The sequence below is a fragment of the Glycine max genome, chromosome 17, assembly GCF_000004515.6.
Source record: "Glycine max cultivar Williams 82 chromosome 17, Glycine_max_v4.0, whole genome shotgun sequence".
Taxonomy (NCBI): Eukaryota; Viridiplantae; Streptophyta; class Magnoliopsida; order Fabales; family Fabaceae; genus Glycine; species Glycine max.
This window is the reverse complement of record NC_038253.2, coordinates 34449952-34522040: the sequence shown is the minus strand read 5'-3', so window position 1 is coordinate 34522040 and position 72089 is coordinate 34449952. Positions and strand designations below refer to the sequence as shown.

General features: G+C 32.0%; 4 protein-coding genes across 4 annotated transcripts; 2 read left to right on the top strand and 2 right to left on the bottom strand.

Annotated features, from left to right (window-relative positions):
* The first annotated feature begins 23056 nt into the window (after window positions 1-23056).
* On the top strand, window positions 23057-24100 carry LOC106796748 (probable carboxylesterase 17). The gene has a single exon (XM_014769701.3). It carries the CDS (start codon window positions 23057-23059, stop codon window positions 23984-23986), a length of 930 nt encoding a protein of 309 aa, XP_014625187.1. The 3' UTR covers window positions 23987-24100.
* An 8709-nt stretch (window positions 24101-32809) lies between these two features.
* LOC100817099 (TIM_phosphate_binding superfamily protein) lies at window positions 32810-36166 on the bottom strand. The gene is given in 6 exon segments (NM_001255777.2): window positions 32810-33500; window positions 33648-33761; window positions 35190-35323; window positions 35481-35624; window positions 36037-36103; window positions 36106-36166. Coding segments are annotated over 6 exon segments (1101 nt in total). The 5' UTR covers window positions 36146-36166; the 3' UTR covers window positions 32810-32898.
* Window positions 36167-41022: 4856 nt separating this feature from the next.
* On the top strand, window positions 41023-64994 carry LOC100778954 (probable polygalacturonase At3g15720). Its single transcript, XM_003549224.2, has 10 exons — window positions 41023-41319; window positions 54624-54749; window positions 55943-56080; window positions 56344-56484; window positions 56989-57024; window positions 57257-57464; window positions 57601-57682; window positions 63865-63973; window positions 64276-64380; window positions 64470-64994. Exons 1-10 carry the CDS (start codon window positions 41023-41025, stop codon window positions 64698-64700), a joined length of 1473 nt encoding a protein of 490 aa, XP_003549272.1. The 3' UTR covers window positions 64701-64994.
* On the bottom strand, window positions 63085-68580 carry LOC100778415 (pentatricopeptide repeat-containing protein At4g21065). Its single transcript, XM_006601081.4, has 3 exons — window positions 67593-68580; window positions 65578-66727; window positions 63085-64696 (listed from the first exon to the last, which is right to left on the bottom strand). The coding sequence occupies exons 1-2, from the start codon at window positions 68295-68297 to the stop codon at window positions 65585-65587; spliced, it is 1848 nt and encodes a 615-aa protein (XP_006601144.1). The 5' UTR covers window positions 68298-68580; the 3' UTR covers window positions 63085-64696; window positions 65578-65584.
* Between the last annotated feature and the right edge of the window lie 3509 nt (window positions 68581-72089).

The following is a 72089-nucleotide window of genomic DNA, read 5'->3' as shown; positions in this document are numbered from 1 at the left end:
CTTTCGATTTTAGGGAGAGTTGTCTTAATACTATCTGCAACAGTCATTCTCATCAACATTAGGCTGAGTCTGTTAGATCTTTCCCAAGTTTTATAATGAACTTTATCTTCACTGCTACTAGCATCAATAATAGTAACAAACTTCTCTTCCAACATAGCAAGATCATGATCCAAAACACTGAGGTAAAATTGGACTTGCTCATTTATGTTAGAGAAGTTAAGCCCATTAAAATTGGCACATATGATACATAAGAATCCAATGAATTCAAAACATGTATTACATAATAAAATTCACATAAGTGTTTTGAGACATAAAATACATGTCATACATATGATTCATTCAAATAACGGTCAATGTATATTGATGTTCTCCTTTGGGTGATACACCAACACACAACATACAAACATAATGATGCTAATAAAATTTTAACATTATTTAGCAATTAAATATGCACCAATTAGTAGTATCTATTTACTTTGGGCATATAAATAAAACTAATGATACACACAAATTGCCTACAATTATATTCATTAATTATAAGAACAACTAATCAACCTTTGGGCGATCCACAAATGCCTTATAACAATGAATTTCAATTACCCATAAACCAATAACCATATAATTCAGCATCCATTATTCTATGAGTAATCAAAATAATCATTAATTTTGGAATTAAATAACCTTACAAATTTGGTCACTTTGGTGACTAACAAATTCAACATACATTTAATTCCAACCAAATATATTTGGCTTGCACATACTTATTGCTATTAACAATTCATAGCCATTCTGTTAATTTCATTCCAGACCATAAAATAATATTTGTATTTATTTGTGTTTTTGCATTCAAACACGTTCAAGCAAATATGTAGCATATACATATATTTAATTCTACCAATAATTGCAAAACATTCACATTAATTTAATTAAAGAACATAAACTTTCAATCCTTTAATCATGTTCAACAATAATTTTTCGGGAAAAAAAAAGATCAAGTGGGATTGGAAATAGCAAACATAAGGTTGCAAATAGCAATTTCCAAAATTTTCTATTCTTCCCTACAACAAACACACCAGCTTTTCAAATTTGGAATTGAATCTTTACGTTAATGTTTTAATGTCACGCTTCCTTTCTTTCACCATTAGAAGTAAAAACGTTCTCCAAATTTAATATATACATCCGTGCAACTTTCTCTCCGAGAATCATAAGTTTTCAAATAATTTTTCTCCAAAATATTCATTCTCTTGCAACTGACTTACGCATAACTTTTTCAAAACATTGGAATTAAACTTACTAGCAGGCCAAATTCCAAAATATCCATTCTCCTGAACTTACGTGTGGCTTTTACAAAACATTGGGAATTAAATGGAAGCAGGCCGTGAACACTTTCTCCATGAATATATAGATAACGTTAATGGAATTAAATCCGGACAGCTTCCTCCAATAAAAATAAAAGCTTTCTCCATTAAAAAAAATTGCAGCAGAAGCTTTCTCTTGAAATTTTTTGTATAATATTCCTTTCATACAAAATCTCATACTTTGCAGCGGAAAAACATAATTAATGCCAGAAGCATATTATCGAAACATGTAGTTGAAAATACATGTAAAGAAATTAAAATTCCTAAATTTCATAATTAGGGTTTATACATAATTGAGACAAATTAAATCATCCCTAAATTTCATAATTAGGGTTCATACATAATTAGGAGAAATTAAATCATTCTTGGAGAATCATAAATTTCATAACACATGCTCTGATACCACATGTAAAAATTCTTTAGGGGTTTCCTAGACTATCAATGATAGAAAACAACAGGATCTTGAAACCTATGATTCTCACAAACAATTAATAAACAACAATAAATAATGATGTGTACCTTTCTCCATAGGAAGACTTGTACATTTTTCCATAGGAACTTCTCTCTGGTGCACTTTGATTTCCTTGAAAGAGGAAAGAAATAAGATTTCACTTCCTTAGGCCTTTCTTTTCTGTCTCTCTCCATTCATTATGGCTATGGGTGAGAGAGAACACTTTTCTGGTCGGGAAGGGAACCTTATTTCACGTTAGTGAGTATTAAACCCCTTTTATAACCACTACTTCCATCAAGTAGTAGTTAGCTCTAGAAACTTCTCCTATTAAGCTCAATTACAATTTAGCCCTTAATCGTTAATTATTTATTTATTAGTCCTTACATAAGTCACATATCTCTCATATGAGACATTAATTCTAACACAATGTACAGAAAATTCTAGTAATTGAAAAAATAGAAAACTTTCTGAGGAATTAATTTATCAGGATTTTCATCTAATTGATAGTATGATTTTCTTAAATATAGATATATTTGAATTGAAGGTGTATTTTTTTATTGAAATACATAAAAAATTAAGAATATAATATTAATAAGATTGGATTTGAATAATAGTTGATATTTGAATTTAGTTCAATTTCCGAGTGCAATTGTTTGATAATGTTTTATAATGGTGTTATTTTCACTTTTGAATCCATACAAGTTTACAGCTTTACTCTTATTTTAATTTATTTTAGGTTGTTATAAAATATTAAAATTGTTTTAAGTAAAATCTTTTGTAACAAGTCATCCTCATGGTTTTTCATACAAATTTTCATTTGGTAAAATTTATGAAAAGTTGACTTAGTTGAAAAGTCCCGTCCTAAGACAATTAGAGACTTTGATTATGTCTCCTATGCTAAATGATTTTAAGTTCTTATAAATATCTAAAAATTAAAAAGGTACAATATAATATTGGTATTGCTTTGTACGTGCACTGCATTACTTTTCTATTTTATACTCGTTAAACATGATTGTGGTGGGTTGTTTTCAAAGAAATCAAAATGTCATTTCTCTAATATTTCAAGTCAAACCAACATTGTAGTTGTTAGTAGTTGTTAGAGCGCAAGACTAAATGGAATGTCCCACATTGAATAAAAAAGAGTAAATTCATCAACATAAGTGAGAAAGATTTGTAAACTTCAATTTTTATATGATTTTGGGTTAAAGGTGGTGTAAAGTTTAGTTATATGATTTGCTTGTGACCCATTGATGAAAATTTTCTTAAGTTTTATCCTCATTGTATTTCCTACAATATGTATTGGAGCCAATGAACAAGTTGATCAGTAACATATAAGTGAAAAAGAACCACAAACTTAATGTAGGACTTATGTATTTGTTGTATTAGTTAAATTGAGTTCAAAATAATTTCAAATGTCCATGCACATCACCCAACCATCATTAAAAAAATTTTAAAAAAATAAGTCACTTTAAAATAAGGATAATATAGGAAACGAAAAGTTAAATTTATTCCACTCCATTCCTTTTTCAAATAATGGAATGATATTTTTAATCCAATCCATTCATATCCATTATATTTTGATGCATCCCGCTCTATTCTTTACACACAATCTAAACATAGCCTTAAAGTTTTGAATAAAAGTGTAATGTCAATTCATTTGTATGATTTGTTCATGACACATTTGAGTCCTATGACAGCCATGCAAATATCTGACACAAAAAACTTGTGATGGAAAAGTCATCAAAATAGAGAAGGATGATTGTTCAGTTATAGAGGAGATCATTTTGTACCCGGGGGTAGAGGAACCTTGCAAATGCTTATGCACTAAACCTAGAAAAGGATGACAAAACATATGAGCCTCATGAGGAGCCACAACTAGATTCATATACAAATTAGGTGATAAATAAGTTGTTTGGTGTTTAGAGTCCTCCTAGGTGAATGTTCAAATGAATGAAGACACCATATACACAACTTTATGCAAACCCTAAAAACTTGTTAACCAACTGTGGTATTTATATTAAATAAGTTGTTGGGTGTTTAGAGCCCTCCTAGGTGAATGTTCAAATGAATGAAGACACCAGATACATAACTCTATGCAAACCCAAAAAACTTGTTAACCAACTGTGGTATTTATATTAAATGTGCTGCTAGTGTCTTATTGTTATTATGAATGGAAGGAAAAGTCACTACTAAAAAGAATGGTTTTAACATCACTACATTAACATGAGTTTTGATAAAAACAGATGTTAACAAAAATGATGTGGCATACTTGTAAATAACATAAGTTCGTTAACATCGGTTTTTGAAAAAATCAATATTAACATGAGTTTGTTAAAATTGGTTTTTGAAAAGTCACTAATGGTACAAAATAATATTGCACGCAACTTGAATGTCTCATTTCGATACCCATCAAATATGGAAACCCCCTTGTCCCACAACTTTGTCAAGTCTTCAATCAAGGGACTGAAATAAACATCGATGTCATTTCTTGGTTGTCTTGGGCATGATATCATCAAAGACAACATCATGTATTTTACTTCTTCCACAACCAAGGAAGCAAGTTCTAAATTACTAGCAAAGCAGGCCACAAATTATGCTAAGTGCTTAAACTGTCATAGGGATTCATTCCATCAGTAGCAAGTCCAAGCTTAATATTTCTTGCCTCTTTGCCAAAATCTGGATACAAACGATTATTCTTCTTCCACTTGGAGGAATCAACCGAATGGCGGAACATTCCATTGCAGTTTCTCCCATCTACATGCCATGTAAGGTCTTTTGCGTTGTCTCCATTGGCAAACAGACGCTTAAACCTTGGAATGATCAAAAGATACCATAACATCTTTGCTGGGGGTCTTTCTTTGCACTTTCATCACTGCTGCACTCATCATCATCCTTCACTTTGTACCATGATACCTCACACCTGGGCATTTATGCATTTATTCAAACTCATGTCTGTACAGTATGCAATCATTAGGGCATGCATGCATTTTTTTTATACTCCATACCCATCAGACACAGTATCTTCTTTGACAGATAGTAACTTTTTGGCAACATATTTTCCTCAAGAATCATATCCTACGATACCTGAAGCAGTGAAGTGAAGCTTTTATCATTCCACCCATATCTAGCCTTTGCATGTTCGTCAATTCACCATACCATATCCATGTTGTATAATTCTTCTTAATCTCATCTCACAGAAGATGTTCTCATATGGCGTCTAGTACTTGTCGGCTCCCATTCAAACAGTTTATACAAGGACAAAAATATTTTTTATCCTCATCCGGTCTACTTCTTTCGAAAGCAAATTCCAAGAACTGTTCAACGCCTTCCTCATACGCAAGACTCATGCGACTTGCATTCATCCAACTTCAATCCATCTAATAACTCCGTAATACTTACAAAGTCATTCAATGCATGAAAACCACTCTTTTTTCATTAAAAGTGCGACCCTATCTCATTCAGGAAGACATTTTTTATAGTAAATTCATACGTAAAGGTTAACTTTCTTTTCTTAGATTTGATGAAATTTTGGTAGCATTTCGCATTGATCTCCAAGTACACGAAGTGAAAGCGGTGACATGAATTCAAACACAATCAAGTATGCAACCATAGAACAAAGTGAAATGCACTATACCAAAATTTCATCAAATTTAAGAAAATAAAGTTAATCTATACGTATGAATCTACTGTAAAAACTGACTCTTACCAAACTGTCCAAATAGACAAATCAAGATTCAATACAGTGCTTAATCCAAACTATCCGGAAGAATCATTATATTGAATCTCAAACAAGAAACTAAGGTTCACTCGTAATGAACATAACTTGAATATAAAACAATAGTCATTAATCACATAAAACAGGTTATAAAGGCATTTGTAACAAAAAAGAGTTTCAAAAGAGTATGGAAGACATTCGTACCTGTCTACAAATTACATTACACATTAAACATGTTATATTTAAACCTTCAAGAAACTCATGGTGACATGATATAATTATACTCTTTTTATCAATCAAAAGATAGAAGTAGAAGTGGTATATGGCTATGATATTCATTATATATAATATGAGGTCATCAGGAAATTTGTGTAGGACAAAATAAGCATTTTCATGAGGAAAAAAACTAGGTAAATATTTAAAAAATATATATTAAACCATAAAAAGTATGTAAAGATTAAGTGTGTAGAAAGTGGGACACGAATCAATCCAGAAAAGTATTTAATCCCCTAAAAAATAAGGTGCATACAACTAAGAGTGTATGAATCAAAATACAATATGATCCTAGTTGCTTGTGTTAAAGATGCAAATGTTATGTACTAAAAATGAAATAATGATAATAATAATAATAATAATAATAATAATAATAATAATGATAATAATAATAATAATAACACAAATATTCCTTTATATTATTTTTTAACAATAAACAAAAGCTACATTCAATTTTAGTTTATTTATTCAGTAGATAGTTAATTAATTATTGAATTGAAAGATAAAATAAATGTATCACTTTGTCATTTTTCTTCTGTTTTGAATTTAAAAGAAGCATAAAAAGTTGCGTACTCTTGCTCTTTAGGGCATAAAGACACAAATTGATTGGCAATTAAAAAATGCCGGAATTATTGTGTCCTTTTGGCAGCAATACTCACATGTTAGACTAAAATTTTTAACCTATGATGTTACAAACTACAACACGAAACACAAGTCATTAACAAAATGTGGAACAACAAAAATCAAAATGTACCTCCAGCCATTGCCATGAAAGAACTGCCTTGTTTTGATTCTTCCAAGCTCTCACTCTCTCTATAAATGGTGTATTAGACGAAATTAGAAGAGATGAGCTTAGGGACCAAATACATATGCTATATATAGGCATTTTACCATCAAGAATGCATTTAGTAGTCATTATCACTCATTAGTTGTGATTACCACCAATTAGTAGCCATTCAATATTTGACTTCTCAATTCCAAAACTGATGGAGCATTTCATTTTCCAAAACGTACACACCAAATTATTACATTTCCCCACTTGGTCCAAACGTTTTGATATAATGATTAAAATAAGTCAATGCTCAATCTTCTTAAGAAATAAATATACGAATCATAGTGATAGTTCCTCTAATAACGAGTAATATCATCCATGTATTACAATATGCTCAATTTCCCAAGTAGTATACTCAAAGTGGTAATAAAACTTAATGAATAAATCCAATGTTTATTCTTGGTCCAAAACATAATTTTTCTCAAGTAAATCAATATGCAACTGAATATGAGAAAATGTCACAATATAAAAGTTTCAATTTTAACCTATATGTATACAATCATAAAGTGGAATCAAGTCTCATTCTTTCTACATGATCCTTGAATATAAATGGTGGCATGCCCTTAGTTAAAGGATCAGTGATCATCAACTCAGTGCTTATATGCTCAATGACCACTTTCTTGTCTTTTACTCTTTCTCTAATGGCTAAGTACTTAATGTCGATGTTCTTACTTTGACTTCCACTTTTGTAATTCTTAGCCATAAAGACAAGAGTTGAGTTGTCACAGAAAATTCTCAAAGGCCTTAAAATAGTATCAACTATCTTCAGCCCAAAAATGAAATTCTTAAGCCATACACCATGTGATGTAGCCTCAAAACAAGAGACAAACTCAGCTTCCATGGTAGAAGTAGCAATTTTCTTAACACTCATCCACAAAATAGCTCCACCAGCCATCATGAAAATGTACCCATATGTTGATTTGCGAGAATCAACACAGCCAGCAAAGTCTGAGTTTGAATAACCAATCACATCTAGATTGTCTATCTCTCTATACATAAGCATGTAATCTTTGGTCCCCTGAAGATACTTCATCACTTTCTTAGCAGCTCTCCAGTGGTCAATACCTGGATTACTCTGATATCCTCCTAACACTCCAACTGCAAAAGCAATGTCAGGCCTTGTGCACACTTGAGCATACATGAGGCTTCCAACAACTGAAAAATAAGGAATGTTTTTCATTTGTACCATCTCAAAGTCATTCTTTGGGCATTGGTTCAAATTAAACCTATCACCCTTCATAATGGGAACAACACTTAGTGAACAATCTTTCATCCAAAATCTCTCAAAAATTTTGTTAATATAGGTTTCTTATGATAGACCTATAATACCTCGAGGTCTATCTCTATGAATCTTAATGCCGAGGACAAAAGATGCATCACCCATATCCTTCATGTCAAAATTCTTAGAGAGAAATTGTTTCACCTCATGTAGCAAACCCCAATCAATGGCTGCAAGCAAAATATCATCTACATATAAAACAAGAAAACATATTTTACTCCCATTGACCTTGTGGTATATGCATTGATCCATGGGGTTTTCATCAAAACCAAATGAAGAAATTATCCCATGAAACTTAAGGTACCACTGATGGGAGGCTTATTTTAAAACATATATAGATTTATTAAGCTTTCAAACCAAATGCTTACCACTACTAGAGGAGAAGCCTTCAAGTTGCTCATATAAACCTCCTCCTCTAAATCACCATTAAGAAAGGCTATTTTCACATCCATCTGTTGCAACTCAAGGTCAAAATGAGCAACTAATGCCAAGATAATATGAAATGAATATTTCCTAGATACAGAAGGAAAAGTCTTTGTGTAGTCAATTCCTTCTTTTTAAGTAAATCCCTTAGCAACGAGTCTTGCCTTCTATCTCTCAATGTTTCCTAATGAATCCCTTTTGGTCTTAAAGACCCATTTACAGCCAATGGCCTTTGCCTTATTAGGCAACTCTACAAGGTTCCAAACTCCATTATTCAACATGGAATTCATCTCATCCTTTATGGCATCATACATAAATTTGACTCTTTACAACTCATGGCTTGATCAAAAGTTTCAGGATCATTTTCAGCTCCAATACTATAGCCAGATTCTTGCAAATATACAATATAATCACTAGGAATAGTTGATTTTCTTACTCTAGTAGACTTTCTTAATGCTACATCAACATTTTCTTGGGGATCGTGTTGTTCAACTGATTGTTCATCATTTTCAAGAATTTGATGGTCAACTTGATCTATTGGATTATCAGCAACAAGTTGTGGAATGTCAGTCATGTGTTGCTCATCATCCCTTTGAACTTGAAGGGTATGAATTACAACCAATCTTTCACTTAATGTGGAAGGTTGAGACTCTATATAATCAATTTCAGAACCTAAGTCCTCCAATTGATCACTCACACTGATCAAGTTATTTTCAAGAAACTTGGCATTTCTTGATTCCACAATCCAAGTAATAAGATATGGACAATAAAACCTATAACCTTTAGACCTTTCAGCATATCCAATTAAATACCCACAAATAGTCCTCAGGTCAAGTTTCTTCTCTTGTGGGTTATATATCCTCACCTCAGACAAACAACCCCAAATGCGCATATGTTTCAAACTCAGTTTCCAACCTTTAAACAACTCAAAAGGTGTCTTTGGGATAGCCTTGGTTGGAACACGATTTAATATATACACCTCCTTCTTTAGTGCTTTAGCCCACAAGGATTTAGGAAGATTGGAGTTGCTAAGCATACTTCGTACCATGTCTAATAATGTTCGATTCCTTCTTTCTACCACACCATTCTGATTTGGAGAACCAGGCAAAGTGTACTGGGCAACAATTTCATGTTCTTGAAGAAACTTTGCAAAAGAACTAGGTGCTTGTCCATTCTCAGTATATTTGCCATAATATTCTCCACCTCTATCTGATCTCACTATTTTTATTTGTTTGCCACATTGGTTCTCAACTTTAGCCTTAAAGACTTTGAAGGCATCCAATGCTTCATTTTTGTTATAAAGCAAATAAACATTTATATATCGTGAATAATCATCTATAAAGGTGATAAAATATTTTTGACCACGTGCATCCATATCTAGACAACAAATATCAGTATGAATTATTTCTAATATGCTTGAACTCCTGTTAGCACCTTTCTTAGACATGTTGGTCCTCTTACCCTTAATGCAGTCCACACAAGTCTTAAAGTCAACAAAATCTAGAGTATTGAGTACCCCATCTTTCACTAATTTTTTAATCCTCTCAATGGAGATATGTCCTAATCTCGAGTGCCATAACATAGAGGAATTCTCATTAATATTACATCTTTTAATACCAATTTGAACATGCATTGAACTATAAGTGGCATAATTTTATAAACCAAGAAGATAAACACCATCAGACAAGATATCATTCCCAACACATTCAGAATTATAAAATAACTCAAATGAAGTGTCTTTAAAATTAAAGGAATATAAAAAAAGTACGAGTCTAGAAACAAAAATCAAGCTTCGAGAAAAACTTGGTACAAAAAAGGTCATTTCTAATTTCAAAATAAAGTCACTACTTAAAGTTAAAATGCAAGTTCCAATAGCCTCCACAGGTGAGCCTAGCTTATTGTGTTGGATCAAGTGACCTCGGAATAATTAAGAAGGGGAGGTTGAATTAATTATTAATGAACCTTTACTAATTAAAACTTATCCTTCTTAAAGTTACTAGATTTAATTAGGCTTTTACTACTAAGTTAAGAAAGTAAAGAACAGGAATTGAAACTTAACAAAAAGTAAAAGCGAAAATTAAAGTACACAGCAGAAATTAAAGAGTGTAGGGAAGAAGAAGACAAACACAAGAATTTTATACTGGTTCGGCAACAACCCGTGCCTACATCCAGTCCCCAAGCAACCTGCGGTTCTTGAGATTTCTTTCAACCTTGTAAAAACCTTTACAAGCAAAGATCCACAAGGGATGTACCCTCCCTTGTTCTCTTTGAACAACCAAGTGGATGTACCCTCCATGTGAACTGTACCATCTCTTGTTCTCAGTTACAACAACCCAAGTAGATGTACCCTCTACTTGTACCACAAAGGATATACCCTCCAATGTGTTAAGACAAAGAATTCTCAGGCGGTTAGTCCTTTGAATCTTTGTAAGGGGAAACAAAAGATATCTCAGACGGTTAGTCCTTTGAAATCTTTTGTTTTCTGTAGAAGAACAAGGTTTGGAAAACACAAAACTTAGAAAGCTTTTGGGCAAAGGAAGAAGAAGAAGAAAGATGAGTAGCAAAGGTTTCAAGATTTCTCAAAAGTTGTTCAAGAAATTGTTCAAAAAGTTATTTGAATGCAAGTCAAGGTCTTGCTTTTATAGACTCTTCATGTCTAGTCAAGAAAACCATTGGAAGAGTTATAACCTTGAGAAAATCATGTCAAGAGTTACATCTCTTGACTTTTTATTCAAAACTTGTCACTGGTAATCGATTACCATAATCATGTAATCGATTACACAATGCCTTTTATGAAAAGATGTGACTCTTCACACTTGAATTTGAATTTCAACGTTCAGATACACTGGTAATCGATTACCAATATATTGTAATCGATTAAACCATTTAAAAATCATTTGGAACGTTGCAAATTCAGTTAAAAGCTTTGAAATCAAACTTTATCACTGGTAATCGATTACAGGAAACTGGTAATCGATTACCAGAGAGTAAATACTCTGGTAACTTAGAAAATTTTGAGAAAACTCTTTTGAAAAACAAAACAGTGCTATGTTTGGTTTTTGAAAAATCCTTTTCAATACTTCCCTTGTAAAGTCTTCTTGATTTCTTCTCTTGAATCTTGAATTCATCTTCTCTTGAATCTTGAAATCAACTTCTCTTGAATCTTGAATCTTCTTGATTTCTTCTAATGAATCTTGAAATTAATCTTGATCTTGAACTTGTTGACTCAATCTTGAAATCATTCTTTTGGGCTTTTTGTCATCATCAAAACTACTTGATTCATACTTGAATCATCATCATGAAACTTGCTTCTACATATTGCCTGATAAAATGCTTTGCTCACTTCTCAATGGTTTCTTTAGGTTTTTGCATACCCTGTAAAGAATTTGCAATATGGATAGTAGATCCAGAATCAATCCACTAGGTGTTAATACTAACACTAGCCATATTAGATTCATAACATACTAATGCAATTGATTTACCTTTCTTCTGAAACCATTTCTGAAATATGGGACAATTCTTCTTCATATGTCCCTTCTTCTTTAAAAAGAAACACTTTGCCACCTTCTTAATATCAGCTTGAGGTGGTATTTTACCTTTCCCCTTCTTATTAGCTTGAGACATAGCTGCTTTGTTCTTCCCACAAGCAGTTGTCAGCAATGCACTCTCACTCATCTCCCTTACAAGCCTTTATTCTTCCTGAACACACATGGTCATTAATTCATTGATAGACCATTTATCCTTATGTGTGTTGTAGGAAATCTTAAACGGTCCATATTCCTGTGGAAGGATGTTCAAAATGAAGTGTACCAGGAAGGACTCAGACATATTGACCTCCAGTTTCTTAAGTTGAGCTGAAATATCTCGCATTTGCATTATGTACTCTCGCCCACCTTTCACACTGGTGAGCTGAAAAGAGGAGAACTTCATGATCAGGGTGCTTGCTAAAGCCTTATCTAAAGTGATGAAACTGGTCATCAATGACCTTAAGCAAGTCTCAGACTTTTTCATGCTGGTCGACAGAACCACGTATCCCATTCGAGATTTTGGTCTTAATGAACATCACGTTGTGCCGGTAGGATCGCTCCCACCGCTCATATAGCGCAACATCAACTGGGCTACTTTTATCAGTGATTGCAGGTGATTCGTCTTTCCTTATAGCATAGTCTATGTCCATCCACCCCAATTGCTGAAGAATTCTCTTCTTCCATATCTTATAGTTATGTCCTTTGAGTTCAGGAACATCACATTGAATAATAGAAAAACTAATCGTTTGAGAAGCTGTAAAATCCAAAGGCTTATGTTAAAATTTGAGACATATTAATCTTAATTGTATATTTTACCAATGCAAACATACTAGAAAGTTGAATCTTGTCACATAAAAATTGTCTATGGGCTAAAATTTTAATTTAATAAGAAACAATTAAACTTTGTGATAGAATAATCAAATTACATACTCAAATTCATGCTTTACGGGTACAACATGAAAATAATTTAATTTCCTATCACAAATATTTACTTTATGATAAAATTGACAAATTATACATACCTCATGATTCGTGTGGATAAACCATGAAAAATAATATCATTTTATCCCAATTAATTATACAAATATAATAAAAATTCATGTGGGATAAAATTCATTATATAAAGTACAATTAATCATAACATTATATCTAATTCCTCATATGATCTTTAAGCAACATAATATATAATTTTAATCAATTATAGATGTTGTGGCTAATCCATAATTAATCAAAATTATAAAGATCACTTATACATAAAACTTAATCATATGAGAACAAATCATATTATGTATTTCAAGATCAAGATATAATACAATGATGAATAAAATTCTCACATATAATTTCATAATTGAAACATAATATTATGCATTTGATTTCATATGTGTGTGTGTGTGTGTGTGTGTGTGTATGCATAGAATAAAAAAAATAGAATATATTCATGCATAAAATAAATCAAAATTTCATAAGTTGGAAAGGTAAACAAAATAAGGATATAATATATGAAAAACAAATATATATATATATATATATATCAAAAAACCTTTAATAATCTAGTGGCTTGTGCATATTTTGGTATACATGTGCTATATATAGGCATTCTACAATCAAGAATGCATTTAGTAGCCATTACCATTCATTAGTGGTTATTACTACCCATTAGTAGTCATTCAATATTTGGCTTCTCAATTTCAAAACTGATGGAGCATTTCATTTTCCAAAACGTATATCACTACAAGAAAAATGACATATGCCTACAGAGGTTTTTTCCTACACACATAAATTGGTGTAGGTAAAAGTCAAAAAATATAATGCCTCCGTGGACCACTCACCTCCTCTTCCACTCTTCAATTCAATTAATATCTCTCTCTCACACTCACACACACACTCTCTCTCTCTCACACACACTCTCACTCTCTCTCTCTCATACATACACTAAGTTCCCTCTCCAAACATGGTGGCAATTTTCTCTTCTTCGCTCTTCGTTTCCTCGCCTATTCCTGAATCCATAAAGCTCCACAACTTTTCAGGTTCGTAGTCTTAACTTATCCTCGCTCTTTTCGTTCCTCTGTTATCAGTTTCATTCTCTAATTTCTTCTTCTCTAGGGCTCGCTCCTCGCTCCTTCAGGATAAAGAGGAAAAAGTGATCGTGTAGGATTCATTCCCCTCCAAAACCTCTCCTCTTCACTCTGTTGATAAATCAACTAGTGGAAACTCGATTAACACCTCTGCGTTCGAGAAACGGATTATCAAGGTTGAACAATCGGTGAATATCTTTCTCACGGTAATTTAATTCTCCTCCTTCAATCACTCAATTGAAATTCACCGTCGGAATCACCATATACTGTTGTATTGTTACGCATCCTTATTTATTATTCATCTTTCTAGCAAAACATTTTAATTGAGTTATTAAGTGTATGAACATTCACCAAGCATTTTCAGATTAATCGCGTTACTTGATATTGAGGGAAATTGCAGACAAATGCCGCCGATGCTGTCACAATTGCGTTTGTGTTGTCGTCACTAACCATTTTTTAAAACCTTGATTTTACATATAGTTGAAACTTTCTTCACTCGTGGGTTCTGCTTTTGGGGATTTTTATTCCTAGGAAGAAGGATGTGAGTATTTGAGAATGTTGCATTACTATAATATTTGAGAAATAAGGACACATACAAGTTATAATTTAATTGGTGGACTAAGTTCATATATCTCTAAAATCTACCATATTTTTGAAGCAAATATAAGGAAAGTTAAAAAGCACTGAAACACGCATATATGCATTGTAGGAACTAAGAATAAATCTTATAAAGTTTAATTTTATGAAATTTTATTTTATAAAAATTGTGTTTATATCTTTTTCTACATAGAGTCTCAATGTCTAATCAATACTTGCAAATATTCTGTTAAATGTGCATAGGAAAATACATAATCTCGGTCCTTGAGGAGAATTAAATTAATAAATAACGTTTCAATACATTCATAACTTATCATATATGTGTACGTAATATTCACTATTGATTATTTCATCATTAATTGAAATTACATACTTTACCTTTTAAATTCAGAAGCTTACTATAGAAAAACAGGATCCGGTTTTTAAAGTTCCACTTATTTACTTTTCACTTTTATATATTTTGGGTCTTTGCTCTTGGTCTTTTTTGGATACTTTGAGTATATTGTGTTTAAAATCTTCTTTTCAATGTTTTGAAGTTTTTAATATGGAGAAGTTAACAAAAACGACTGCTCAAGGAGATCGACTTATTTGTTTCTCTCAATGAGGACAGGTTACGGGTCAATCAAGCCTTTTATGGTTTGGAGATGCTACATACCAAGCCCATATAAAGTGCTAGAGTCTAACTAGGTTGAGTTTTCTAGGTTTGTTTCATGAACTTTGGAACATTTCCCTGCCTTATTCGGTTATTGTTAAAAAAGAGCTTAAAAGCTGATAAAAAGTAAGAGCTTAAAAAAGTTTATATTTGAACTCTGAAGGATCAGTTAACCCCATTCAAATGTGGTTTTTGGTACAAGCAAATGTAATATACTCATCATAAAATAACTGCAGCAAGTTCCAAATGCTTTCCTAGGAAGATTTCTAAGCAAATGTTCACACAACCCTTCACAAGGATTGCAGGGGTTTCATCTCAACTACAGCATTCAACATATATTTGATGGCATATGGGACCCACATACAGTGATATGGGGTGCAAACTAGCCCTTGAAGACAAAAAAAGAGTCGCATTTAGGAGGAAGCAGAGGCATGAACATGTTGATGCAACAAGGCATGCCAAACCTTGCAATTGTTCAAGTTTGGCCTCTCAGCAACAAAAAGGTCACAGAACCAAAGAGAAACTAATTCAATTCCTTTGTAGTAGTTGCTTGCTTTGTGTATGTTACCCTTTAGCCTGTGTCTGTTGTTTCATCAAGCTACCATGCAGAATCTGTCATCAAGCACTGAGGTGTGCCCGAAAATGGGCATGTTATGGATCAAAGAATAATAGGGTATGTGCTTTAAATTGACTGCATAGGAAAAATCACCCTTTAGGTTTCTTGTTGAACACCATTTAGGAAAAATCACCCTTTTTCGTTTTCATTTAATTCTTTGTACTATGTCTTACTTGGAACTTTTATATAATTGAAGGCTAGTGACTGAAGCTTTGAAAAGGCTATTGTTGTTCTTGTTTCTGTTGAATGTAGCTTCTTCTGTAAATCACTAAATCCCTTGTTATTTATTGAATAACTCTCCCCTTTTTTTCAAACCTTACTTTTTTGTGCCATGTGATGTTTTAACATAAGCTTGCGCAGAATAGAGATTGTATACTTGTAAATTCGTACATAGATTTGTAGTTTTATGTAAAAAATCAAGTTTTACTTTTGAAGTCAAAAAGTAATTTCCAAACATGCAATTCTTCATCTTTCTAGTGTTGGATTTACATTTGTACTGAGTTTTATTGCAGTTGAAAAATCCACTACCATTTAATTTATCCTTTTGCATAACAGGCTGGGTTTGTGAATTCCTTGGCTTTTGCAAAATCAGGAGAATTCTTAGTTGCTGGAGTTGGACATGTGAAAATTTTCTCAAACTGTGTCCTGCTTGTATGCTTCTTTTTTTTTTGTATACTATTTACTGAAATTTCGATGGAAACACTACCATGGACAGAAAAGCTATATGTGATGTTGGGGGTTAAGATGATTATTTAATGCTTTTCTCTGCTCCTTCAGTCTGAATTTTCCCATTATGGTTGCAGACCGTTGTCCTCAAAGTTGGTATGTCATGTCAAGGGTGTGCTGGAGCAGTAAACAGGATTTTGGGAAAAATGGAAGGTATTTTTATTCCTGCAAGCTATCTCTACTATCATATCCAAAATGAAAATGATCTAGTAATTGTAGCAATGTAGTATCTTACATGTGAATTTTTTTGTAGTAAACTCAGAAAAATGCAGATCAAACCTATGTGTTCTCTGTCAATTCCATTGACAAACTAGTGCCTTGCTTCTGTCAGTTTTATCACAATCAAAATATGCTGCATGCTTTACATTCTAAATTTTTAATTATCATAACTATTTGGTTTGTTTTGTTAATTTTGATGTTCTTTTTCATTCCTTTGTATAATTTCTTTAAATTTGTGTGTAATGCCATTTGTAATGTTAAACACCAGAAGTTCCAGTTAATATCTTTTTCTCTTAAACTTCTTGCCATTTTCTGTTGGGTGATTAAGTGGTTTTCCTGTTCACAATTAACTTTCGGACATAATCAAGAATACCCTGCACAAGTCAAGGGCTGTTAAGGCTGACTAAAATTTGCCAAGACTCAGCAAAATAACATAACATGGAGAGTGTTAAAAAAGTGTGTACTCATAACAAGGGTAGAGGCTGAGGACCACCCGCCGGAGACACCGGAAGAGACTTCTCAGCCTCTGCAGCCGCAGCCATTTGCTTCTTCTTCATTAATAATCTCTTCCCAGTCCTCACTCTTCTCATTGTTTGCAAGTCCCCAAACCTTACTATCACCATCTTTTCTTCTTCTGCATTTGTCCCCATAGTGCTCTTGGCTTCCTCCACAACCATTGATGTAAAATTTATACTCTTGTTTCGAATAGATGAATATAAACAAAAAAACACATTAATTAAGAAAATGAATTAGTACTGGCATTTAGTTGTATTAATTTTATTTAAAAATAAATATTTTTTTTCTAAACTACCCTTTCTTAAAACTTGATAACAAACAATTTTAAATGAGCATATGAGAATGAGAGTTGCTTTCATATGGGAAAAAGAAATAACCTCAGGCTTTAATGGAAGCAGTCACTTTTAAATTGTTGAGTTGCCTTATTTATTATGGGTGGTGTCGTGATGCAGTCACGTATGTATGTAATGTAAGCTTTCAAAAACTGAAAGTGCTTTAAATGAGCTTGAGTTATCACAATATATAGGCCATCAAATGATGATGCTTTATTTATTAATGAGTTTTGACTTTTGAGACTCTTCTTCTACTTGCACTTGGGTTCTTTCCAGTTTTAATTCCAACATTCTAACTCCAACCATCAACTATGGATGTCACCTCCACTCTTCCGACACCGGCATCACCGACATTGCTTTGCACTCCTCCGGGATCAAGTCAGAAAAAGGTATGTGATGTGTTACTTGTTGCTTCTAGTTTGCTGTATTTGTCCCTCTTAAGCAACTAAAAAATATTCTTGATTTTTTACTCTTATATAATTAAAGATTTGTTTGTTTGTTTGCTATGCGTCTTCCTTTCAATTCCCATCTCATCCTTAACGTTAAAATCAACAAGCTTATTCACAAATGGTTGATTGGTTTCCATAATCTAGATAGAGGATCGATAAACAAAACTATGGAGATTAGTGTATCTTATAATTACCTCAACAGTGGCCATTTGGAATGCAAAGAGGGAAAGTAATAATAGGATGAAGTATGAACTAGAAAGGAAAGCTAAGAATAAAAGAGAGTGGTTGTGAGTTGATCGAAGTAAGAGAGGTTTAAATATATAGTTATAGAGTCTTCAACACTAATACCTTCCTAGAGAGTGTGAGGAATGGCCACTTCCAAGAATCTTTTTCAAGCAGACAACTCATGCCACTATATATATATATATATATATATATATATATATATATATATATATATAATATCACTATTTATATTCATATATTTTAATTTATAATTTATGCTAGCATATAAATTAATAAAATAAATTATTATTATTATTATTATTATTAGATTATTTTTAAATTTTTATTATTAATTAATTTAGTAGTAATATGAACCAAAATTTTAATTCTTTAGAAAAAGACTCAAATAAAAAGATATAATAGAAATTAAAAGGTTACTTAAGCCTTAAAAATATTAACTAAATTTTTCATTAACATAAATTAATTATTATTTTGGCCTAATTATTCAATTTTAACTTTGGACCATTTAAATAAAGTAAAGACATTTAACTCCAACCATCAACTATGGATGCCACCTCAACTCTTCCTTTCAATTTTAACTTTGGACCATTTAAGCTTATTTTGGCCTAATTATTCAATTTTACAAGGAATATACACCATACATATCTGGACTTTGTGCAATGTCGCGCTGCTTTCCATTTCCACCACCAGGATATACAAACAAGGGATATGAAAAAGAAGGCTACAACAGAGGACGTGGAATTACTGACAAAGGTTAACGTACTTTCCTTATATTCACAGGGTACATTTTGTTTCATTATCATGATTTGGGATGCAAAAATGAAATTTCTTGTCAATTGTGTAGCTGTTAAATATAAGATACATCTTTGCAAATGGACCATCAAATTGTTTTTTAAGAATATACGTGCTATGTGGCTATCAATATAACTCATCCATGATGTGGTTTAATTATGTACATCCCTTTGTTCTGAACCATAGATGAATTGGATTTGCTGAGGGTCCATTTTAATTGTGTCCTTACTCTGTTTTTTCCTTAGAGTTGGGCAGCATTGGCGGAGAAAGTTAGATTGGTGCTCAATGAGTATCCACAACTCAGGCTAACCCAAGGGAGAAAAGTGCTAGAGATCTGTCTAACCATTAAATGGGACAATGGCAAGGCTCTTGAATTTTTGTTAGAATCATTGGGTGAGTAGATAACTATATATATTAATTCATGCAAAAATAGCCTTACTTTGATATCTCACCTACCTATGCTACATATATAACATATATTTGTTCTGATTCACTATAATAATACTATTTGCATATTTCTAGGGTACGAGAATTCGAATGATGTATTTCCAATCTATATTGGTGATGATCGAACTGATGAGGATGCTTTTAGGGTAACAAATGTTGCCACGCCTAGTTAGTTAGTTAGAGGTGTTCATGTTAAACATATACCTACAGTTGAAGATGATAGATACATATTAAAGACTAAGACTTTTACCTACAATTAAGAGATGTAAGTAGAAGTTAATGACTTTTACCTACACACTATACATAGTAGGTAAAACCTATAGTGACAGACAATTAACTGTCATTATACGGCCCCTCAAAGTTGATGGAAGAAACGTCTGTAGGACAAAATCTATCATACATTTACCTACAGATTTTTTATTTATAGTGACAGTTTTTGTCCGTAGGTATAGGTCATTTTTCTTGTAGTATAGACCAAATTATTACATCACAAACATAGACACATAAAGTCAGTAACATGTTAAGCAACGATTTTGGCAGCAATATGTATGTGAAAAAATAGAAGAAAGCTTCTATGTGTGTATCGGATGCGGCCACAATATTACTTTATATTCAAAATTAGGAAAGAAGAAAATCATTTATGTAATAGTGCCAGAGCAAAAGAGATGCTTTAAAGGGTACAATTACATATATGTTTCATTTCATAACTCAACATTCATCAAGCTTTTCAACTTTCTTGTACCATTTCATAACTCAGCATGCCTTCATATTAAATAACATTTGAAAAAAAAATACACCACTAAAAGCGGTACATGGATAAAAAGGTTTTTTAACTTGCATAAAACCTCTAAATTGAATATAAACGTGTTGTACAATTAACGTCATCCAATTTTAATCCATTAGGTGTCAGAATTGTTTGTTAACCAAAAAGATAGCAGAAACTATTCTTGAGCTCAAGCCTCCATGATCTTCTAGTTCTTTCATCAAGATGAATTGGTTAAAGCTTTGGTGGTCACAGCCATTAGAAGCTTGATTTGGGTGAACTACTACTTCTAATATGTACCAAATATGATACCTATGTTGACAAGAGTAAAATCACAACAAAAGTAAACGCTTTTTGAATATGAAAAACAAATAAACATGGTCAGTCCATCTTAGACTCAAGAGTTAAGCTAACCAGTAACCATCCTATACATGGTTTAGCTGCAACCATGCACCATAAGGAGAAACCCGTCAACACAGTACTCAAACATAGCCACATTGAAAACAATCAGTGGAAACTAAGTCTTAAAATAACTTCAAGTTACTACCCAAAAAGGAACCAACATGCCTTCCTCTCATCCATTTCAAAGAGTCACGTAAAGAAATAACACAAAGACTAAGGTTTTTTAACTTGCGGTTGGCATATTCCTAACACGCTTCTCTATAATCTCAACAAAAGAACAAAATCAGTAAGCACTCCGAGAGAAACTCTCTTTAAACACTAGCATTGTGCCTTTCTCTAATAATCTCTATTTCTATAATGATAAAAACGCAAAAAATAGGCATAAACAACGAAAAAAATAGACATCCAAATCGAAAACGAATGCTAACATTTTGAGATAATGCAACAATGAGCGCGACAGTGAACGAAATAGTGTTTGGTAACCTCATCACCATCGTGAGACCGATAGTGAAAGCGAGACAAATAGTGAATGCGAGAGTGACACTGATAGTGAGAGTGCCGATGGTGAGGAGTTTCAGCAACACGACAGGTTCAAGTGAAAGTGAGAAAGGATTCGATTGAGAGTGAGAAATGGTTCGAGTGAGAGTCATAAAGGTTACAAAGTGAGGAGCTCGAGGGTTTTAGGCACCAGAGCAATCATTATAAAAGATCCAACAACATTGGTTTTAACCAATGTTACGTTTCGTCCAATAACATCGATTTTTTCTAAAACTGATGTTAACATGAGTTCGTTAACATCAATTTTTCAAAAACCGATGCTATGTTTCGTCCAGTAACATTATTTTTTTTCAAAAATTGATGTTAAAATGAATTCGTTAATATCAATTTTTCAAAACCGAGATGTTAACAAACTCATGCTAACATCGATTTTTTCAAAAATCGATATTAACAAACCTATGTTATTTACGAGTATGTCATTGCGTTTTTGTTAACATCGATTTTTTTAAAAAAATCGATGTTAACGTAGCAATGTTAAAACCATTCTTTCTAGTAGCGATGTTAAAATATTAACATTTATAATTAGCATTAACCTTAAATACAATTTTGGTACTCCTATTTTTTAAAATCCAAAATTTCGGTCCCTCTATTTTAAAATAAAAACATTTGATCCTCATATTTTACAATTAGCATTAAGCCTTAGCATTAACATTGTGTAGAGAATAATGTCACTTTTGCAATTTCTATTACATAACATACATAACGTAATCTTTAGCATTAAATATGTTTTTAGTCTCTTAAATTTAAGGATTTGTCCTTTGTAATTTGGCAAACTAAAATTTCCTTTTTCTAGTTTCTCATATTTATGAAATACTTTTTTTTTTAATTTAGTCTCTCGTGATTGATTTTTGGTAATTTGGATGTACGATTTGTGGTAATTTTTTATCATACAAAGGGACAAAACAATGCATTTCTTGAATTTTGAAGGTCTAAAAAAATTTTAGTTTGGGGACTAAAATGGAAGCTAAGACTCTTAAATTTGAAAGACTAAAAACGTATTTAAACCTAATAACTCATTATCACCATATTTTTTTACAACAAAATAGTGAAACAAACATTTCTTAAAACATTGTATGTATTTGACATAATTTTCTTTATTAAAATAATATAGCAAAAAATTAGATAAAAGTTAAAACACTTAATTTCCAAAAAAAAATAGTCACCAAACATTTATTTCATGTTATTTGTGTAAAAATTATTTACTAAAGTGCATTTTAGAAATATTTTCACTTTTCTATAATATTAATGTGATGTTTTAATAAAAATATAGAGAAGTTTCTTTTTGGTAAAAAATAATAGAGAAGTTAAAAAATATTTCCAATTATTTTTTTTACCAAACCTAAGCCATGCTATCTATGTAAAACATCATTGAATAAAAGTACTTTTTATAGAAATATTTTCAACCAATGTCATTTCTTTTTACATATAAATCAATCAAGTGTAACTTTTTAACAATTAATACTACAATACAATTGATTAAGATCAACTACATATGTTAATATGATAACTGCCATTTTTTTTTCTTACTGTATTAGAAGAAACCACGCATGTTTAGCCTTTTAACAATAAATATGACTACAAAACTTACATGACCAACCAAACAAAATATACCATGTGTTGGCTACCTAGCTACAATGCAAACACAAAAAATGCATGGTTAATAGAAAGCAAATATACGCACTAAATTGTTTTAGTTCTTTTAGCTTATGTATAAAATCACCATCTCAAATAAAAGATTTGAATGTGATCATTTGGATTTTAATTTCTTTTACCTTAAGCTATTAACAACTTGTTCGCTCTCAAGCAAAATGTCCTTAATAGCAGAAGCACCCAACTTTCTTAAACTTTATTCTGATGGTTCTGTGAAACGCTTTGACCCTGAAATTGTTCCAGCCTCTTTAGAATCAACCAAGGGATACAAGTCCAAGGATGTGATCATAGACTCATCAAAACCTATCACAGGAAGAATCTTCCTTCCTGATTATCCTACTTCCTCTAAGAAACTTCCTCTCTTAGTCTATTTCCATGGTGGAGGCTTTTGCATTGGCTCCACCACATGGCTTGGCTACCATAACTTTCTTGGTGACTTCTCTGTCACATCTCAATCGATTATCCTTTCGGTTGATTATCGTTTGGCTCCGGAGCATCGCCTCCCTATTGCTTATGAAGACTGTTACACCTCACTTGAGTGGCTTGGTGATCAAGTTTCTTGTGAACCCTTGTTGCAACAAATTGACCTAACTAGAGTGTTTCTCTCTGGAGACAGTGCTGGAGGTAACATTGCACATCATGTTGCTGTGAAGGCAATTCAAAACAATGAATGCCCTTTGAAGATTAAAGGGTTAATGCTCATACACCCTTATTTTGGTAGTGAGAAGAGGACTAAGAATGAGATGGCTGATGAAAGTATAAAGGATGTGGCCATGAATGATATGTTTTGGAGACTAAGTATTCCAGAAGGCTTAAATCGTGACTATTTTGGTTGTAATTTTGAGAAAACGGACCTATCTACAAGTGTATGGTCTAAATTCCCAGCAATTGGGGTTTATGTTGCTGGTAAGGATTTTTTGAAGGAAAGGGGAGTCAGGTATGCAGAATTTTTAAAGAAGAAAGGTGTAAAAGAGGTGGAGCTTGTGGAGGCAAAGGAAGAGACTCACGTATTTCATGTATATTATCCTGAATCCTGTGCAACTCGCTTGCTCCAAAACCAAATGAGTCTATTCATGGAGAAATATTAGCATCAACTATGGCTATAAAAGGACTATGTTTCTTAATATCAATAAGACAATCAATTGAAGTAGTATAGATTAAGATGCTTTGTCATGCTTTTGCTAGTCTTCAATAGATGCACAAGAGCTATCTAGCTAGAAGCTATAAATTATTAGATTGCCATTGATGGCGTTCCCTAAAATAAAATCCTTTTACCTTTACAGGTAGTACATAATGGTATATTGTGCACGCAGTTTGATTTATTCTACAACATACTACATATCATGTATTGAATTTTTGACCCATGTACTACGCACCCATGTGAATTGCATGCATGGTAGTATTTGTACCACACTTAGTAACTATGATTATGCATGTTTCTTTGTTAATATTTTCATAACAATATGTCTGAAAGAAAACTATGCAATACTGAATGTTAAGTCAGGAGAGAAGAGAAAACAAATTACCGATATAAAGTTTGTTTAGGATTTGCGTATAATTTTTTTAAGTAATTGTTAGATTACATAAAAAATGCTCAAAAAGACAAATAATATCTGAATTGTATTTCCTACATAACACTTCCTTGTTGTCCCTAATAAGAAAAAAATAATAATTATAAGATAGAGGAATAATGCTATCAGCACCCCTCTTTTTCTGTGTATGAATAGTATTGTAGGTGTAGCAATATAGGAATATGATTCAATTCTTGTAGTTGTTGATGCCTGTTATTGGGATAGAATTGTGTTATGTGATTGTTGCATATGTGAATGTGTATGTGTGACACAATAAGTTGTACATAAGAAAAAGGTTAAAATACTTAGAAGTTAACGAGGGAATGGTGGAGATCCTTGTGGGGCCCCAAGGTAGAATACTCTTCAAATGCAACTTGTGGTGAGGGCCTTATGGTAAAGGAAGAGTAGAATTTGCTTAGAGTGTGTTTGGATAGAGAATTTTAAGTGAGAAAAATAATTTATCAGAGAATTTAATTTTTGTAATCCAAAATTCATTGTTTTGATGTTTTTCTTTGAAGAATTTAAATTTTTAGAATTTTAAAACAAAATTTTAAGCAATTAAAAATGTGGAATTTTAATTTTCTTCTAAAATGTGAGAAATTGAAATTCTCTTATTGGTAGAAGAATCTTTTAAATCGTTCGCGTATTTCCTTTATAATCTTCATCCTCTCTTCTACCTAAAAGTTTCTGAAATCTCGTTCTCGAACTCGCAACTCTTCCCTCATTTCGATGATCCTTTTCTTCAAGAAACAACATATGAGCTCGTGGAACATCGATCGAGTGTGGGCGTAGGGGGACATGAAGAATTGCACCCACCAGTCAGGGGAGCAGCCATCGTTATCCATCACGCAGCGGAGGTGTTTGCTGGCGCGGAGAACCTGGGTCATGCCTTGCATCGTTGACTGAATGTTGTGGTCAGATGTGATGGAGTACGCCGTCGTGTCCCGGTTCCACTACGACTTCCCATGCTGTATTCTTCTCTTTGAAAACACACTAACCATATATTCTCTTCTCTTTGCATTCATTTTCTTTCACCCTCACAATTTTAATTTTTTTTTTATCTAAACACAAAATTTTGAAAATAAAAAAATTTCAGTTGAAGTATTTGAAATTCTTAGAATTTAAAATTTTTCAGAATTTAAAATTCTCTCATCCAAACACACTCTTAGGTTATTCGAGTTGTGATCACATACTTTTTAAATGTTCTTTTATCCCTAAAATGCCCTCAAGGTAGAATACTCTTAAAATGTTTTTGTCTAGCACCCTTGCGGAGTCATATTTGAGTCAAATATGACATCATCGAAGATGGAAGAATAGGCGGTGGTAATGGGCGGTAAGGATGTGGTTTCGAGGGCTTTGGAGGTGGTTGGGTCGTGGTTTCATGTAGTTATGGTGGTGCGTTGGTTGTGTGTGGGGGAGAAAGAAACTGAGAATGTTTATGGAGAAAGAGTTGTTATTTGTTATTAATTTTGGTACAATTTTATTTTTTATTAAAAAATGTTAAGGGTACTTAGAAATGTAATTCAATTTTTTTTCTTTTTACAAAAGTTGTCTTTAGACGAGAGGTGTCAAAGAAATATCTGAAAAAGGAGGAGGTGCATATATAATTAGTGAAAACCTGAACAGGAGGTGTTGCTATAATTTACTCATTAATCTATTAGATTATAGATTTTATATAAAAATAATTATTTGAATTGATTTGTGCAAAGTTTGAGAACAATTTCAAGGCTTTAAAAAGCCAAGCATATTTGGCCAACACTAGGAATCCAGTGCTGAAGAGAAAAAATTTCTTTCAAACATCTTATTGATTTATTAATTAATTGAAATTATTTTACCATGAAACTTTTTAACTAAAATTTCATTAATTTAACTTGGTACAAATTATGTAGTATTCAACGAAACAAAGAATAATAATAAAATAAAATGTAAAAAAATATTTTAAGTGTTAGGGAAACTTGACTATGTTACAAGGAAGTTAAATAATTTTAAAAGTTGGAGTTATATATAAACATTCAGATTTTGTATAGGAAAATAAAAAAAAAAGATTAAGGATTTACACTAAGCTAACATAAAAAAAAAAAAAAAAAAAGTTAACTATTTTCTTATAGCATGGCTCTCAGTCAACTTTAATAAAAAAAAAACAAATGTTTTCTTTCAAACTTTATAACATTAGTAATAAATTTGAGCTATACCATAAGGCTTGAGGTCTCAGCAAGTAAAGGCAGAGATATCTTGCCAACGATGCCGGAGAAAAATATCTTTTAGAAAATCCTTTGTACATTGAGGGAAGTTACAAATAGGTACACTATATATAGGATGAAAGGTAGGAAACACTAATAAGTGTTGGGATGTGGATGATGGATGATGTTCAACCGTGGGATATGGATTCGTAGGACTCTCAATAGAAAAACCTGGTACAAACAATAAATCCTCTTTCTATTTCCACTTCTTAATACCACGTTGGGATGAGTAATAGATGGGTGACTTCCCCATCGATCTTTATCTGACATTGAGCAACCATCTACGGGGCCTAATGGATATTCATACTACATTAATTACTGAGGTTGGAAATGACTGAGAGGATGTGAAGATTGACCGTGGTGAGGGCTCCGTCTAGATTGGTGGAGGATTTGGGGAAACCACATGCAGTGTGGGAGATAAAAAGGGGTTGAGATCAAAAGGGGGATTTGGTTGAAACAGAGAAGGAGTTGTGGGGGAGAGCAAGAGGGACCTGCTGCTCAGAAGAGAAATCGAGAGAGAAAAAGTGAGGGTGAGGAGCTGAAGACAAGGGAAGGTTCTTGAGTAAAATGTTAGGGTATGGGGGAGTAAAATGTTTAAAAATAAATTATTTTTCATTATTAATCCATTAACACAAAATCTTTTAAAAAAATTTAACATTGCTCATCAAAAGATTGAAAGATAGATTTCAATTTGGCAGAAAGAACCGTTGGCTATCAGTGGTCATCTCTATAATCCACACCAAAGGATGTGCAACATGCCTGTGGAGTCTTTCAATCTCAATTTATAATTTTACTTGATTCCATATAATTTTGGATGCTCATACAATGAAAAAAATAATTTATACATGTATCATATTGTATAACTTGATTGTTAAGAACAAACGACACGTGTATCAAAATCATATTGATTACGATAATAAAGGTAATGACATGTCGACAAATGAAATATTTTCGGATACTCATTTTAGTTTTAAATCAAGATACCTCCAAAGAAGAACAAAGGTTCATGACAGAGAAAAATATTATCAAAAAAACACTATCAACTTTAAGCAGATTTGATTGAGAATATTTGAGAACGTTTTGAAAAACATAATAAAATTAATTTTATGTAACACGTATTTTTTTAATATCATTGTATTTAATTATCTATTATTATGTAAAATACATTTCATCCTTACTTATTTCTTTTCAATGTTATATGATTTTCATTTTTTTTTAATTCAATATCATTATGTATTATGTATTTTTCATTATTTTATATTTTTATAAAAAAAATATTGAATAGAGTAAATTTTATTAGTTTTTAATATTTAATATTTTATAACACGATAATTAAAAATTGAATTAATTATTTTATTTTAACCATAATTAAGTGAAAGTGAAAAAATATATATAAAAATGTGAATTTTTTTAAGTTTCTTACCATTAGACAAAAGTATGTATAGATTTCTTACGAATGATGGGCATTGAGGGAACTAAAAAAGTAAGTTAAAAAATCAATAAAAAAAATTCCATTGGAAATACTCTTAGGTCATACTTTTTGTTGTATGTATGGAGGGCATGTTGTTGACTTCAATTATATATATGTACTACTTAATTATGCAGAGATATTTTGATGATTGTACTTTGTCTTTGTGATGGATTGTATGGACGCTTATGTATGAAATGATATATATGTGTGGATGTTTAATATTTTCCTTAATATTATGACGCGATAGTAAACTGACACTTAGTAGCTAGTTATACGACGTTGAAAGTTTAGCTTTAGTTATATGTTTTATTTAATTAAGTATCAAATGCAAAAAAATTGCCCGTATTTCTCGCATAATGAATAACAACAAACTAATAAACTCGTTAATTTTGGAAGAAATAAACCAATGTAATTGGACATCAAATTCAAAACTTCTTGGTTTGTGGATTTTTTTATTTATTTTAGATGGGCTTGGACCTAATTGTATTCTGACAATAAATAAGGCTCTCTTAGGATTAGGAGAAAGGGTTTTGAACTTTTGTGTTTAGTCGACTTAGAAAGAGTCTTGGAATGTTTCTTCTTCTTACTCTAGTTTTTTATTTTGATGTTTGTTTCTTCTTCTTGTTTTGATTCCATCACTACGTGTGAATAGTCATTTTGTTTCTAGGATTGGAACTTAGTCCTTGATTATTATTGAAATTAATGAATTGAATTATATACATTTATGTTCATTTGAGTTCTTCTCTTGATTATTTTCCTTTTATTGTTTAAGGAATAACTGAAGGGTGAATCTAGACATTAATTGAAACTATAGGAAAAGAACTTAAACTTTAAATCACGAAAGTATATTTAATCTTTTGAGGGTTAAATGAATTAAGAAAGAGCATGAATGGTTTAATTGAACATAGTTATATCACAAACGTACCAGTCAATTTAATTAGATATATCTCTATACTCTTGAAAAGAGATGGAGGTAACCTAGGTTATATCACCTTCAATGAGAACTAGATTGAAGGGTACGGAAATTAGTTGTATAAGAAACCATTGTGCAAACCCTTAATCCTACAAGTTTTTTTTCTTATTGAATATTACCGAATTTTAATTGCTTATTTTGTCTTAAATTGATTATCAACTTTTTTCCTAAATCGATACTCAATTAAATTGTTTCCTTTTGTTTAATTTTTATTGAATTGTGATATATATTTATAAAATCAAACACCCAGTCCTTGTGTAAGAATGATATTTTATTTATTTCCTCATGGTACTATATAGTTGTAGAAAAGCATTAGGGCACCTTTTTACATGTCACCAAAATTAGTTGAGTCTAATTGAAATTGTAACACCCCGACGAATCACACCGAAAAGAGAGGAATCAAGAGACTGAGCAAATATTGAGTTGCAATAATTGTGACACATCATATGTTAGTTCACGCATTTCCCTGGCATAAGCTAAGTCTCTCCATCTCCAGCATGGAACTCATCATATGTTGGTTCACCTGAAACAAAATAGCAATCAGCCCACACAAACACACACCGGGAATGAGTTATCACATTTCTAAATAAAATACGGATAAACAAAAATATAAGCAAAATACATTATACAAATATTTATAACATACCTCAACTTAATACAATTCATGTCACTTCACCATTTTATCATTTAAAGTTATTTTTTAATCACATTACACATAAATCAAACATTCGACTCAAGACGTAACAACACTCATAATTTCATAGTAAACAATTCACGGGCGTTATATACTAAGACTCAAACCTATATGCAATGTGGTATCATGTAAGTGAAAAACAACACTAGGGCGCTTAGGAGTACATAACAAGACACACCACACAATGAGTATATCAGGTCACTCTCACTAAGTAAAATCATAAGGTGACCAGTCAGGGTCACCCTGTTTTACGAGAATGCTCCAATCATATGGGATCAATACAGGCTTAAAGGAGCACTCAAACCGAGAGTATTTACCCCCAAGGCCTAAACTCCAAAGAATCTGTTAGGGTCTCACCTTCCTGATTCAGGTCCAACTCCTAAAATAACTTTTGCACGCAGACATTGCTCATGAATTATACAATACCCACGACCTAACACTTATTTTCAAACACGTTTAACACATTGAGCTACAATTTAACACATTGAATTCCTAACTTGGAACCCTACACTTTCTTTTTAACACCTCATGAATAAATATTTTTCTTAAGATAAACACCAGTCGGATTATTGTATAATTTACAACTCACAACATAAGTAATATCACATCAAGTATTAATCACTCACTTATTCACAATCGTATCTCATGTTCATAATTTAACATCCAACAAATTAACTAACTACAAAATATACTTAACAAATAGATAAGCATGTATTATAATAATAAAATGTATCTAACTTCAAAACTTATAAATATATTTACATGTATAAAAGATATATAACACACCACTATACAAATATATGTAATACTAAATATAAATATATATATATATATATATATATATATATAATAACAATAATACTAAACAAACCATTAGATATATATAAGTAATTAAACGTATTATAAACATTAACATAATTATATTAAAACATTGACGTAAGCTTATTAAATATTAATATTATTAAGTTTATATTAATATATATATATATATATATATATATATATAAAACAGTAAATATAAATATATTTTTAGATAAAAATAAAAAATATATGTATAATATATATAAATAACAGCCAAAGTTTATATACGTCTATATGTATATCCTAAATGCATTTTAACAAAGTCATGGAAATTCAACAATGAGAAACAACATCTTGATTTTGAGCAATGCACCATCATCACGGAAATTAATTATAATTTTTTTTATAATTATTTTAGGAGTAAAATACAATTTGATAGAATTTATTATTGACAAAAAGGAAAAAAAAATGTTATGAGCATCTAAAGAATATCATACAATAGAGGGACAAAAAGAGCACACTCCCCTTACGGCAAATTCTTCTTTACTAAATTCATTAACTAGAAAAAGGTCCAATTTTTTTAGGATTCTCACTCAACATAGGAACATATCAATTTCACAATAATTTTACATCAAGACACCAATTGATTTGTCAAAAACAATCAATCTATGATTTAAAATGTAAGAACAAAATTACATTTAATAAAATAACCCAAAATAATCCAAAAATTGATCCTCTAAGGATCCCTACACACGTTCATTCTAATCTCCAAGCGTGGGTAACTCATCTCTTACCTTAAGGTAGTCACTCAAGCGTTCTCTATTATCAATAGTGACGTTTCTGGTGCCCTCTAAAGCTCCTCTTCCGATTGCTCTGTTAGGGTTCTTAAGAGTCAGAGAAAAAAGAACATAATATTTTGTAGAACTACTCTGGAATTAAAAGTTCCTTTATATAGTGAGAATTTTAATGACCTAATCTTATTTTTATTATTTATTTATTTATTCATTTATTTATTTAAAAGAAAACCAAGGGATGACTGTTACAATATCATGCATGCATAGATGAATGACATTACATGTGATTAAGCACATAAGTTAAGGGTGCTAGAAAGGCCCTTAACCTAGTGGTGAAGGTTGTCATGATGGTTAACGCCGAATGGACCTATAGAATGGATGGATGTACAAATCTCTAGATAGGTTAAGGTCTTTGTAAGTTTTGTCAAGATAATCCATTACTCACACTCATCTATTTTCGATAAAATCATACTTTCACCATAGGTTAAATCTGAGTCTCCCTAAATAGTCAAGAAAGAAAGTATGTTAAGAGATGTACTTAGATTAATCGCTCAAGAGACAAAATCTACTTGGAGTAAAGTTTGAGCATGGTATATCATAATGCATAGACATATGCACTTACACCTATGACTAAAGAATGAGGTATTACTTAATGAGTTGTAGAAATGTCTTGATATTGAAATTGTGAATTATTTCTATATCACTTTTGAAAGTGAACTTATATTATTACTGTTATATGATATCTCTTTTTAAAATGAATTTATCCTTATGTTTTTGTTGAACTCTAATAATCGTGTTGTACAAGAGTAGATTATGATGTAACTTCTCAAGAGCATGTCACTTATGATTGATGTGAATTTGGTTGTGGCCTTAAGAACGAGATTCGATCCTAAGTCATTTATTTATTTGTGTTTTGTCTTAGTGAAGACCAACGTAGGGATTATAAATGATTATGGATCCCTTGAGATTTGTCTTGGATATTCCTTTTAGTATTTGATATTGTAGTGCTTTAAGGCACAAGTATCTTTATGTTTTATGACTTGTGGACCTTTTAGTATTCAAGAGCCTTTAAAAGAAAGGATTAAAAGTGAATCTTTATGTATAATATATAGACTAGTGTTTCATCTAATGACATTCACTTACAAAAGTCATAATAAAAGATGGTACTTAATTAATTATACAAGTCAAGATCGAGGGATGATGATAGTGGAAGCAAGATGAATGTCAAACATAACTTCATTTTTAGAAGTGGAAAAACGGATTATTCCACCCAACGCAAGTGACTCCAATGTAGGTTGCATATTATTGTGAGTTGAACCAAAAAAAAAAAAGATTAAATTTGAACCTCTAAAATGAAGTTCAAATCCTATAAAAACCTAACTTTTTAGGGCTTTTAATTAATGGGTTTTTGCAAGACAAGTCTGTTCATTTTGTGACCTCTAATTACTTCTACTGACTATATATCTTGAAGAAATGGGTAATCTGTGTATCCAAGCACAGGGTCATGGGTGGAAAAGGTGGTGGCATCGGGTTCGTTTAACTGAGCATCGAGCTGGAATCTTGTGGGGAGATCTGGATTTGCCAGAAAAAGGCGCCCATAAGCAACCAAATCAGCAGCACTGCTGGATATGGCTAGGTTTCCCTCACTCCTATCGTAACCACCAGCCACAATGAAAGTTCCCTTGAAGGCCTTCCTAATTGGCTCTAGGGACAAATATTTTGTGTCAAACTTGTGGAACTGTGTTACCATCGTCCTGGGCTCAATCAAGTGAATATAGAGAATGCCAAGTTGATTCAATGACTCAGCCATGTGAATCCCCAATGCTTGAGGATCATCGTTGTTGGTGTCGTCTCCTACGCAATCAGCAAAAGGGGAGAGCCTAATCCCAACCTTGTCAGCTCCGATCTCATCAGCTACTGCCTTCACCACTTGCAGTGGGAACCGGCAACGATTTTCTATAGTACCTCCGTACTCATCATCTTCGTCGTTCACTTTGTCCTTTAGGAACTGATCCAGCAAGTACCCATTTGCTCCATGTAGTTCTATTCCATCAAAACCTGTACCACATGAATACATGATCATGACACTTCTTATTTTTATGTCATTAATCTTCCCACCGGTAATAATTAATTAAGATCAAATTATATATATATATATATATATATATATATATGTGTGTGTGTGTGTGTGTATAGTATATATACCCGCTTCCATGGCATTTTTGGCCGCAATTACGAATTCATTGACAAGCTTGGGGATTTCCTTACGAGGTCGCTTGTTTGTGCTTGATATTGGGGCTTCACCATGTGGTTGGAATTCTACACTTGAATAGACAAATAATTAAATTAATTAATTATTAATTAAGATCATTTCACACCCTTGTGTTGATTAGGAGAAGATATGTGGTTGTGCTTGCAAATACTCTTATAATATGAAAAAACTCCTTAAGGAATACAATATGGTTGCTATATATCATATGAGAAAGAGTAAATTACACTAATTATTCACAAGATTGCATGAAATTACACTAATTACTCCGTAATTATTCTTTAGCTTTTTTATTAAAAAAAAACATTACAATAAGACATCTTATACATTTATACTAATCTCCCTTAATTATTCAAAAAATATTATACTTTTTTTCCCTAAGTCCAAGGGAAGTTGTGATGAATATTAAAAGTAGGAAAATTTTTGTAATTTCACAAAATTTCGGAATTGTTAGTATAATTTACTCTGAGAGAAATGATGTTATGAATACATTTTTAACCCTCTCTCTCACTAGATAAATTTCATGTGTCTAGTTCCTACTAAATATATGTAATCTTATTCGATGGATAATTAATTACAATTTAATTTGGTTCCCATTAATTTTTTTATCTATGATTTTAGTCTTTAAAATTTAAAAAATAAGTAATTTTGGTCTAATCCTCAATTTTATATACATTTATTCTTTGATTGTTTACATTATAATAAATTAAATTATATATAAATATGTTAGATGATGGTTCAATTCAAACAAAAGAAAAATATATGCAATAACAAATTAATCAAAATTGTAGATTTTCTAAAATGTGAGATTAAAATCATAAAAAAAGAATAGAGATCAAAATTGTGTATTAGAAATTAAATATAAATTGAAATTACAATTTAACCTATTTTGTTTAATGAATCTTAATTTTAAATTAGTAAAATTTTAAGAATTCCAACTAATAAAATTTTGGCTGTAATAACCTTTTACTCCCTATTTTGTAAGGATTTTTTTTAGACCTTTAAAGATTTTTTGTCTTGATTTTAGCCTTTAAAGAATTTTTGTTTTAATATCTATTACTCATTAATTGCATTAAATGATAATATAAAAACAACATTTTTTATCCATTAACTTACCACTGATAGAATTTGTTAGTTTAGTTAAAATATTTTTAAATCTTCGTCTACTACTCAAAAGAGTTGATGATACATTTAAAATTACAACTTACTAAAAAAAATTACTTGTGACTATTTTGTGAAAGTTTTTTATGACTTGATAAGTCAATAAAATATTAATGCACGATTACATTGTTCGTTAATGCTATTATTTTATAGCATAGAATACAAAAATTAAAATCTTTAAAGTACTAAAATAAAAAATTAAAGACTAGAACTATTTAAAAAAAAACTTAATTTATAGGAATAATATATTATTTAAGCCTAAAATTGTATCTAAAACAATTTTTATTGTTGTAGGAGTAAAAAAGAAAGCATAATACCATCATAGTTGGAGACTTTCCCAGCATGCCAAAGTTGACAAAAGAAAATACCTCCCTTCTCATGAACAGTGCTCACAATTGGTTTCCAAGCTTCCACCTGTTCTCTTGTCCAAATGCCAGGTGTATTAGGGTACCTTTGGTCATCCAAATCAGACGTACAAGAAAAGAAAATAAAGCATTAATTAGTACAGTTACAAGATAACCTTTGTGAGGCCAAAATCAGTCCTAATTGGATTTTCATTTTTCTTCAAATAAATATTAAAAAAAAAGACATTAATTCGTCAAGATTACCCATCCTTTGCCGTATCAGATACACCAGTAGCTTCCCCGATCAAGAAGCCACCCTTAGTAGTTCTTTGAGAATAATACAGAGCAGCATGCGGCTGAGGAACGAAGTTGTAAGACCTTGATCGTGTTAACGGTGCCAACACAATCCTACACCGTATCAAACATCATAAGTTAATTATATATATTTTGAGATCCCCGTATATATTTTTCAATCCACAATATCAAAAATTAATTTCGCTCAGTGGGCTGATTTTTGTTGATTCAAAGAAAACTTACGTATCATAAAAATTAAACATAAATTTTTTATTAAATAAATCATTTTTACTTATATAAATACAATAAAATCTTATATCATTCTAATAACCTTTTGTTATAATATATATATATATATATATATATATATATATATATATATATATATATATATATATATGCAGATGATCAAAAGTACTAAGCAATAGAAAGTCTGTTCTTGGATCAATATAGTTTAATAAGATGATTTATTCGAGAATCATAAAAACAAGCAGATCGGCCATGCATGCTCAAGGGGTATATATACCTGTGGGATAGATTAAAATTTCCCATCTTGTATGAGGTGAGGAGAGGTATTGTCTCTCTTTCATCCATTTTTTGCTTTCTTCTTTGGTGTCGCTGTTTGTGTTTGCCATCCTCGCCACTCAATTGATTCTAAGTATCTTGTCATATTATACTGATTTTAAATCCGTGAATTGCACGGATTTATTTAAATTATATATTATTTTATTTTATGTTTAATAATTTTTATATATATATATATATATATATATATATATATATATATATATATATATATATATATATATATATATATATATATATATATATACTTTATTAGATTGAGTGACGAATACGAGGATGGCAAACTGTATATGCTTATCTTGTCATATTATACTAATCTTTAAAAATATTTAATAATTATATTAAAATTAAGAAAAATAATTAAGTATTATTTTAACCGAGACCTGATCTTCAAAAATATTAAACTTTATTAAATTTATTTCTTCTTCAAATAATAATGATACAATACCTATATGAAAAATATATTATTGTTATTAATATTTGATTTTAATTTCATACTTATACTTTTAATGTAATTTGTTTATAATTATTATTTATATGCATGTGTTACATTTTTTAATACTATTATCTGTTATTTTTTAAATTTTACTATCCTTTTCTCATTCTAAGCAAAATTTTAAAAAAATATTAACAAAAAACTACATTATTATCCACAATTATATATTTAATATTTAGAGCAAATTATAAAATTTTTCTCTAAAATCTACACTAATTACACATGCACCCCTTCCTTATTTTAATTTACACAAAAATCTCTTAACTTTTATGATCCTCTTACATTTGCACCCCCTTCATCATAAATGTCTTTTATGAAAATTTTAATTCCCAAATTATCTTTATCTCTTTCATTAAACACCCTAATTGCATTCACATGTGCGAAGTGATGTAAAATCTCATTGCATTCATATAAGTGAGAATGATTTATTTAGTAAGAAAATTTGTGTTTAACTTTCGGTGTGTGTAAAATTTTCTTAGGTCATTAACATTCACATATCTTAAGTTGATTTTGTCTTTTTGATCATATGTTCAAAAGTTGTATTATTGTGGTATGAACATTATTTAATTTAGACTTTGGTGGCAAGATCTTCAAAAAATTGTGATGTATTTCATGTGAACTGTATTTTCTGAGAAACAACCATAGTGCCTTTTTGACATTCTAGCAACTAAGACGAAATAGGAAGTGCAATTTTTATAAAACATGAAAGACACATTTAACATGTTTAAAATTAAGCCACCGTACATGTTTAATAGTTTTAAAAGCTCGGAGGTACATTGGCAATAGAGGGGGAGATTACACCTTTGTCACTTAAATCTCATTGGATGAATAAATAAGAAAAGAAAATATTAATGAGATAAATTAAGCTTTCAATTGCTCTATACGACTCTATGTTTGTCAAGAAAGTATGCAAAAAGAAAAGAAAAATGTGTGTAGTTTTAAAATATAAAAAAGTCAATAGTAAAATAAAATAAATATTATATAAAAAATAATAAGTACAATCAACCAAAAAATAAATTTAATATTAAGATAGCTTGACCGTAGGTTTTAATACATTATTATTATTATTATTATTATTATTATTATTATTATTATTATTAACCTATCTTAACTTCTAATTACTTCTTGTGTCAAAAAAAAAATTCTAATTGTTTGCGCCTACAAATACTAATATTTTTTTAATTATCAATTTATAGACAAAAATATGTTTACAAACCTTTCCTTCCTTCAACCTATATCCACCACGTACAGTTTGTTGGTTATATATTATTTCCACCAAAATTGATGCAATAAGTACTAGTAACTATCAACTGTAACAGATCCTACATTTAATACACATTAAAAACTACCACCTACGTAGTGCACAAACCAACTCTGCCAACCGTAAGTTTCAAAATTCACCACCCTCTTTCACCAAACGAATTAAATGCTCCTAGGTGCCGAAATTGAGGCATAATCCACGTACCTTCAACTCTATGTTTCTTTCCCACAATACATTAAATGCTGGATCTAAAAACATCTTCCTCCTACTGCAACATCATTCTCAATCACAAACACAACATGAGTTCATTGACCATTGAATAAAGCTAGGTTATTGAAAGTCATCTGCATCATAGCTTCTAAGCCACTCCCAAGAATGGTATATATATATATATATGACTTACTGTATAATGTCCTCCACCTGAAGAATATAATGCTTCCCTTAAACACTACTTTATTCCTGAAATTCCATGCAACACCAAATGATGGTCCATCTCCTTATTTGCTTGTGCTCTAGTGGAAATAATATGATGCTAGGCAACATTGTTAGCCACATCAATCAAGGGGCACTAATTTATCCTTATCATTACAAAAAGGCAAAATTGTATTTTTCGTCTCTCTAACTATCTTTAATTTTGATTTTAGTTCTCTTTTAAATTTATTCACGAATTTAATTCCTCAATTATGTCCAATCCCATAAATGTGATCCACAAGCCCAAATTTGAACGTTGACTATTACAAAGAAACGTTGATTATCACATGTCACATTCTGATTGGACGATGAAAAGGTGCGCCATTTTACCGAGTGTGGTAATTACCTCAACCCTTACTGGTAATTACCTGAGGCAAATTGAAATCCCAAATTTGAAGCCTGAAATTCCTACTCCTTGAGCTTATCTTTGTTCCTAGAGCGTGAGTTGCGTGAGGTGTTGGCAGTCATTGTTGACGAGGTGATCTTCCTCGAGAATTTGGGCTTCATTTTTAGTGGAAATCGCCATCACTTGGTTTATGAACGAGGGGAGGTGTGGAAGGTTTGTTACTTTGTGCGCGTGAGGATCACGATAGTCGTAGGGAGATGAAACGTCAGTATTTTTGCAGGTAAGTTAGGTTATTTTATTGATGTGGTCCATGGTGTGTTTTTTGATGTTTATTTTTTATTCAGGTGTTGGGCTCCATAGGGTGTGTGCTGCCTTTAGTTTTCTTGTGCTCCCTTATGTCTTCTTCACGATTTTGGCTTTTGTTTTTGTTTTCTTGTGGGGTTATTTGGTTGATGTCATTTTTATTCATGTTTTGAGCTTCCTTTTCATTCATGTTTTTTATTTATTGAATTCACACATTTAGTGGGTTTTACTGTATAAAGGAATTTTGTTCTCTTATTACTGTCATTTTTTTCAGGCCAACCGAAACCATGGTGGGATGTTCATTTATCAACCTTTTACTCTATATACCAATGGTCAGATCGAAGAAGAAGAATGGGGTTGGGATGTGGATACTATGTCCTATATTGACTTCAAAAAGTTGATTAACTCTCTTGGGTACAAATCATTCAAGTGTTTATGGTATAGGGACTCTAGAAAAGCACTGAGCAGAGGGTTGAAGCCACTTAATTCTGACTCTGATATTTTGCAATTGGCTAAAGATGTTTTTGGCTTCAATGTGGTTAAAGTCTATGTGGACTAAGGGGTGATTGACACATCCTCAAAAAAGTTGAATGATGTTGAGGATGATGAGGTTGTTGTAATTGATGGAGTGGAGGCTGAGGTTAAAGGTTTGGTGGAGGGTGAAGTTGAAGCAGTGGTGGAGGGTGAAGTTGAGGCTGAGGGGCAGGTTAATGGACAGGCTTTGGTTGAGGTTTAGGTGGAGGCTGAGGTTCAGGTTGATAAACAAGTTTTGGTGGAGGTTCAGGTGCAGGCTGAAGGGGAAGCTGATGTTCAAGGTGACATGAAAGCGAAAGTTTAGGTTGATGAACAAGGTTTGGTGGAGGTTCAGGTGCAGGCTCAACATGAGGTTGGTGTTGAAGGTGAGATGGAGGTTGTGGTTGAGGCTGTGGTGGAGGGTGATGTGGAGGATGATATTGAGGCTGAGGAAGATGATGATGATAGCAGTGATTATAGTGAAGTTTCAAATAGTGACTTTGAAGATAACTGGAATTAGGCAGAATCCTTAGACCCTGAGACATTTACACAGACTGGTCAACCCACATTTGAGACTAATGAAGCAAACTCAACAAATTCTGATTTTAGTGATGAAGATGGAGATTCTTATAAGTTAGAAACTCCAGATGGAAGTGATGATGAAGGTGATCCAAAAGTTAGATTTCCTCGGTTTAAGGTGCCTAAAAATGATGAAGATGTAAAGTTTGAGGTAGGGTTGCAATTCTGTAATAAGAAACAAATTCTAGAGGCTATCAAAACCTTTAGTATAATGTCTACGAAGAATCTGAAGGTTAAGAAAAATGATAACAAGAGATTCATTGCAATCTGTAAAAAAAAAAAAAGGTAGTTCGTTCTACTTATGGTGTAGAAAAATGGGAAATTAGGTTGACCATGGATCAGGCATACAGAGTAAAGGTTAAGGCAATGGAAAAAATTGAAAGTGCAACCACGGATCAATACAAGCACTTGAGAAGTTATGTTGTTGAGATACTAGAAAAAAACAAGAACAGCACTGTGAAGATCAAATGTGACTTAACTCCTCATGGTCCTGTATTTGAATGTATCTATGTATGTCTAGAGGCTTGTAAGAGTGCATTTGCAACCACTTGCAGGCCTTTGATAGGATTGAATGGCTACTTTCTAAAAGGAGAATATGGTGACCAATTGTTGTCTGCAATAAGTAAAGATAGAAACAATCAAATGTTTCCTATTGCTTATGCTATTGTGGAATCTGAAAATTATTCGTTTGGAAGTGGTTTGTTGATCTTCTGATATCTGGCTTATATGTTATTCAGGAAGGATGTTGGGCATTCATTTCTAGCTAACAATATATAAATATTAAAATTGATACTGCTATTCAGAAATCATGTTGGGCATTTAATTTATTCACTGTTATTTTTAGGGGTTGGTTGAGGTAATCAAGGAGCTTGGACATAACGTAAAACATAGACTGTGTGTCAAACATTTGTATGGTAATTGGAAAAAGAAGTATCCGGGAGCATATATGAAAGAATTGATGTGGATGGCAACTCGAGCAACAATTATCCCTGATTGGGAGAAGACCATGAATCAAATTAAGACTTATGATGCAGAAGCTTGGAAGGATCTGGAAAAGTTAAACCCTGCTTCTTGGACAAGATCTGCTTTTAAACTAAGCACGGAATGTGATTCGCAAGTCAACAACATGTGTGAGACATTCAACAATGTAATAATGGAGTATAGAGACAAGCCAATAATCACTATGTTGGAAGGAATCCAATTTTGCAGAAGTTCCAGAATTATCAAGTTAAGGACTATCCTCATGAGGTATCGGGTATGATTTGCCCCAAAATTTAGCAGATCATTGAAAAAAAACAAGAAAGCTTGTGAAGCATGGCGACCACATTGGTTTAGTGATGCTGATTTGTCTTTGTTTGAGGTGTCAAAGGGCATAGAAAAGTTTGTGGTTAATCTTAAAGAATAGACATGCTCTTGTAGAAAATGGGAGTTAAATGGAATTCCATGCACTTATTCAATAGCATGCATATGGATCAAAGGTGTCGAACCTAAACTTAGTATCATTTCTTATTGTAGGTCTTGTTTTTTGTTATTGTTATATTGTTGTTTTTGGTAACTATTTTGACTTGAATATGTTTCGATTGCATTTGACATGAAATCTACTGGCTTGACAACATATTCATTTATTGTCTTTCCAAGTAATGGACCAAACTTATGGCCTCCTTTACAAAGACCAGTCATGCTTCCACCAGTGATGAGGAGAGCACCTGTAAGACCAAAGAAAGCAAGAAATAAGAGAAATGATGAGTCTAGGAACAACTTCAAGCTGCCAAGACAATCAAAATCAATTGTTTGTAAAAAAAAATATGGGAAAGTTGGTCACAACAAAAAGACATGTAAAGGCAAGTGAGTTGATGATAAGAACATTCCAGAAGGGGGGTATAAGGTAATTTGCTTTCAAGATTAACAGAATTTGACTTTAATCATTCTTCCAATATTTGTTGTCAATTTTAACAGAATTTAAAGAGACAATCAACCTCTCCCACTAATGTTGTAACAAAGAAATAGAAAAGTGTTTCATGTACAAGTGGGACCACATCTGTAGGAATTCAAGGATGTGACAATACCAATCTAACACAAGAATCAAGAATCAGTTAAAGGAGTTGACAAGGAGGACTTAGGAACAATTGGATTATTTGTTTAAGTTTTTAGGATGTGGAAGTTATATATTTTGTGGCTCTATTCAATGAGGCTATGTATGCACTCTTTATCTAATTAATTTTTCATGTTATGCTTAAAGAGGCTATGTAATGCTTTTTTATGTAATTATGTTTTGTTGTCATGTTCAAGCTACTGCTTTGTTGTTATGTTGAACTTGCTCTTTATCCAATATATTTTATGGCTCTGTATTGTTGTTATGTTCAAACTACTGTCGATACACAATTTATCCTATTTCTTGTTAACGAGGCTAAACAAACCACTATCGAAACACAATTTGTCCTATTTTAGTCAAAAACATATTTCAACCATGGGATCTATATAGGTCCATTCACTAATTTAAATTACTGCATCAGCTAAAAAAGGAAAACAAATCAAAGTCGAATACCAAATTAATACCAAAGTTGAACACCAATAAAATCTTCTTTCATTAACATAATCATTCAGCAATTACAGTGTGCAGACTACAAAAAAAAAACAACTTATCACCATTACTTTAATCCTAAAACATTACATAATCAAAACACCAACAACCAAATTACCACCATTAAATCACATTCTCCTGCTACATAATAAAAACACCAACATGCGACTTTGGGGCTCCAAGTTGTATGACGAGGAACTCATTTCCATGGGAACAATGCCGATGACGACGTGCTTTAGGCGAAAATGAGGTTTTTCAACCACCATCTCCAAGAACCAAACAGGACGACAACCTTGCTTCAATTTTGATTGCAATGATACAAAGAAGCAAGAAGCTTACGGGGTTGAGATTTCGACAAAATACAACCAAATGACAAGAACAAGAGTTAGCGATTTGCCTCGAAGTTTTTAGGGATTTCGTGATATTATAGGATTAGGGTAGTGAGTTTTTGATAAGCTTTCAGGGTTAGGGTAAAAAAAAATACCACAATCGGTTAAAATGGCACAACAGTATATGGACGAACCAGAACGTGACATGTGGTAGTCAACGTTTGTTTGTAAGGTCAACGTTCAAATCTGGGCTTTGGGGCCAAAGTTATGTGATTGGATATAAAAGGGGAACTAAATTCATAAACAAATTTAAAAGGAGACTAAAATCAAAATTGGAGACAGCTAGGGGGACCAAATTTGCAATTTTACCTTACAAAAAAGACAACATGTAATGTAGCCCTTAATCACCACATTCCTTCCTTTCAAATTTTCTCTACTTGGTAATCTATCTCTCATCAATCTCCAAATGAAAATATTCACCTTAGGAGGGATATTAATATTCCATATTTTCTTCCAAATGGGCTCTTTACTAATCACATAAGTATAATCATACAATGCGACATACGTCAAGTGTACCCAAAAAATGCCATTACCATCCAATGACCATCTCGATGAATCCACTGCCTCCATCTCTTTCTTAAAATTATCAAAAATGATATTTTCCCATTGAAATCACTCCCTTCTCCGCACAAAGTTCAAACACATGCTAAAAATTAATGTCTATGTGAGAGTCATGTGACTTATGTAAGAACTAATAAATAAATGATTAATAATTAAGGACTGAATTGTAATTGGATTAAATTGGAGAAATTTTTAAAAGTAATTGCTACTTGATAGGAGTAGTGGTTATAAAGGAGTAATACCTACTAACGTAAAACAAGGTTATCTTCGCGACAGAAAAGTGTTTTCTCTAACCTCTAGTCATCACGAACGTAAAGAGACAAAAAGAATAGTCAATGAAATGAAATCTTGTTTTTGTCCTCTTCCAAGGAATCAAAGTGCACTAGAGAGAAGTCCTACTATGGAGAAATGTACGCACTATTTATCTATTATTTGTGAGAATCATATATTTCAAGATCATATTGATTTTCTATAATTTTTAATATTAGAAACACTTAACATTTACAACACCACCTCTCATTTACCCATCCTCTCATATTAGCAATAGTATCCTCCTTTTGTAAATAATTCATAAAAATCCACATATACTTATTTGCCAGGTTACTCCTACACTCATCCATCCTTCCAAAACAAAATATTATTCCCTCTTCGTACGACTTTTTGCGCCCCATCATCAAACCATCATTTTCCATACACCCTTTCATACTCAAGATTCAAGATAACATTAATTACTTTTTTATCATTTATATCTTTATTTTTTAAAAAAAATTAATTAATTTACACATAACATGTATTGTGGAGTAAAAATGAAAAACGATAAAATATAAAACTACACAACTATGTTATTAAGATAAATATTTTATTTTTACATTTATGGATTTCTACATAAAAACCTTAAAATAGAGATATAAAAGAACCGAAGAAGTAATAAAAGACATTAATTTTGTTATAAAATAGCAAATATGATGGAAACTCATTTTTTTAAAAAAAAAATACTAATGATTACAAAATATAATTAAATATTTTATTACTAGAAAATTTTGATATAACGACGAATTTAGAAATGGAGAACATTCTGTATCTATCAAATAGGAAAGTGATACGGATATTCCCGACAAAATGAAAACTTTGTTTTAGAGACAAGCTTTGGGGTGGATATATCTGTCTCTAGATTATTCCATGTCTAGTTCCGTCTTTGATTACTTAAAATAGCATAAAAGATGGGACTCTTTTTTTTTAATCTACAAGGTCCTTATCGGTTTTCTAGATATTAAGCCGAGTACTGAAGATCACGAACTGCCCACTCTTCTTTGGGTCTTACGTTGATCTTATTTTCCTCCAAGCACCAGCCTAACCAAAGAGGACTTTCATAGTTTTTCAAAAATAGCTATCAAGGGCACACCTTTGCAAGCTTACTAATCCCAGGTTTTCGAAAAACAAGCAGAAAGAGAGAAAAAAAACATTGTTTACAACCACTGGGTTCAAAATCATATTCGCATTTTCCAAATAGAGATAACTAAGGCCCCTTGAGGGTGCCTTCAAAAGGATTAGCCAGACATAGTGAGATTCATACTTACAGTTTTTCAGAGGAAAATTTGGGGAAAAAAAGGGGAAAGATCCAGAAAAGAACTTGGTATTATTGCATAGACAACTATTACAAGCTTTTCTTCCTTTAGTTTCTCTCTCACTATTGGGTCTGATGTTGTTCAGCATGTGTGTTCAACTGAACCCCTACACCCTTTATATAGAGAAAACTAATAGAATAAGACAAAAACCCCTTCAGTCAAGAATAGTAAATTTATTGTTCATTTACTTTGTCACGGGGCCGTTTTTTACAAATAAAGTTTTGTAGATAAGCTCAATGTCATAATCTATGCAATAGTGAAGATTCCCGCCTTGGATTTTGACTGTATTTAGGCAGGATGCTTTTGTCTTTAACTCTTGGTTGACTTTGTGATCGTAACATCTTCTTCGTCTTGGATATTCCTAAAACAGAAGATGTCGGATGAGTCTTCCATTGAGAGGTCGGTAGATGGGAAAGGAGGAGTTTGTTGTCCATGGCATCCGCTGGCTTCATAAATCTCCTTGTCTTTTTTCTCTTTCTGGAAGAATTGAACCAGTTTGTTGTTGTGATCTACCGGGAAAGGAATGAAAAACTTCCCATTGTATAAGGGCAGGAAAAGCTTTGTGTCATGAGTTTCTTTTATTAGATCAAACTCACGTTTGTCTGATTTTGAGAAGAACCATTAATAACCCTGAATTTGTGCCCTCATAAGGCTATATTGATATTGTGTATTACCCTGTACATCCCAACTTTCGTATTCATCATTGAATAAACAGGGATAGTCTCTATGATCCTCTTGTAAGAGTTTCATAACATGGCATGGGTAAGTCTGAGCAGTGAAATTGCTCGGGCAAGTTGTTATTTTGATGGCAATGTAGTCCATCATTTCTGCCTGGATTAGGTTTATGGCCTCATTGATTGAGGGATTGAATCCCTCGAATCTATCAGATGGAGGAATCGGGATTGATTCCAAACATCCATAGTCCAATAGACTTTTTGCGGAAATTGCTAAGTCTTCATATCCGAAGGACTTAAACTGATCCATGTCTAATCTGACTTTTCTAAAGAGGAATTTTATCTTGCAAGGACAATTGGTTTTGTCTTGACAGTATGGGATTTTATTGATGCATACAAATTTTTGGTTAAAATAAGCATGTACACCTATGTAGAGTCCCAGGATTTGGGTTTGGTTATTGTGTACCTTAAACAATAAACTCTGTATTTTCTTAAAATTGTCTAAGTTTAGGTCATTTGTTGGTCCAGGGATATTTGGGCTGACTGAGTCTTTATAGGTTTTTTGGCTAGTCTTGGTTTGGCCAGCGTTTATGACAATAGTCGGGTTTTCTGGTTCAAGAGACCTTTTTATTTTATTAATGTCTGTGGTATTCAATTCAAGGGCTTTTTCTGCTTCTTCCCTTGAATAGAAACCTTTATAGATTGGGCTTTGAATACCCTCCTTTGCAAGGCAAAGGTCTTTAAAATTGGTATAAACACCTTTATGAGGTCATGATAATAGGACAAAAGTTGTATAACCTTTTCCAGAAGGAGAGGCTTTTGTAAGAAGAGGAACTCCTTGGTTATTTGCTATGCAGAAATTGTATAAAGCACAGATTATGCCTTTTTTTACTGAATAGACAAACTGCTCATTATTATTTGTATTTTTTGGAATATTCCAAATATTATCAATGAGACAATTGAATTTGTCATTAACAGCTTCTCTACCAGGGTAGTGAAACTCATTTGTAAGTACCGGCAATTCTTGATTGCCGAACTTCATTTTCTACTTTATGTTTTGATAGGAAACCTTACAAGGCTTCATTTTGTTGTATCCCTGCAAAACGAGAGAGAATATCAATAGCAACATTTTTTACTCCTTTTATGTGTTCAAAATTTATTTTTATTCCATTATGATAAACATACTCTTGGAATAAAAGCCATCTTTTGTGGGGTTTTTTGTCAGTATTTATCTGTTGGCTACCATAAGCTACTATTGCTTCATAATCTCTTCTTATGGTAATTTCGCTTTTATTAATTAAGAAGAGTTTAAATCTTTCTAAAGCATTTATTACAGCATTTACTTCATAGTCTGTAGATATTGAGTATACCTGTGGTTTTGTATGATATTTTCCTTAGGCATATCTGCAAATTTCTTCATCATGATTTTTTTTCATATTTATTTTTCTTTTTCTTTAGGATGGCTCCCCATCCTTGTTCACAACCATCACATTCTATAACTAGATAGTCAGAATCTAATGGTAAGGATAGATATGGCAAGTTATTAACCTTTTCTTTAATCTTTTGAACTAATTTTATATCCTCAGTATTGAATTTTCTCTGTCCAGTCAAAGATGTTTTGTTGTAAAGAGGAGCTGTATATTTTTCCAAGTCTTTGATAAAATTTCTCGCATAATTAAGCAGGCCTAGAAAAGCTCTCAAGGTTTTTATATCTTCCATTTTATTTGGGAAACCAAGTATTTTTTGGGAGATATGAGGCTGTAGCCTTATTTTTCTATTTCCTATTTCTGTTCCTAAAAAAGAAATATGGGTTTTACAAATTTCCATTTTTGATTTTGAAATAATCAACCCAAATTTTTCAAATAAATGAAGAACTTGTTTAAGATGTAAATAATGTTCTTTAGTTTTTGAAAAGACAAGTACGTCATCTATATACGTACAAGTGAATTCTTTATAATTTCCAAAAATATTATCCATTTTCCTTTGAAAAATTTGTGGTGCATTTTTTTAGTCCAAAAGGCATTACTTCCCATTTGAATAATCCTTCTGAACAAGAAAAAGCAATCCACTTTATTGAATCAGGATGCATTTTTATTTGGTGAAATCTTGATTTTAAATCGAATTTTGAAAACCATTTAGCTTTCTGTATCCTATTTATCAACACATCTTTAGAGGGAATAGTGTATCCATCTATGTGGGTGTTATCGTTAAGCCTTTTGTAGTTATAGACCATTCTAGTCTTTCCCCTTTTTTGTTCTGAATGTTTATTAACAATGAAAGCCGGACTTCTATGAGGACTAGTACTAGGTACTATAACTTTTAGATCTAAGAGGGTTTTTATGTGGCTTTTACATTCCTCTTGTTCGAAATTCCCATATTGAATATCTTTGGTTTTGATTATCAAATCTGGGTTTATGATTTCTAATTTGCATATAACAGGATCTTTTTCCCAATATTTTGTAGGATCTTCTCCTATTATACTAGTTTTATTTAATCCATCTATAATCTGTTGTATATTATCAAAAGTTATAATCTTGTTAATTTTGACAAATTTGTAATCAGATTCTGCTACAGATAGTTCATATTGTAGCTCTGTTTCCGTTTTAATGCTTTCCAAAATACTTTCATAGTAAGAATCATGGGATGTGTCGCATGCTTCTATAGTGTTTATACTACCATGATTTTTTTATTCTTTTATTTTATAGCTGTCGGGTGTATCACAAGGACATTGTTTATCTTTATTTAAGTTAGTGGGGGCATCACCACGCTTTGTTCGTAACTCTGATGTGAGTTCATCTATTATAGGTGACATTTGTGAGTTTGTAGAGATTAATCGGTAATCTTTTGTAATAGTAATTGATCTATTATCATGTATGATGAAATCGAGTCCTAAAATTATTTTTTCTTTAGTAGGTCGTAAGTCTACCACGTTTGCTTTATTTATAAAAATTTTATTACCAAAAATTTCACAATTTGTGGATAATTGAATGGTGAAATTTCGTGTTTTTGTATCATTTGTTATTATGTCTCCCGACATTGTTCTAGTTTTGGTTATTATATTACTTTTGAGGCAATTGTGTTGAGGTACAACACTTTGGCATATAAAAGTAAAAGAACAATCAGTATCTACCAAGGCTTGCAGAATTATTTCTGTTTGGTTAAATTTATTTATTTTAGGAAAATTTATTTTAACCAAAATATGTAGGCTTTTGTTTTTCTCTTTATTACAAATTATGGGGATGCAATCTTTGTTTTGTAGTGCCATGAGCCCACTAATATGTTCTTCAGAAAAGTTTGGATTTTTACCTTTTTCAAAATTTTCGTAAAGAAAATCTACTGTTTTTTCTATTTGATTTAACCTAATCTCTAGAGTGGAAATCCGGTTATTCATAATTTTATGTCCAGAATCATTTTCCTTCTTTGAATCAGGAAATTCTATTTTCAAAATAGTTTGTACGCAAGTTTTGCAAAAGTTCTTGTAGCATAAGCTATAGTGAGCTCTTAACGTTTTATGGGGATACCTTTTACAGAAATGACATTTTATGCAGATACAGAAGGATTGATGATTTTCATCTCCCTGACGGAAGACATGAGATTATCAGATTATTCTCTGAACAAATAGGACGACAACTCCTAAATACAAATAGAAGATATGTACACTTAGGACTAATCGCCATAGGTGTTAGGTCTCTAACAAGATCCTTTGTAGGAGCTAAAGCTTTTGTAGTGCTCTTTGATCAAAGGTTTAGAGATAATAACTCTCAAGCCATAATAGGGATGATGGAAATAGATCTAAACCAAACGAGATGGCATATTGAAGTCCATTGTTCTATGTAATTTGGAAGTAGTTGTGGGTCAATACTTCCTATATTTAATAAAAGAGATGGCATATTGAATGTTGGTTCTATAGGTATCCTTTTTCCTTTTGATTTTATATTTTCTCCTAGAGTTAGGTCTACCGGAGTAATAACTTTTTCAAGGAGGGGGGGGGGGGGGGGGGAATCCCATGTTATAATCTTCCGTAATATAATCAAACTGGGGGTTAAAATTTAAGCTAGAAGCATCATTCATAAGACCTTTGTGGGTTTCAGGAAACGAGAGTATTGATTCTGTTTCATCAATCCCAGAATTTGTATCTAATTTTTTTGAAGTTTATTTCATTTTCATAGAATATATTTAAATCAATCTTTGTAAGCAAATCTTCAATGTTATCTGTATCAGGATTTTCTTTATCTATTGATGAAAATAATCTTTGTCTGAAAACATATTCGTCTTCTTCATCGGTGTCATCGGAATCTATTTCGTTATTTACAAAACTTTGTCCTTGACATTTTATATCTTTTTCCCATTTTTCTACTGCTTTAAGAAGATTTTGGGAAAGGTGAGTTTCTTCTAAGAAAGATATTCCGGTTTGTTTGTGTTCCTCGTAAGGAATGTATGATCTGAAATATGAACAAGGCCATAAGTTCATCATGGACATTCTAGAGGGTTCCATTTCCTCTTTTGGGAGATTTTGTATGTCTTCATAATCAGTAAATCTTACTAAAAGACTATTTCTTCTATTAGTTATTATGGCAGAAGCAGGAGTAGTTATTGCACTCCTAGAGGATCCAGCATCAATATGTGTTTGCCATTGATTATTTTGGTTTCTGGAGGAATCAAAAATTTCTGGTGGCAAAAATTGAATTCCATCGGATGATAGGGCTGTTACCAAAGGATTAGTGTTTATCCTGTATCTAGGGGATATTTGGTCACTTATTCCACCGATGAAGGTAATATCTAAGTGCAAGTTATGCCCCTCAAAATTTCTTCCAAACCCTATTGTTTGGACTTCTAGGTTTATATTTTGTATGAAGTCACTAAGGTTCATTGTGTAATTAAGGGCAATATAGATCAGGGAAACTGTTTGGTTTAGATCTATTTCCATCATCACTATTATGGCTTGAGAGTTATTATCTCTAAACCTTTGATCAAAGAGCACTACAAAAGCTTTAGCTCCTACAAAGGATCTTGTTAGAGACCTGACACCTATGGCGATTAGTCATAAGTGTACATATCTTCTATTTGTATTTAGGAGTTGTCGTCCTGTTTGTTCAGAGATTAATCTGATAATCTCATGTCTTCCGTCAGGGAGATTAAAATCATCAATCCTTCTGTATCTGTATAGGCTAGTTCTATCCGAGGCTAGCCAATTTAGGTTATATAATTGTCTAGGATTAAGGGAGTCTATCCTAGAATTTGATCCAATATCAACATTGGATTCTATATCTACTATTTGTTCCAGCTGTCTGGTTCGAGAATTTGTCCTTCTATAGAATCTATCTAGGATTCCGGGAGATTGGTTTATGGATTCTATAACAGGATTGTGTCTTGAGACTGTTTGTGAGGTTCCGGTGAATGGTATTGTCCTCATTTTCTCGGTTTTGTCAAAACGAATTTTGTAGAAGTCTGGCTCATTGTCTTTCCTAAATCAAGTTTGGAAAGCTGTGTTGTAATTTTATTGAGTTCGTTTGTAGATAAACGAATTTGTTGATCCTTAGTTTTGAGAATATTCAAAATATCGTTAATTTTATTTTCTAAAGTTTGTATTTTGTTAAACAGCAAATTTTGTGTTTTTGTTATACTGTCTAAGGTTTCAGATAAATCTTCAAAAGATTTTATCAAAAATTTGTTACTAGAGTTATTATTATTATTATTATCACGATGTCTATCGTGAGCTAATATGAAGGCTGTGATACCAAAGAGGTATCGGAAAAATAAGGCTACAGCCTCATATCTCCCAAAATATCTTTGGTTTCCTAGATAAAATGGAAGATATAAAAACCTTGAGAGCTTTTCTAGGCCTGCTTAATTATGCAAGAAATTTTATCAAAGACCTGGGAAAATATACAACTCCTCTTTACAACAAAACATCTTTGACTGGACAGAGAGAAATTTAATACGAGGATATAAAATTAGTTCAGAAGATTAAAGAAATGGTTAATAACTTGCCATATCTATCCTTACCATTAGATTCTGATTATCTAGTTATAGAATGTGATGGTTGTGAACAAGGATGGGGAGTCATCCTAAAGAAAAAGAAAAATAAATATGAAAAAATTCATGATGAAGAAATTTGCAGATATGCCTCGGGAAAATATCATACAAAACCACAGGTATACTCAACATCTACAGACTAGGAAGTAAATGTTGTAATAAATGCTTTAGAAGGATTTAAACTCTTCTTAATTAATAAAAGCGAAATTACCATAAGAATAGATTGTGAAGCAATAGTAGCTTATGATAGCCAACAGATAAATACTCACAAAAAACCCCACAAAAGATTACTTTTATTCCAAGAGTATGTTTATCATAATGGAATAAAAATAAATTTTGAACACATAAAAGGAGTAAAAAATGTTGCTACTGATATTCTCTCTCGTTTTGCAGGGATCAACAAAATAAAGTCTTGTAAGGTTTCCTACCAAAACATAAAGTAGAAAATGAAGTTCGGTAATCAAGAATTGTCGGTACTTACAGATGAGTTTCACTACCCTGATAAAGAAGCTGCTAATGACAAATTCAATTGTCTCATTAATAATAAAAGACATTAATTTTGTTATAAAATAGCAAATATGATGGAAACTCATTTTTTTTAAAAATACTAATGATTAAAAAATATAATTAAATATTTTATTACTAGAAAATTTTGATATAACGACGAATTTAGAAATGGAGAACATTCTGTATCTATCAGATAGGAAAGTGATACAGATGTTCCCGACAAAATGAAAACTTTGTTTTAGAGACGAGCTTTGGGGCGGATATATCTGTCTCTAGATTATTCCATGTCTAGTTCCGTCTTTGATTACTCAAAATAGCATAAAAGATGGGACTCTTAAAAGAATATATTCCGTCCCTAAAATATTATAACCGAATATGTCTTTGAAATCATGTGGAATTATGGATCTTAAAATTTTAATATATTAGAGACGACTATATCTGTCCCTTAAGTATTTTTTTTTAAATTTTATCAATATATATATATATATATATATATATATATATATATATATATATATAATTGTATTTTCATATCATTTTTAACCATTAAATCAATTAAAAGTCCCTTAATGAACAATATAATACATATTCTTCCTAGAGGTATGATGACTGGATACTATTATTTATTAGTATGATAAATTGGGTAAATTTATGCATGTCTTAAGGAAAAATTGAAAAACAAAAATAAAAGATTGAAATTTTTGTCAATAGTAAATGATATATTTTATATATAATATAAAAGTGTATATAAAATATTTTAAATTTCAATTTTTAAGAATATTTTAAATATTATATATCCTATATTTTTAAGAATATTATTTAAATATTGTATATTTTAAATTTATGTCTTTCATTTAATTTATATAAATTTAAGAATATATTTTTTATACTTATATAAATTTATCCTATAATATTGATGTTTACCACTTGAGTAGTTTATCATAAACGTATAAACATTTTATATTATTTTGATAGTTATGACATGGGCATGTTTGAGAAATATTATAATTTCCACCTCTTTTCATGATTTATAAAGTTGTTTTCAAAATAATTACTTATTAAATAAGTGAATACTTCAATTTTATATATATATATATATATATATAAGTTACATAAGAATTCAAATATATTATAAAAATAATAATTTATAAAAAAATATTTTTATAAATTAAAATGATATTACATGTATAAGTATAAAATTATTTAAATATATATTCATATATCAATATTTATAATGATTTTTTATATATTTTTAACATACTTATATACATATCTATACTTATATAATATTTTTTTAAAAAAAACTAAAGAATATATGAATGATAATTGATATTAAGACATCTTTAAGCATTTGGCTGGGTTATTTTAATTTAATGCATTTCCCTTAAAATCTTTCTTAATAATGTGGCTATTTTATTTTTCTTTTTTTCATAGCAACAAGATCAAATTTTTTCCATTAAAACAACATTATGAATACAATGAGGAATATGGATCAGTATTTATATTCTCAAAAGGAAACAAAATGGAATTCCTGACTAAGGAACAATTAACTTTTCCTTCTACGTTATTGAACAATAATAGAAGGAGATCTCATAATATTGCCCATTTGTTTAAGAATCATTCCGCACTTAGAAATTTATCTTCCTCATTATGTGAATCTGATCCGCAACCAATTTACCATCCGATTCAATAATCGCATTGTGAACTTGTTGACTATTGAGCTAAATTAGAGCATGCATGTAAGACGGCACTTGGTGGTTCACCCTCACCAATTTTATTTTTCAAATCCTTTAATAGATACATTTGAAAATGGAAAATAATTGAAGATTAAAACCTCTTAAATTTGTACACGAAAAATAGTGTGTGCATTAATGATAGTTGCCATTCAAAAATCTTTAAGCAATCTGACTAGATCATTATAATTTAATTTTATTTCTTTTAATCGCTTCAATATTTTTAGCTTCCATTAATTAATTGTTGCAATTAATGGTTCTATTAGCCACCGTTATATATATATATATATATATAGATTAGATGTATGCATAAGCAAATCTGGAGCAGTGATTAACTTCCTTCATCTTTACAAATATTACATGGTTAGTGAAAATGATAGTTGTCTGCATATATATTCCGTTGTTCAACTTAATTTTTATCTTTCTAATAATTCGTGTGTATCTTTGTGACAGGACTTGTTCAAAATTGGCATTTTGATATTTTCTACTGTTTCCTGCAATTTGTGGGTTGGACATGGCCAGAGATTTGATGTGCTTAACTATGGTGCCAAAGGAAATGGCCGCTCCGATGATACTAATGTACATAAATATCCTTTTATCATATGTTGCCCACTCACAAAATACATACATAGTCATCACAATACACTTTTATATATACGGTTATCTCCTTTTATAATCCTGCTAACTAGTGTGCAAATTATACAATGATATAAAGTTTTTATTGAATATTATTTTAGTTAGAGTTGCATTGAAAATTACAGAGAGACCTCCAATAATAATAAAAAGAAATTTTTTTATTTTTACTTCTTCAACCCGTATCTTAAAGATAAGATATTATTATTATTATTATTATTATTATTATTATTATTATTATTATTATTATTATTATTATTATTATTATTATTATAGAATATCATTAATTTTGTTAATGATTAAATTTCGACAGAAAATTTGACTATCACCTTTGACAGGATTTCCACCACCCGTACAAATAAAATAAATTATTTATACATAAGAGTAAAGATACTATCATATGATAGTTGATAATAAAAAAAATGGAGATATTTGAAATCCATATTTATCTTATCAACCTGATCTTATTGCACAAGACAATAAACATGCATGAATCATTTTACAAAGTATGTGTTAAGATAATCCACAAAGTTTTGATAATTAGCCTGCGGTCTTCTCATCATCGAAAAATAGCATCAATAAAAATAAAATTCTTGAAATCTTACTTAAGAAAATATGAAAAAAATTAAAAATAATAACTTAGATTTATAATATAAAGAATTAAGCATTTATTTCATTCCCTTTAAACTTTTATTTTTAGTTTCTTGCCTCTGTTTTCCCAGCTTTTTTTTCTTCACATCTTATGTCATTAAACATATGTGAAATAATCAAATAATTAAACATCAATGATTAATATGTTGAAATTAAAATTAAATTATTCAAATAATATCTAAATTTAATCCTTGAAAAAAAAATTATTAATCAAATTTTTCTTACCTCTTCACTAATCTCCAAATTAATCAGAACTATTTTCCCTAGTGAATTGGGGATTTTAAAAAAACACAAGCACATGTACAATCACATGTCTTGTTTATTTTTTACTTTAACTTTCTCTTACCTTTAATGCTCAGTTAATTTTTTTACTTTAACTTTCTCTTACATTAAATTTGCAAATACCCACAATTGCTAGTTTCATATATTAAAAAAAAAGAGAGAGAAAGATTCTAAATCTTAATATGCTAATGCTGCCTTCTCTATAGGCTTTTGTGCAAGCATGGAAAGCTTTATGTGGAGCAAGTAATGGCACTTCGACACTTGTGGTGCCAGCTGGGCATACATTTTTTGTGCGCCAAACAAGATTCCGAGGTCCCTGCCAATCTCAAAAACTTGATATTCAGGTACAAACATTGCAAATATACCTTCAAATTCTCTACCTCACTTGTATATGCTAATTTTTTTTTACGGCAAGAGAATAAGTACTAACTAGATAATAATACATCAGCAGTATAATTTATCTTAATTGAATAGAAGGCATGAATTGTTCTAAATTCTTTAATATTTATTTTTTATTTTTACGTATAAAAAATATGTTTATAATTTTTTTAACATAAACTTCTTAAATATTAATTAGTTCAGTAAATTTAACTGCTTGAGGATGCAGATTATGGGCAACCTACTTGCACCTACGAAAGATGCATGGAAAAAATGTTCAGGACCGTGGCTTTATTTCCTTGACGTTCGCGGAATGACAGTTCATGGATCAGGAGTAATCAATGGTCAGGGACGAGATTGGTGGGGCAAAGTAAGAACACTGACATGTTTTATTTTCTAATTAATTTATTTTGTGGATGGGTTAAATATATTTTTAATATCCATAAATATAAAAATATTCATTTTTAATTCCTCAAAAAATAATCATCTCTTTTTAGCTAGTCTCTCTCGGTTTTCACAATGTGTCAAGTATGGTCCTTTTCTTTAACAAAAAATTATGTCTTTTTAGTTTCTTGTTTACGGAAATAAGGACCACAAATGATATATTTTTATAAATGAAGTAGTAAAAACTAAAAAGGGACAATTATTTTAAGGAACTAAAAGCAAATATTATCTAATTTACAAAGACTAAAATATATTTAACTCTTTAATAATTTAGTTATTTAGCTATTATTATATGATAGTTTGAACTTATTTTGGTTTTTCTTAAACAAAAACTTATTTTTAAGTCTCTTATGTAGCTATTGTTGCAGGCTTAATTGCAGTCATTATTTATCAGATTAATCATCTAACAATATAACATTTAAACTTGCAGCCATATGGAACTGGAGCATGCAGCCACATGCCTACGGTTAGAACTTAGAAAGTCTCTTCTCATTAGGTTTTGAGTGGATCTTATGATCTTGTATTCAAGATTATCCAACATATACATCACTTAGAGTATGATTAAATTTGGTTAAAACATTTTTTCCTTAATTTATTTAATATGGGTTCAATTTGGTCCCTCTATTTTTAAAAAATTCAATTAAGTTTTTATTTTTAAAAAAAATTAATTTATTTTGGTCCCTTTACTAATTTTGCAGGCTCTTCTTTTCCAAAGATGTGATGGCCTTCAAATAAGTGGCCTCACTCACATCAACGGGCCAGGATCACACATCTTTGTAGTCCATAGCCAAGACATAACCATCTCAAATATTGACATATACTCTCCACTGGAAAGTCACAACACCGATGGAATTGATCTTACAAATTCAGTTCGGGTTAACATTAGAGACTCTATCATAAGAACCGGTAATATATAACATTTCAAACTTCATCAATTAATTATCGGTTTCCTTCCTCTTGTGTGTTATTTCACTATATGTTGACTCTACGACTCTTTTTTTTTAATCTATGATGGGGTTGCACGTATATTTTTATGATATAGGCGACGACTGCATTGCTATGAAAGGTGGCTCAAAATTCATCAACATTAACAATGTTACATGTGGACCCGGTCACGGCATTAGGTATTCATCAAAATGCGAATTATATAAGTATAGTCAATAGTCATTTACGTTGTTCAAAATTTAGATTTGAATTCAATCTAGATCGTCACCAATATGTATGTAACTAGTGTTAGACTAAACATTTTAACCTGTGATATTACAAACTACAAAAGAAACACAGGTTATTAACAAAATGCAGAAAATACAGATCAAATCATACCTCCAGTCATTGTCATGAAGAGTTTCTTATTTTTTATTCTTTCAAGCTCTCTCTCTCTTTCTTTCTCTCTTTACGAGCGTTGTAGATTTTCAAAATGTTAGGACCAAATTATTACATTCTCCCATTTGGTCCAAACATTTTGACTTAATGCTCAATCTTCTTAAGAAATGAATATACGAATCATAGTGATAGTTCCTCTTACAACGAGTAATATCATCCATCTATTACAATATACTAAATTTCCCAAGCAATATACTCAAAGTGGTAATAAAACTTAATGAATAAACCCAATGTTTATTCTTGGTCCAAAACATAATTTTTCTCAAATAAATCAATGTGCACCCAAATATGAGAAAATATCATAATATAAAAGTTTCAATTTTAACATATAAGTATACAATCATAAAGTGGAACCAAGTCTCATTCTTTCTACATGATCCTTAAATTTAAACGGTGGCATGCCCTTAGCTAAAGGATCAGCGATCATCAACTCGGTGCTTATATGTTCAATGACCACTTTCTTGTCTTTTACTCTTTCTCTAATGGCTAAGTACTTAATGTCGATGTGCTTACTTCGACTTCCACTTTTGTTATTCTTAGCCATAAAAACAGCAACTGAGTTATCGCAAAAAATTCTTAAAGGCCTTGAAATAGTATCAACTATCTTTAGCCCAGAAATGAAACTTTTAAGCCATACACCATGTGATGTAGCCTCAAAACAAGAGACAAACTCAGCTTCCATGGTAGAAGTAGCAGTCAAAGACTGCTTAACACTCCTCCATGAAATAGCTCCACCAGCCATCATGAAAATGTACCCAGATGTTGATCTACGAGAGTCAACACAACCAGCAAAGTCTGAGTCTGAATAACCAATCACATCTAGATTGTCTGTCTGTCTATACATAAGCATGTAATCTTTGGTCCCTTGAAGGTACATCGGCACTTTCTTAGCAGCTCTCCAGTGGTCAATACCTGGATTACTCTGATATCTTCCTAACATTCCAACTGCAAAAGCAATGTCAGGCCTTGTGCTTACTTGAGCATACATGAGGCTTCCAACAACTGAAGCATAAGGAATGTTTTTCATTTGTTCCCTCTCAAAGTCATTCTTTGGACATTGGTTCAAATTAAACCTATCACCCTTCACAATGGGAGCAACACTTGGTGAACAATCTTTCATTTGAAATATCTCTAAAATTTTGTTAATATAGGTTTCTTGTGATAGACCCAAAATACCTCGAGATCTATCTCTATGAATCTTAATGCCGATGACATAAGATGCATCACCCATATCCTTCATGTCAAAATTCTTAGAGAGAAATTGTTTCACCTCATGTAGCGAACCCCAATCGTTGGCTGCAAGTAAAATATCATCTACATATAAAACAAGAAAACATATTTTACTCCCACTGACCTTGTGGTATATGCATTGATCCATGGGATTTTCATCAAAACCAAATGAAGAAATTATCCCATGAAACTTAAGGTACCACTAACGGGAAGCTTGTTTTAAACCATATATAGATTTATTAAGCTTGCAAACCAAATGCTCACCACTATTAGAGGAGAAACCTTCAGGTTGTTTCATATAAACCTCCTCCTCTAAATCACCATTAAGAAAAGTTGTTTTCACATCCATTTGTTGCAACTCAAGGTCAAAATGAGCAACTAATGCCAAGATTATACGAAGAGAATCTTTCTTAAATATTGGAGAAAAAGTCTCTTTGTAATCTATTCCTTCCTTTTGAGTAAATCCCTTAGTAACAAGTCTTGCCTTGTATCTCTCAATGTTGCCTAATAAATTCCTTTTGGTCTTAAAGACCCATTTACATCCAATGGCATTTACCCCATTAGGCAACTCTACAAGGTTCCAAACTTTGTTACTCTGCATGGAATTCATCTCATCCTTCATGGCATCATACCATAAATTTGACTCTTTACAACTCATGGCTTGATCAAAAGTTTCAGGATCATTTTCAGCTCCAATATTATAGTCAGATTCTTGCAAATATATAAATATAATTACTAGGAATAGTTGATTTTCTTACTCTAGTAGACCTCCTTAATGTTGCATCAACATTTTCTTGGGGATCATGTTGTTCAACTGGTTGTTCATCATTTTCATGAATTTGATGACCAACTTGAACTACTGGATTATCAACAACAGTTTGTGGAATGCCAATCATGTGTTGTTCATCATCCCTTTGAACTTGAGGGGTATGAATTACAACCAATTTTTCATTTGACGTGGAAGGTTGAGATTCTATATAATCAATTTCAGAACCTAAGTCCTTCAATTGATCACTCCCACTGATCAAATCATTTTCAATAAATTTGGCATTTCTTGATTCCACAATCCTAGTAATATGATGTGGACAATAAAACCTATAACCTTTAGACCTTTTGGCATATCCAATGAAATACCCACTAATGGTTCTCGGGTCAAGTTTCTTCTCTTGTGGGTTATATATTCTCACCTCAAACGGACAACCCCAAATGCGCATATGTTTCAAACTCGGTTTCCAACCTTTAAACAACTCAAAAGGTGTCTTTGGGACAGCCTTGGTTGGAACACGATTTAATATATACACTACCGTCTTTAGTGCTTCAGCCCACAAGGATTTAGGAAGATTGGAGTTGCTAAGCATACTCCGCACCATGTCCAATAATGTCCGGTTCCTTCTTTCTGTCACACCATTCTGATTTGGAGAACCAGACATAGTGTATTGGGCAACAATCCCATGTTCTTGAAGAAACTTTGCAAAGGGGCCAGGTGCTTGTCCATTCTCAGTATATCTGTCATAGTATTCTCCACCTCTATCTGATCTCACTATTTTTATTTGCTTGTCACATTGGTTCTCAACTTCAGCCTTAAAGACTTTGAAGGCATCCAATGTTTCGTATTTGTTATGAAGCAAATAAACATTCATATATCGTGAATAATCATCTATAAAGGTGATAAAATATTTCTGACCACGTGCATCCATATCTAAACAACAAATATCAGTATGAATTATTTCTAATATGCTTGAACTCCTGTTAGCACCTTTCTTAGACATGTTGGTCTGCTTACCCTTAATGCAGTCCACACAAGTCTTAAAGTCAGCAAAATCTAGAGTATTGAGTACTCCATCTTTCACTAACCTTTTAATCCTCTCAATGGAGATATGTCCTAATCTCCGGTGCCATAACATAGAGGAATTCTCATTAATATTACACCTTTTAATACCAGTTTGAACATGCATAGAACTATAAGTGGCACTATTTTGTAAACCAAGAAGATAAAGACCATCAGACAAGATACCATTCCCAACACATTCAGAATTATAAAATAACTCAAATGATGTGTCTTTGAAATTAAAGGAATATCCAAACGGTACAAGTCTTGAAATAGAAATCAAGTTTCGGGAAAAACTTGGTACATAAAAGGTCTTTTCTAATTTTAAAATAAAGCCACTACTTAAGTCAAAATGCAAGTTCCAATGGCCTCCACATGTGAGCCTAGCTTATTGCCTGATAAAATGTTTTGCTCATTTCCCACTGGTTTCCTTAGGTTTTGCATACCTTGTAAAGAATTTGCAATATGAATAGTAGATCCAGAATCAATCCACCAGGTGTTAATATTAACACTAACCATATTAGATTCATAACATACTAATGAGATTGATTTACCTTTCTTCTCAAGCCATTTCTGAAACCTGGGGCAATTCTTCTTCATGTGTCCCTTCTTCTTGCAAAAGAAACACTTTGCCACCTTCTTAATATCAGCTTGAGTTGGCATTTTATCATTCTCTTTCTTATTAGCTTGAGACTTAATTGCTTTGTTCTTCCCATAAGCAGTAGTCAGCAATGCATTCTCACCCATCTCCATTACAAGCCTTTCTTCTTCCTGAACACACATGGTCATTAATTCATTGATAAACCATTTATCTTTATGTGTGTTCTAGGAAATCTTAAACGGCCCATATTCATGTGGAAGGGTGTTCAAAATGAAATGCACTAGGAAGGACTCAGACATATCAACCTCTAGTTTCTTAAGTTGAACTGAAATATCTCGCATTTTCATGATGTACTCACGCACACCTTTCACACTGGTGAGCCGAAGAGAAGAAAACTTCATGATCAAGGTGCTTGCTAAAGTCTTATCTGAAGTGATGAACTGGTCATCAATGGCCTTAAGCAAGTCTTGGACCTTTTCATGCTGGTCAACAAAACCATGTATCCCAGCCGAGATTTTGGTCTTAATGAAAATCACGCTGAGCCGGTTGGATCGCTCCCACCGCTCATATAGCGCAACGTCAGCTGTGCTACTTTCATCAGTGATTGCAAGTGGTTCGTCTTTCCTTATAGCATAGTCTATGTCCATCCACCCCAATTGTAGAAGAATTCTCTCCTTTCATATCTTATAGTTATTTCCTTTGAGTTCGGGAACATCACATTGAATATCAGAAAAACTAATAGTTTGAGAAGCTGCAAAATTCAAAGGCTTATGTCAAAATTTGAGGCATACTAATCTTAATTGTATCTTTTACCAATGTAAACATACCATAAAATTGAATCTTGTGACATAAAAATTGTTTGTGGGCTAAATTTTTAATTCAATAAGAAACAATTAAACCTTATGATAGAATAATCAAATTACTTGCTCAATATTTATGCTTTACGGGTACAACATGAAAATAATTTAATTTCCATCGTAAATATTTACTTTATGATAAAATCGACAAATTATACATACATCATGATGTCTCTGGGTAAATCATGAAAAATAATACGTCATTTTATCCCAATTAATTATACAGATATAATAAAAATTCCTGTGAGATAAAATTCATTATATAAGTATAATTAATTACAATATTATGTCTAATTTCTTATATGATCTTTAACCAACTTAATATATAATTTTAATCAAATATAGATGTTGTGGCTAATCCATAATTAATCAAAATTATAAAGATCACTTAGACATAAAACTTTATTATATGAGAATAAATGGTATTTTGCATTTCAAAATCAAGATACAATATAATTATGAATAAGATTCTCATATAATTTTATAATTGAAACATAATATTATGCATTTGATTTCATATATATATGCATAGAATAAAATTTTCCAGAATATATTCATGCATAAAATAAATCAAAATTCCAAAAATTGTAAAGCAGAATAAGTATATATAACATGAAAAACGATTACTTATCAGGAAAGTTTTACTGGTTTAGTGGTCTGCACATACTACAGCATTTGATAGAGTCAAGGGTTTAACACCCAACTAGCACAAAACGTAAGAGTTTTCATTTTTTTTTTTACAAACTACAAAAGAAACACAAGTTATTAACAAAATGCGAAAAATACAGATCAAATCATACCTCCAACCATTGTCATGAAGAGTTTCTTGTTTTTGGTTCTTCCAAGCTCTCTCTCTCTTTCTTTCTTTCTTTAGATGATGTATCAGGCTGAATTCGAAAGGGATGAGCTCAGGGACCAAATCCATGTGCTATATATAGGCATTTTATCATCAAGAATGCATTTAATAGTCATTACCACTCATTATTGGCGGTTACAAATCATTAGTGGCCATTACCACCCATTAACAGTCATTCAATTTGGCTTCCAAAACTGACGAGCGTTACAGATTTTCAAAATGTTAGGACCAAATTATTACAGCTAGTCCCTCCTAAAGCATGCACATCTTGAGTTAGACATTTCATATCTATAATTTTATTTATTGACAAATATTAGTTTGTTAGAATGTTAGTTTTTTATTATTAGAAAAGATGGAACCACAAGCTTTCATTTCTTTCCTTTTCTCCTAACCATCCAACCTACCTTATATCTCCTTCATATCTATAATTGAAAAGCCTGAAAGAAAAATGTAAATTTTGTTAAGAGATGCAGACATTAACTTGTGTAGTTTTAGATTTCATCTGAATTTAAGTTTTATGACTTAATAATTCTTCTCAAATTTTCATGCAGTGTGGGGAGTATAGGGCAAGGTGGGCAAGAAGAATTTGTAGAAAATGTGAACGTCAGTAATTGCATATTCAATGGAGCTAGTAGTGCAGCTAGAATCAAGACATGGCCCGTAAGTAATATATGCTTCAATTAGGAAAATGAAAAAAAGAACAAAACATGTTTCATTATTACTTTTGTTTTGGTGTTGTTTTCTATCAGAAATAGAATTTTACCTCAATAATTTATGTTGACTTTTAAAACTATACTTTATTTTGTGAATTATTAAGTTGAAATTCCACTTCTCATTGAAAAACAGCACTAAAATCATCTAATAAACTGTATCTATGTTTTGTCCAATGAACGATTACATAAATAAGACCCAATGTTTGTATCTTAATTTTAATTAACAATAATTCAATCTATTTTTCAAAGGGTGGAAAAGGATACGCCAAGAATATTGCCTTCCAGAATATCAGCGTCAATCAAACAGATTACCCAATATATCTTTCCCAGCATTACATGGGCACCCCAGAAAAGGTTAATATTCTTTCTCACCATCTAGTTGTGTTGATTTGTTTAATGTTTATGGACAATTTGAATCATTTTCGTTTTTATTTTGAGTGCAGAAGGACGCAGTAAAAGTGAGTGATGTCACATTTAGTAATATCCATGGAACATGTATTAGTGAGAATGCAGTTGTGCTGGATTGTGCCAAGATCGGGTGTGACAATATTGCCCTGAAACAAATCAACATTACCTCAATCGATCCAAAGAAGCCAGCTTCTGCAAAGTGCAATGATGTTCATGGGAAGGCTACTGACATTGTTTCTCCTCCTGTCCATTGTCTGCATCGCTAAAGAGACATGTCTACCTTGATAAGTGTTGAACTTAATGGGCCGTAAAACTTATTTTATTTACTATTTACCGTTGTAATGATGTTTGCTTGTAGCATGCCTACTTATGTCTGTAAGTAATGTTCCTATAGCTGGGTTTAATGGTTGTTTTTATTTTAGGCAAAACTGTCCTCTCTTTATGTGAGTAGTTGCATGTATTTTGATGACAGCATGTATGGGTATCATGATGAGCTGCCACTTCTCACCTATTTGCACTTAAATATGAATGGAAACATGCAAAACAATATGTATGTTAAGCAAAAACAAAAATTGCTCTGCTCTCTCGTCTTCTTCTCAACTCTTTATGTTTTATGGTTTTTATGTTCATTCTTGTCTTGTTTTAACTATAAGATTAAAAGGATGAAAGTTCTCAGTTAATTTTCTAGTTTTGTACAACTGTATTGATACATACATGAAAGTTTATAAAACAAATGAATAACAGAAAATTGTTATTAGTGTATCGTATCAGTACAAAGAAATATTATCTTTAAGTAAATTTCATATAAAAATAGAAAGAAAAAAACATGGATTCAGAGACTTGGCACTTTTATTACTGTTCTCTAATCAAAATTGAAGTTTTTCTTCAGTAATTTATGTTGACACTTTCAATTCTGATTGAAAAATAACAGTAACAATACCTAAAGAACTTTAATAGATATTGTTCTGTATATTTCACATATATTTAAGACTTAAGAGTTGAATTTTAATGCTCCAGAAAAAAATTTGCTGTCATTGTAAATTTTTCCACTAGTTACTTTGCAAACATGATTTAGCACATGATTAAAACTTTTGAAGCTTTCAGGCTTCAACAAATAAATAGAAAATCTTTGATGCCCCTTACCAATTCGTTACCAGAAGTCTCCGCAGGAGCATAAACCATTCTTGAAATGGTGGAAGCGATTGCGGTCCCTCACCACAATCTCTCGGTTATAAACCTTAGATATGAACTTAGTAGCAGAGTGACAATCTTCGCAGACGCGCAAGTTCTTCACAATTCTAATTGGCGTTCCAGGGGGCGTACTCAGAAGAGCAAAAGCTATAGCAAGCTTTTCACTGTGTCTATACAAAGCATCTTCCTTATCTTCTTCATCAATGTCAAGCAATACTTGTGATGTTGTAGGCACATACCCTGCTCTCTTTATCTCCCTTCCCATCTCTTCCACCATTTCATATATCTCCTTGTACTGATCATGTGACTTATCTCCTGCAACAAACTCATATATTTCATTATTCATCTCAATCATGGTGCTCCCTGGAATCTTCCTCATCCCCTTCACATCCATCATCTCCCTAACCTTGGTCTTCTTCTCCCAGCGCAGCAATTTTGCGTAAATATTCGACAGCAGCACATAGTTAGACTCGTGCGATGGCTCGCGCCTGATCAGCTCCTTCGCCACGCTCTCACCGAGCTTGAGCTCCCCGCGGGCATGGCAAGCAGTGACTATGCTTCTCCATATGACCTGGTTTGGCTCAACCGGCATGGCTCGAACAAACTCCAAAGCCTCATTCACACGTCCTGCTCTACTCAACATATCAACCATGCATCCATAGTGTTCAATCTTTGGCACAATGCTGAACATATTCTCCATTGTATTGAAATAGTAATGTCCCTTATCAACCAGCCCTGAGTGACTACATGCAGAGAGCACCCCAATGAAAGCAACATCATCAGGATCCACCCCTTGTTCCATCATCTCATCAAACACCAAAACAGCCTCCAATCCGCGACCGTGCATCGCCAAACCAACAATCATCGAAGTCCACGAAACTATGGTCCTCACTTTCATTTCCCTGAACACTTTCACAGCTCTATCAACATCACCACACTTGGCAAACATGTCTATCAGTGCATTACACAACTCCACAGACCTCATTATGTTCTTCCTCTCAATATAAGACTCCAACCACTTCCCCAACTCAAGTGCACCCAAATCAGCACACGCAGACAAAACAGAAACCATGGTGATCTCATCAGGACACACCCCTGTAACCTGCAAGGTTATGAAATTGAGATTCAAATTGTGAATCGTTAAGCTAATTTTTGAATCATAAATCATAATTTGTATTGAATTGTGAGATTCAGAGACTACAAAAAATTAACTTCAAATATTCATGTAGATGACATACAGTGTTCAATGTAATAATTTTATATTAGAAATTGATCAAATAAAACTACTTATCCATAAATCTCATAAAACAAAATGACTAATTCTATGAGTCTGTGAAGCCTCTAATTTAGAATAATGAAAACTAACTAATTAAATAGTCAAATAGAGGATGAGCTTAGGAGTAAGAGGAACATTAGTAATACAATATACAAAATTATGAGAGATTTATCAAACAAAATGCGGGACCTAAACAATTTTGTAATTTTCAATTAATTTCAACTGGTACAAGAGTGTTAGCATATTTTTTTAGAAGTAATTCTTCAATTTCTTTTCATTTATCAATTTTAACTTTTCAATTTCTTTCATGAGAATCAGTGATAAAAAAAAAAATCTTGGTCTGATTTGTATGATACAAAATTGTACCGATCCATTCATGTATCCTTAGATTCACAAAGTCATTTGAGATTCATCTTATATACCAATAGATAGATAATTGAATTGACCAACACCAGTTAGTTCAAGTGATGGGGACTTGGACTCCTTAAGCATACAGCAAGGGGTTCAAATCCTGACTCGTGCATATGAAAAAATCATTGTTGGGAGGGATGACCCACCCACCTATGGGTGCTAACAGATTCCCCGTAGGAGTTTAAAAATCCTGGTGACCGACCGAAATACGCATTTGCAGTCATATACAGCAAAAAAAAAAAAAGATAAATAATTCATAATTGAGTTTAATAACTATGACCTGCATCTCTCTAAACAACGTAACCGCACGTGCAGAATTTCCCGCACGCGCGTACCCTCCAATCATGGCGCTCCACGTGACCGAATCCTTCACAGGACTTTCATCAAACACCTTCTTGGCAGACACAGGCCCAGACGACCCATCCTGACAGCAGCAACAATACATGTGAACCAAAGTGTTCCGCACGTGCGGATCCTCTTCGAACCCAAACTTCACCATCGAGGCATGCACCGCTCCCCCCAACTCCAACCTCATCATTCCGGCGCAGGCCTTGAGAACGAAAGGGAACGTGAACTTGTTGGGCGAAACAGCGTGCCGTCTCATGGTGTTGTAAAAACGCAGGGCGTGGGGCTTGGAGTGCGTCGTTTGGGCGAAGGCCCTGATGAGCGTGTTGAAGAGGAAGGCGTCGTGGGAAGGGGGAGGGGTGGTTTGGTCATTTGGGAAGAGGACGGAGGAGGCGTAGTGGACGGCGTTGAAGTGGGAGGAGGTGGCGGCGAACTTTGTGAGGACGAGTGGGTTGTGGTGGAGGCCGAGTTTGAGGATGAGGGAATGGATTTGCGTGAAGGTGGTGAGCGTGTCGCAGGTGGTGAGGAGGGACAAGATGGTTTGCTCTGCGACGCGTCGTTTTGTGGTGTGGGGAGGGAGGTGGACTTGGAAGAACGTGGTGGTGGTGATAGCAGATGATGATAGCTTTGTTAATTGCATTGCTTCATTTTTCTGCTCAAAGTGGAAAAGCAGTACAACACCAAGTGCAGAAACAGAACCGCAATACGTATCAGTTCATTTCCCTCTTTTCTTCCTTTCCGACTCTACCGTGCGCCGTCTCAAGACTCTCAACTCTACTTCTCTAGCCGCTAATAACATACTTTCTGTCTTTCACTCTCTCTTTCCTATGGCTTAATTATCAAATTATTTTAAATTGTTTAATTAGATTCTCAAAATTTTAAAAAGTTTAATTTCTTCCTTAAATTCTTAAAAATAAATTAATTTAGTTTTAAGATTTTTAAAAAATTTAATTTAATCTTTAAGATTTTAAAAATAAACAAAACAACATATTTCTTGTTTTACCTTTTTTTTCTCTTTCTCCTCCCATCGCAAACCACCACCCCTTGGCTCCAAAATTGTAGCCCCAGTCAAAACCAAGATCTTTGTGTCATTCTCTATGATGTCAACCACTGCATCTCTGTAAAGGTCAATGTCTTTGTCACTATCGATCTTGGGAGTGACCACAACAATGACACACCCTTATTATGCTAGCCTTATTCGCTCTCTATCCTTGTCCCTATCACAGGGTTCATAATGTTGATTCTAGTAGTATAAATCTAGGTTAGTGTCGTTGATTTTGCGTTGAACGTGACTTTTCTTTGTATTTTTCAATCCGTTGTGTTCCACAATTCATGATAATAGTATTCGTTAGAATCTATTTCATCCATCCTTATTTTGGAATTATTTTTTTGTACAATTTTATTAAATTTTGTTACTATAATTGTGAGGTTTTAATTGTCCGTTGGATCTAAAACTGTGACCATAATTTTGGAGGGTTTTGGATTTTGAGGGTTTCAAAAGAAGAACAAAGAGATGGAAGGGGTGATGAAGAAGGAATGGTTAATGGAGAAAGTGAGAGACAAAAAGAAGATTTGAGTGATGAAGTGTGGCAACATTGTCAGGCATGGTGGAGAGAACGGTCGTTAGTGAGAAAAAAAAGGAAAATATTAGAGGTCATCAAGGATAGATTAAGAAGAAGAGGTAAAAAAGCAAACAATAAAAAATAATAAAGTAAAAAAAATCACTAACATTTTAATGCAAAATACTATGGGCTAACATGAAACATCCCCTATACATGTGGATTTGTCATGTTAGCAACGACATGCCACATACAATGTTAACAAAAATGAAAAATACTTGATAATTGAATTAATTTATCACAACATTTGTACTTTTGTAGACTAAATTGATCATTTCCAAAGTATGAGGACTAAATTGTCACCAAATGCAAAGTACATGAATCAAAGTGACTATTTATCCATATATTTATTGTATGGAAAAAATATTAAATAATATATTTTTTAATTTGTTTATTAAATTTTTTATTTGTTTTTGTTATATAAACTTGTTATTTATTGATTTCGGCTAGTTTCTAATTTTTTTTACTAACTGAAAAGTTGTTTAACTCTTTGGTAAATGAGTTTTTTTTGTAGTTTTTAGCATTTTTTTAAAGGCTACTTGAAGTAACATTATTTAAAAGCTAACTTTTAGCTTCCAATTTTTTTAATATTTATTCTCTTTTTGTCCTCAAGCATTTACTAGATTTTCTTTTTGATCTTTTATATTTAAGGTAAAATTTCATTATTTTTATCCTTTGTGTAATTTTACATTTTTCAGCTACTTCAAAAAGATGGTTTTTACCAAACACTCATGATATAATAAGATAATTTTTCATTTTTCAACCAGTTCTCATCCAATGTTATGAAACCCGGTCCAATCATTGACCTGGGCGAGGTAGTGGGTTAGTGGATCAATGATGTAACTAGTGGGTCAATAATTGACTCAGTTTGACCCAGTATATATTAAAAAATTCAAAATCATATATATATTTATTATATATAAGTATAACTAACATTATTTGACTAAGAAAAATTCATTCATACTCCAAAATTTAAAATAAAAATTGTAAAATAAAATCAGCATTTCACACTGACTTTAATCCAAGGTCAACCAAATTATCAAAATTACCATGAGCAACACACCAGCCAACAAAAATAGAACTGTCAATGGCATACATTAACTACACTGCAGATTAGCAATGGAAAAAAAATGAGATTAAGTAACAAGAGAATCAAACTTAGCAACTGAAAAACAAAACTATGAAGAAGCAAAAAAGTTCAATTGTGAGTCACTAATTTGACGAATTCAGTTCCTCAAAAAATCCTCGTCTCTCTCTAACATAAGTTGATAAAACACACCTAATTCCACTTCCCAATACAATTTTGGCCAATGCATCACCATAAACACAGTTATAACACCGCCTAATTAAGTGACTAGCCTTCAAAACAAGTTACCCAGCTTCAGTGACTCATTTCACAATAAATTTGTTCTTCAATTGAGAGAAGCATCAGTTCTTCAGTGACTCATTTTCACGGTAAATTTGTTCATATCGAAAAGATAGACACATAACAATATATAAAAAACACAGTAATCACAAAACCTTTGGGTGCCTTATGCACATCACGTCAGGGTAAAAAAACTCACCAGAAATGGGACCCAGGTGCAACAGCAATGATGAACTTGCGGTACAATGACACAAAGAGCTTCATGGGACGGTTGAAGAGAAAGGAAGAGGCAAAGAGCATGGTGGTCGTTATGAAGAGAAGGCTTTCAAGTCTCGACCCTTCACGACTAACGATGAGGGTGAAGAGAAAATGACGTCGTTTTGGAGATTTATTTTTTTAGGGTTGCTCCAAAACGATGCCATTTTGGAGCCTTTTTTAAGTGGAAAACCCAATTTGGGTTTCGAAAACCAACTGGGTCACCTGGTTTACACAAAATCGGTCAGGTTTGACTGGGCCATCTCTCGCCAGATGCATGGCTGGTTCAATAACCAAACCAATCCAATTATATCACTGGGTCCTGGTTGGACCAGTCCAACCGACTAGATCAAATTGAGTTTTTTAACTATCATCTCATCTATCAACTAGCTTTTAAACTAATTTTATCAAACATAACCAATATATGTGGTCACTATAAATAGACATTATTTTTACACCAGTTGCTAATACATGTTAAAATGTCTATTTACACAATTTTCATCAATCAAACTATCGGTAGTGACAGAAAAGGACACAATTATAGTATTTTCAAACAATTAAAGAACTTGATTGAACTTTTTAGTAATAACTAGGTTATTGGACATAAGTGTTTAATATGTTGAAGTTAAGGTTGAATAATTTAAGTATTATCCGAGTTTGATACTTGACAAAAATAATTATTGACTAGACTTTTCTTATTTCTCATTATTTCACAACAATCCTTTTAGTATATGAGAAACTCAATTAAACTTGTGATCATAATTAAATCAATATCGCACGGGCCAGTATAATATTAACATCCATATCACTTTTCAGTTTTGTTTCTTCTAGTGGTCATGGAAGAAAGCACATCACTCACCATCTACCTTTCTTTCTTCCTTCTCAATTCCCTTATGTTTATGTTGCAAGCATTCTAACCAACCATGAAAATGGAGTGAAGAAGTTCATTGAGTTTTGAAGGGTCACACACACACACACAAAAATTATGAGAAAAATCTCGAAACTTCTCTCTAAATCGAAACAACTCACTGCATTTGCAAGCCCATAAATCAAACTTTGTACCAATGTATTTTACTCTTATTATGATCAATCACACCTTCACCACCAAAACTGTGGTTTTAGTCCCAAGGTTTTTTTACATTTAGGATTTTGGTCCTTAAACTTTTTGACGACTACTCAACGTCCTTGAATT

Excerpts from the sequence above, each read along its gene's own strand:
- LOC106796748 (XM_014769701.3), top strand. The coding sequence starts at position 23,057 with ATGTCCTTAATAGCAGAAGCACCCAACTTTCTTAAACTTTATTCTGAT.
- LOC100778415 (XM_006601081.4), bottom strand. The coding sequence starts at position 68,297 with ATGCAATTAACAAAGCTATCATCATCTGCTATCACCACCACCACGTTC. Across the intron at positions 66,728-67,592 it reads CGTTGTTTAGAGAGATGCAG|GTTACAGGGGTGTGTCCTGA; the intron begins GTCATAGTTATT and ends ATAACCTTGCAG.
- LOC100778954 (XM_003549224.2), top strand. The coding sequence starts at position 41,023 with ATGTGGATGGCAACTCGAGCAACAATTATCCCTGATTGGGAGAAGACC. Across the intron at positions 54,750-55,942 it reads GCCGCTCCGATGATACTAAT|GCTTTTGTGCAAGCATGGAA; the intron begins GTACATAAATAT and ends CCTTCTCTATAG. Across the intron at positions 64,381-64,469 it reads ACATGGGCACCCCAGAAAAG|AAGGACGCAGTAAAAGTGAG; the intron begins GTTAATATTCTT and ends TTTTGAGTGCAG.